Below are 60,948 nucleotides of genomic sequence, written 5' to 3'. Positions count from 1 at the left end.
ATGACAACAAAAATGAAACATAAAGCATCTAGATACAAAAAGTTTTACTTTTGGATTAAAGTGACAAAAGTGACCTAAACTCATAAACTATTTTAGCATTTTACACTAAAAATTATTTCAACTAAAAAACTGATAATTTTGGTGAAATAATATTTTATATTTCTAATCAACTTGTCTGAGGAGGGTAAGATGTAGACAGTCTTACCTCTACCCAGTAGGAATAGAGAGGCTGCTTCCAGTGAGATCCCCGGCTCGAGTATGATGATGATGATGACACTAAAAATTATTTCACCTAAATTATCAGTTTTTTTCTTTTCCTTTTTCAAATGGCCTTTTGAAAATATTTACTAAAATAGGCCATTTGAAAACAATTTATCAAAGTGGGTGTTTTTTATGTTTCTTTATTTTTTTTAACTAATATTATAATTCTGTTTGTTCTGTTTTTTTTTCTACTCGATCAACCTTCTATATCAGTTTAGTTTTCTTAGAGCTTTTTAACTAGTTATTATTATTGTTGTTGCTGCTGTTGTTGTTATTATCATTACTATTACTATTATTTTATATTTCTAATCAACTTGTGTTATATACAACTAAAAGAATCATCTCAATAAACTTTAAAAAGAAATAAGAAGCGTAAAGAAAACACCAAAACTTGACGGTCTCAATATCATGGCTAAATTACACTTTCCGTCCTTTATGTTTTAATGTTTCGACAGACGTTGTCCTTTAACTTTAAAAATTACACTGTATGTCCTTTATGTTTGCAATCATTAAAGGGCGGTGTCCTTTCAGCTTAACCCAGTTAACTTTTCTATGTTAAAACCCTCACGTGTAACTTTGTAAAACTCCTTAACAGCACGGATCATATGTGTAACTTTGTAAAACCCCACACCTGCAACCCCTTTCTTATAAAAAACAGAGACGCATGTGATTTCTCCACCCAGGATTCGAACTCGGAAAAAGAAAAACCTCAACCAAATAATTCTTGTTCTTCAAATAATGTAATATAAATTAAATACAGAGAGAATATAGAAAAAAACGGATAGAAGTTAAATGCAAAATGAAGAATATTATAGTCGTTTATATAGTAAGTTCTGACAGAATATTAAGTCTTATCAAATGATTAGTGCGCAAAACGAGGAACATTACGTCTAGTCAAATAATTAGCACACGAATCGAGCAATCTTACGTCGAATCAAATACTTTGCACGCAAATCGAGGAATCTTACGTCAAGTCGCACACGTATCGAGGAATATTACGTCGAATCAACAAATAAGTAAAATTTCAAGCCACTGTATACGACCCGTATAACATCATACGGGCCGTGGGCCGGAGGTCGTAAACAACATATATGAACACCCGTAGCCTTTGTCATGTCAGATGATTCTATACGGGCCGTATAACGTTATACAACCCGTATATGGGGTGTAAAATTAAGATTATAGTGTGGCTTTATTAATACAATAATACCCTATACTAAAACCTTAGATGGGTTTTCATTATTTTGACTACAAACCTTCATCATTTTCATGTTGAGGCATTTGTTTACAGCTATTGATGTACAACTTTGAAGCAGTTAACATTTGATTTGATAATGTGTAAGCATAAGTTACTTGTTTGTACAGATAACACGAGCTCGCGTTAATTCGGTTAATCTCAATGATAATCTTGACAGCTACAGTTATGATATGAGAATATTATGTTAGAAGAGCAGACCTTTGGTCTCTTCATTCCTGAACAACTATGTGCAATAAGTTTACCAGTCCCTCGAAATTTTATTTCAAGTTCTACTTTGCGGTGTGCTCCAAATTCTTTTTTGCTCATTGAAGCTTCCAATGACAGCAGATTGTTTGTCATCAGCAAGCCTGTCTGCAAAAACATCATAATACGATGATCGAACTTATGCAATATTTTGATTGATTTCCTTTGTTCTGGATCGACGGTAATTTGTCCATCTTTAGATGTGTCTCCTGTTGCGTCAACCTTGAGTGGTTTCGCTTGAAAGGTAGGATTTAAAGCTTGTCGATCTGTCGTTAAGATAACTGCACCGAGTATCTCCCCCAAGAACGTATCCTACAATATGTTAAAATGAATGGTTGAGATGTGTGTAAGAAGATCACGTGGATGCTAACATGGACGAGTGGCTAATGGGTCACCATGGGTTTGGGTAAAAGCGGGTTGGATCGACCTGAAACACTTTGTCAATAAAATCTTGATTATTTTTATAAATAAGTGGAGTGTGAAATATGATTAGAAAAACAAGACAAAATGATGTAGGATGCTTTTTGTAGTGTTACCAAAAAAAATAAAAATTGTGCGGTTTTCAACATGTTCGACCCATTCAAAATATACTTGTTTCCTCCCCCCCCCCCCCCCCCCCCCTCTAATTTCACCAACTAGAGAAAATTAAGCGTGTGAATGAGCTGAGGTGAGCCGCTTATTATTTATTAATTACTTAGATTATATAATTCTAATTTTTAAATATAACATAATATATATTATTTAGCTATTACTTCATATATAACTAGAATTATTATGTAAATACATATTCAAAATATTAAATAAAAATATATAAATAAAGGCTCGTTTTGGTTCACGAGTTTAGTCAAGCTCGCTATGTGAAGCTTGGGCTTGGGCTCAAGCTTGGCTCGATTCGAGTATTTAGCGAGTTGATCTAAAGTAGCTCATGAGTGGATCAGCTCCTTTACACCCCAAGATAAAATATAACGCGTATCGAGCCAATCATAAATACGTGGTTGAATTTGACAAGTCTAAAAGAAAAGGTACAATTACTAAGAACAAAATTAGAGTTCTTTGGGAGAAATACCATGTGTTGATATCTATGGTTCCTTTGTTGCAACTGATACATCCTTTTCAGCAATCGTCGGCTGAAACGAGCTTCGGGTGTCTTGTTCTCGAAGTCCAGTTTTTTTATAAAATGCGGAAACACACAAACCTTTCGTTGCATGCTAAGTGGGATGAGTGTGACATCAAGCATTGAATCAAACACCACTTTTGCAGCTAAAGGGTCTAGAAACATGTTCATTTCAGCATATATGTTTAAAGGAACATTGATGACATTTCCCTTGTCATGTCTATGGTAACCGATATGTCCGCCTACTATAAATACATCCTGCAGTTAAATTTAATGATCTATAGGTATTCAGGATTCTTTAAGGATAGTGTGGTTATGAACTTTACTAAACTCGCTAACCTGAATGATGGAACTGGCATTTGCATCTGCAAGTATTATTTTTGCTAAAGTTGTCAACGGTCCGTTAGTTAAAATAGTAATTTTAGATCCAACATCAGTTGATTTCACTATTGATTTCCAAACTTCTAGTGCTAGTGGTTGTCTAAGTTGAGGATGATCGGTATTCCTAGGAGCTCCAAATTCAACAGAATTTTCGGCTGTATACCTGCCAAAAAAAGTCTAAAACCAATATATTCTTTGTAGTATTCAACAACTTATTTATAAAATGATTTTAAGTGGGATTTACTAGGTACATTCTATGTTTGGAAAATTGGATTTTAATAATCCCAACTTTGACATATTGGCCGGCAACAATCCCAACTAAAGAAATGTTTCGTGACTGTACCAACTTTTAACCTATTTCCCTTAGCGATCCCATACTAAGTAAAAGTTAACGCAGAGTTTTTGCTGACGTGAGCTGCTTATGTGGCAAAAAGTCAATTTTTGCTGACGTGGGTTGCTTATGTGGCAACACTTTGATGACGTGGACTACTTATTTGGTAGTCTACGTCAGCAAAAACTAACCGGGTTAACTTTTAGTTAGTGTGGGATCGCTAAGGGAAAACATGTTAGAAGTTGGGACTCGGGACTGTCACAAAACATTACTTAGTTGGGACTGTTGTCGGCCAATATATTAAAGTTGGGGTTATTAAAATCCAATATTCCTTTTTGTTTGTTTGTTTTTACTTAGGCAAATTGGATGTAAATAATCTCAACTTTCTCAATTTGGCCGATAATAATCCCAACTCTGTTATTTGCCAATAATAATCCGAACTGGTTCACGTTTTGCCGATAATAGTCTGCGTTAAATATAGCTTAACAGAGTTAAGTTTTTTTCCGAATTACAAATCGATGTTAAAGGGCTTTTAACTAGAACAAGGATACGAGTTGATTGATGTAAAATTTACCTCGAAATATACTGCCCCAAACAACGAAAACGGTGCTTCAATTCGGGTGTTTAAACTTCCAATTAACAAAAATCAAGCCGTTTGAAGCACCGTTTCGAGTTAAGTTTTACATAAATCGACTCGTATCCTCGTTCTGATCAAAATCCATAAAACATCGGTTTGTAATTCGGAATAAAACCTTAACTCCGTTAAGGTATTTTTAACGGGGGACTATTTTCGGTCAAAAGTGGACCAGTTCGGATTGTTATCGGCAAATAATTGAGTTGGGATTATTATCGGCCAAATTGAGAAAGTTGGATTATTTAAATCCAATTTGCCTTTTACTTATAACACGATTTAAAAGAGAAACAAGGCCCATTTGGGGACACACCAAAAAATATAGATGTTACTAAAGTGTCCGACCCACCCAATTTGCCACCTCTTTAACCTTTTAATCTATTTAAGATGGCAAACACGTAAATAATAGTAAGAGTACCTTCTTGGACTTCTCGGCAGATCATGTGCAAGTCCAAAAAGAGTATCCGAATCTAATAGGCCGCCACTCCCGTGGGGGATAGCCTTCAAGTATTTGCAGCCTCCAACACTTGGGTTATTCGGGTCAGACTGGTTTAAACCAAATGAATCCCCTAAACCAACAATAATATCGTCACGACCCATCATATGTAACAAATCATATATTACATCTATTGTTGCTGCATTTGCCCATCCTGTCGGAGTTACTAGTATTGCCTGGGATAAAATCAAACAAAAACTGAAAAACATGTTCATATATAAGTATGCAGTAAAATATAAAGATAATTGCATGAAATATCTGTTTAGGACATTAAAAAAATGAACATTATAGTACCTTAAGATTTATCGTATCCACGGGTACTTTTAGAAGATAAAAGAGAGCAAGAAAATCTCCTGCACTCATATCCATGTCAAACACAACCGTTTTCCCGAGTTTTTTCCCTTCAAAATCTGGTTTGTATACAACTTCCTTGTAATAAGGAAACTGAGATGAAAAGTTGAATCTGCCTTTATTTTGTGGTAGGTTTAGTACCTGGTATACGTTTATAAAATCGAATAAATTAATCACATATGTTTCTATATAGTGTAACAATGTATACCCCACATGGTCAATGTTTTAACCTCTAGGAATACAAGAAGCACATGTTTAGAGCCGTTACCCGCCCACCTGGACCGTCCACTTTTCAACCTCTAGGAAGTATAGTTCGAATAAACTTACGTTGAGAAAACTGACAAAAAATTCTCGGTCCAGCGAGCTATTCTTGTCACGGTTTTGCTTTGCCCTTGTTGCAAGCAGTACACGCACTGAATCCGGCCCACTGACTTTCTCTGTGTAACCATCCTGATTTTATAGTTTCAGTATCTAAATAGTTGACGAAAATGTTACAAAAACAGGCATAATTGTATTTTTATTTATTAGTTTTGTGTAATGCAACAATAGGCATAGTTGATAACCACCACACTAAAAGATAGTAGTATTTTACGATATATTGATTTAGCAAGAAGTTACCTTACATCTCCCTATCCCGTTATTTTGGAGGCAAAATGGATCTCGAATGCCTGTTTGAACATGACCACTATGAACTCCATTTTCCGTTAAGTTGAACTTTGGAACACTGCGGCCATCGAATAAATTATTTGAGCCATCATCAGATATTCCATAAGGTTTATTGGAAGTAATCACAGTTATATTCATATACTCCATTTCAGCGAATTCATTTTCTCCATTTCTTTTGTGCACGTTACGCATAATTGAAGTGGAAACACCTGACATAAATGAGTCCCACATAAAACAGTTCTGCAAAAATGAAACCAGGCATAAAAAGGTTATTTGTCACTATATATAAGTTACCAAATGTATACATAAAATAATAAAAAAAATGAAAAAGTTCAAAATATTATTATTTTTCCTATAGGGACCAAAATATTAACAAAGGGTAGAAATGTAGAATGGACATTTAATAAGATTTACGACTTCCATGCTCAGCAGTGGCGCCGGTTAGAAGGGGCCGGGGGGGGGGGGGGAGACCCCGAACTTTTCGTTCAGTAGTGTTATGTATGTAGCTTTCGTATAGAAATTTTTGGGTATATACGTTTTCGACCCCCCGGTTCTATAGAAATTTTTGGGTATGTACGCTTTCGACCCCTCCCCCCCCCAATCGGAAATCTCAAGCTTCGCCACTGATTGCTCAGGGGCCATGAGTGTTACAAGTTTCAGTGTTACCTCATAGAATTTATCGTCAAACCAAGTATCTCGCACCATCTTTAACGTCTTAAAAACATATTGTGCCTCAAACGTATGTTGATTCCGCTCAAATTCCTCAAAGAAGTTTTGAGTAATGGGAATTGTGTTTGTTGCATCTAGTGGAACAAGTGTAACCGGAATCCCAGAATGAATAACCTGTAAAAGTTAGTTATGAACGATAAAACGCAACAATAAGTACTAATCGTAAAGAGGGTCTATAGTTAGTTACCTGGTATGCAGCAAAAGGGTCACCAAAAAAGTTGAACTCAGCATAAGGATTGCTTTTGAAACATGTATATAAATTACCATGATTGCCACCAGTTGGGTTCTTTGACCTCACACCACCACCCATGATATAAATATGCTCTATATTTTTCTTTAAATGTGGATTGGTCATAAGAAAAATAGCGATGTTTGTATGTGCTCCTATTACAAATAGACTAATGGGTCCATACGATATCTTCTCGATTAGTACTTGCTGAGCGGTAGGTTGTTTAAGAGGTGAGTATCTCCTGCTTCCCTAGTTCATAATCAAAGGTTAACAGATGCATTAACTGTCATAAGAACAGGGAAATATGACGACATTAGCTGTTTTGTTATGGTTTTTTATAGTCTAGACTACAAGTAGAGGTTCACAAATCACAAATGGGCCTGGGCTTGAACCCGTCTAGCCCATCAAGAAAAGGACCGGTTGGCCCGGGACCCTCAAAGCCAGCTTAAGCTTGAAAGCCAATTTGGGCTGAAATATATTTTCCAAAACCGAGTCCAATCCAAGCCTGATGGCCCTAGGCCTGATTAAGCCCGAAAGCCCAGTCAGTAGCCCAAATGGCAACTCTTTGTATTTTACTTTTTATAAATTCTAGGATATTATTTATATAACTTTTTTTAGGTATATTATTTAAAAATATTTAATTTTTTGTTAATGCTTTATATTACTTATTAAATTTAAGAATGTTATAATTTAAGAAAAAATATATTTTCCATTTTTTCATAAGTTAAAATCGCGTATAAGTTTTTTGTTATAATTTATATAAAAAACTTTACATAAATCTTGCTAAATATATAATAAAAAAGGTCTGAAGGAATGGGCCTGGTTAGGACTGTTCAGGCCTATATTTTTATAGAACGACCTAGCCCTAGCCCTAGCCCAAGCCCGGGCCCATTAAGGCCAGGGTTTTGTGCAACTTTTAAGTTGGAGATTCATAAAAAAACATTCAAATAAATAAATAAATACCTGAGGAAGAAAGCTTTTCCTATAGCCAAAGTTTGTATCTTTATACAATCTTCCTCCAGCTCCCACAGGAATAGTCTGTCTATATCTACAAGGTCCAGCTGTACCACGTCCCTGAGTGTATGAATTAACCAAAACCATATATAACTCGTTAGTTAGTTAGTTCGTTAGTTAAATAACTGTTTGTGATTAAAGTGCAGATTGATCAGTGGACATGATTAGTTGGATACCTGGTCAATTATAGGAATATATCCACCAACATTTGGTTGTATCGTACCATCTTCAAGTATACCACCCTCGCCTCCCACGCCAACTGCTATGTCATCCCGACCCATCATGTAAAGGATATCGTATATGTGATTTACCGAATGCCCACCGTCTGACCACTCGTTTGTGTTGATGGTTACTGCCTGTACCAACATATAAGTGTCCTCAGTTAATTAAAATCTTGGCTTGATTCAGTCTGCTAATGAAAATTCTTTTCTAACAATAAAACACTTGTGTAACACTCCAAAAACGGGTTTGGTAATCATTACATATATGACCGATAAAGTAGAAACAAAATCCAATTGGATAGCGATGGCCATAATAATTTAAGGGTTAAACTAAAATATCCAAAAGAACGAGGGGTATATCATAAAAATTATAAACTTATTGTAAAGCAATATATCTTTCGGAATCTTATGATAAAAAGGCAAAAACTTATAAAAATGAAGAAAAAAGTATCTAAATTATTAAAGGAGTTTTTTTTTTTAATCAAAATTAAATGTGGCTAAGATGTGAAAGAAGCCGAACTCCACGTAAACAAGATATTGACCCGGTTTGTAAACTAGTCGAATTAGAGCTGTCCCTGGCTGTGCTAAAACCGAACTCCACATTTAGTTTCGTCTTTGAGGGTAGAGTAGAGTAGAGGTGTAAAAGAGTCAAGTCACGCGTAGCTATTAGATAGTGGCTCACTAATTTTAAGATGAGTAAAATGATAAAATGGTCCTTGAGTTTAGACCGTGGGGTATGGTGGGGGGTGGGTTGGGGGCATGGTGCGATACATGGAGTATGGGGCACCCAAGACCAAAAGCCAATTTCAAAGGGGTATGGTGGGGCGTGGCTAGTGCTCTTGGCCAATGAGGTTTCACCATGTCATGTGGGTAGCCCCGCCCAACGCCCGGGCTGAATCCCACGCCAATGGGGCCACGCCCAAACCCAAGCCCACCCGGGGCGGTGACTTGGGCGTTTCTCTCCAGCCCCCGCCCCATACCCCATAGTCTTAGGTCACTTTTGTCACTTCAATCTAAAGATGAAATTTTTTGTATCTAGGTCCATGAGGTTTCATTTTTATTGTCATTTTCATCCAATTCGCAAATTGGGTTAAAATTTTCTGTTAACTTCTCCCATTTTTTGTCGTTTTTCTCATTTAAATAAAGGATATAATCGTCATTTTATGCCATAATATATTTTAGTTAAATGAAGAAAACAACAAAAAAATAGAAGTTAATAGAAAATTCTAACCTAGTTTGTCAATTTGATGAAAACGGCAAGAAAAATGAAATCTCAGGGACTCAAATACAAAAAGTTACATTTTTGGACTGAAGTGAAAAAAGTGGACTAAAATAAGGGAAATTTTTTTGCATTTTACTCTTTTAAGATTTGGTATATTAAATAGTAATCAACCCTTCTATTTTGAATAGTCACATAATTCTTTATTTATCATGTAATCTTTTTTTTCTAATTTATCATTTTATATATTTTTCTATAAAATATTATATTTCACTATATTAAATAAAGAAATCTTGTGAACTAACATAAAAGATTGACATTATTTTAACGAACTGTGTTTATATAATATTCTTATTAAATATAAATAAAGAGATGAACAATAATATATGTAAACCTAGTTTTATTTTCCCACATCTTTTATCATCAAACAATGATCAAACTAAAATATTTAACTTAAATAAAATACTTGTTGTACAATATAAATAATAGCTAAAATAATAAATTGTGTGAGCACTATAATGTAATTGAAAGATTATATACTATTCTGTTATAATGTTATAATATTTATTAAATTTGAATTAGTTATTAATATACGGCCATAAACATTTAAGGGTTTAACTGAAACTTTTTAAAAGAAAGACGGATATATACATGAAATTTGATTGTTATTTGTAAATCACTAAATCCATTTAGAATCTCATGAGTCATGATTAAAAAGCGAAGACGTCCAAAAATAAAGAAAAAGTATCCAAATTATTAAAGAAGTTATTTCTTTTTCCAAGTCAATGATGGTTAATATCAATTCTATTCATAATTAATTAATCTATATTCAAAGGGTTTTAGACGGATATTTCTACCTAATTAATCTATATTCAAAGGGTTTTAGACGGATGTAAATCTGTGAATATGTAGTTCGTTTTGGTTTTGGTGCCGGCCCGGTTTGGGTCAGTGTTTCTTTTAATGAAGTATACTTTAAAACATGGGTTTTAGACAGATATTTCTACATAGAAAAACATGTGTCACCGTTTTTTAACCCTGTATTAAACCATTACACATGCGACCAGACTAGAGTCTTCAGGGCCGGACACACGTAGTACGGGTCAGGGTTCACAGATCCCAAAAAATTAGTAGAACTTGTATATTAAATCTTTCAAAGACCACATAGAAATAATTAGTTGAACCCAATATTATTAAAAGCAAAGATGATGTGGTGGTTAATCCCCTTATTTACCAACATATGGGTCTCATGTTCACATCTTACATGCCCTTCTAATTTGCTTCAATTGAATGTCTCTGAATGATTTCATTTCCCATTTAATCATCAAATAACACTTCCAATATGTAGTGGCATTAATAAAAATAAAAGAAATAACACTTCCAATATGCAGTGGCATTAATAAAAATAAAAGAAAAACTTAAACAAAAACAAAATTTTGAAGTTATTTAAAGTAACTATGTTGTTTATGTAGTTGTGGGTTTTAAAGTTATTAATCACCACCACTATATGCTTAAAAATTGGTTGTTAATAATGTAGTGTTTGCATGTCTACTCAATAGTTCTATATTATTTCCTAGCCCCGTTCCGAAAATTTTAATCTTTAGTTGTGAAATAAATGGACCTAAGTAGAAAATACTCCTGGGTCTGATTAACAATTTAAAATAATAAAATTCTATATCAGCAACAAAAATAAAAATACGTACGGCACCAACGGGTGATCACATGAGATTCCAACATATCTATTGGAAAAAGAATAAGGGGTTCTTTGTTTACTTCTTAACGAGTCTCTTTTAATGGTTCAGATTTCTTACTGGTTCAGCACTTAGTGGTTCAGACTGTTTGTTTTACGAGCAGATGTCTGAATGGTTCAGACATTTGTCTCTGAATGGTTAAGATTTATACAGAGTCTGAGTGGTTAAGACCTCTAATCTGAATTTGTCAGACATTTGTCTCTGAACGGTTAAACATTATACAGGCTCTTCATGGTTTAGACATCTCACTGGTTCAGCACTTAATAGTTCAGACCTCTTACTGGTTTAGCACTTAACCATTCAGATGTAGCCAAACAGTGAAATATAGCTTTGATTGGGTGGTAGAGTCTCTTGTTGTTTTTTTTTTTTTTTTTTTTTTTGAGAAAAATACCATAATTCAATTCCTAGTATTTGATGGATTAGGTATGATTTGGGTAATTTAGGAGTAAGGTCACTGTAACATTCATCGTTCAAAAAAATATATAATAGCAACTGAAATCATTAGATAATCGCAGAAAATCACCAAAAACGTAAAAAATAAAAGCCGTGTGTTGATTATGCATGTAGGTAAAAAAGAGAAAACGAACCTGCAAATCGAATTGAAATTTATTAAGCTTCAAGAGGTATAACATAGCGAAGAAATCGTCGGAATCGACATCAGTATCGAGCAGAATCCGGTGAGGACGGGCGGCGATTCCAACGGCAACGATAATTACGGCAAACAATGACCTCCGCCACAGCCACAACATCTCCATTTATTAAGTTGCTAGAAAATCAAAGCCTGTGAGTGAGCTTATTCGCTGAAAATGTTAGAGAGAGAGAGAGAGAGAGAGAGAGAGAGAGAGAATGAGTGAGGGGAATGGGGATTCTGTAGTTGATGGTGGACCAGAATATCAATATTCGAATAATGATGACGGTGGACTATAGAATGTCAACATACTTTTACACACCTAAAAAGTTTTTGTTTTTTTATTTTTTTTACTTTTTTTCTAAGATATAAGTTTAGTGGATTTTAGTGGCCATACATGTGTGAGATGGTGAGACGACAGAGGCATTTTCGAAAATCGTTGAAAATTGTGGGCCCTAGCCGAATAGAAAACAGAGACCCCTAAAATTTTCGTCTACACCGGTGGACGCGGACATGGGGAATCAATATGACGATTGTATACCAATTTCACAGCGCAACGGAAATAGATAGGTAATAATAAGGTTCGAGTATTAAAACTCCCATAATATATTAAAACTTTGAGTATATACAATATAACCCAAAGGTGGATCGAAATAAAGTTTAAAATAGACTTTAAGACATCATGGGTGTTTGCCATTGGAGTCGCAGATTCCAAAGCTATCAAAATCGAACCTTATCCAGCCTATTATCTAAGTTCCTCACCTATAAGTCAATCTTTAAAAATATTCAAGCGTGTCCGGATTTATGTTAAGAAACAAAAACATGTAAATTTTTTGACCGGACTATTGGAAGGAAAATCAACACTTAGGCCAGCTAACAATTTGGTGTTTGGATAGGTAGGAGGGAAACACGCGTTTGTGGATCTAACATGGGTTTTCTCTCTTGTGAGTTTGGGTAGTAGTGTTTTCATGGTGGGTCAGGTTGCTTTAAAAGTTATTTCATGCAAGGTGACCAAATATAAGAAAGCGTGCCTTGACAATAAACACGTGTTTATACCATTTGCATTTGATACTTTTAGTTTCATTGCGCTTGAGGCTTTGGAGCTAGTTAGTAAAGTTTAGAAAGTTATGCATACTACTGTTATGACCCCAAAATCTACAAATGTAGTTTTTAAAATATTTAGTTCGACTATCGGCTTGCGAGACAGCTTGTTCCTCATTGTCTTCTATTAAGATGTATTAGATCATACACAGTGTATGTAAATTAAAATATAAAACTGATTTGACATAAGGTATGTTATGGACAAACTAGACTTTCACTCATTTTGTAGAAATAATTTTGTGAAATTTAATACTGTTTCTTTCTTTTGTTTATGATTTTCCCACTTGATTTTGGTGAGGTAAACAATCGGTATCAAAACCTTCAATTTTAAGGCAAAGCTATAAATAATTGAGGTCTGGCACATATACGTCAATTGTGATATGTGATAGTGAGATATTGTGACGATATAGTGACCGCCATCTCTATCAAACATTATTATTCTTACAACTAAATGTCTCACATATTATATTTCCTTTTTAACATACATAACTCACATGACATTATAACTCTAATTTTTAATCATTTTTTGGTTTTTAATTACTTTGACGGATTTTAGTTTCTTAAAAAAAAATCTGTGAAGGTAAAGCTATATATTATTGAAGTATGGCACAATGTTATTTTTGTTCACGCTTATATATACATCATATATGATAATGAGGTATCGTAATCATACATTGATCGTCACCAACACCATCGCTCTCATCGCCTACACTAACCCTACTATCATCGGTGTCGCTTCACTCCCATCACAACCACCACCCCCTCTCTTGTGCCAATAATGTCACTTTCTCTACCATGAACACATACCAATTTCTTTAATAAATTTGCAAATCAAACATTATTATTCTGTCAACGAAACATATAACATATTACATTTCCATTTAACATATTTTAAAATATATGTCAATTATGATAATATTGTAATGATATCGCGCGTGACCATCACCAACACCATCGCTATCGTCGGCTACACCAACCCCCTCTTGTGCCGACAACACCACTTTCACCACCACCAACACATACCAAGTTTACAAATCAAATATTATTATTATTCTGTCAACTACTCGTATCATCTCGAGTCAAAACCCTATCGATAGATGCAGAGCGGATAAAGATTGAAGCTAGATTAGCATATCAAATGGATTGGAAGCCTAGTTTGGTTCACATATTACATTTCGCTTCAACATATTTAACTCATGATATAATCCTAATTGTAATTCGCTTTTTTGAATTTAATTTACTTTGATAAATTTAGTTTTTTTTTTAAAGTTAGGTGAATTGTCAGTTGTAATTCACTTTTTTTAATTTAATTTACTTTGACAAATTTAGTTTTTTTTTTTAAGTTATGTGAATTACTAATGTCAGAAATATATGGAGTGACGAATACAAGTAGGGTTTTTTCTTTTATGTTTAATTGGGTTCGGATATAAAAGGACGTTTTTTTGGCTAGTAAATAATTTTGACCATCAATTGATTTAATCAATGGCTAAGATTAAATGAGTGAAATGAAGATCAAAAAAGAGGCGCGTGGGTTTGTGTAAGGGCATTGTAGTCAATCCAGTACAACAGTTTCTCTCCTTCAATTTCTCTCATTTTTTAAACGTTAATAACTTTTTCATACGACGTTATTTTTTATAAAATTTGCACCAAAAAAACGAGCGTTTTTTATCTCTAAAACGAGTATACTATTGCTATATTTTCGGAAAAAAAAATTCGAAAACCCAGTTGCGTAAAACGCAATAGAAAAAAAAAACGTAAAAAGTGACTTTTTTCTAAAACGCAATGCACTAAAAACACAAAGAAATGTCTTATCTAAAACGCAATTGCCAGAAAACACAAAGAAAATGTCTTCTTTCTAAAACACAATAGCCTAAGAACACAAAGGAAAATGTATTTTCTAAAACGCAATGGACTGAAAACACATAAAAATGTGTTTTGCCTAAAACGCAATGCACAAAAACACAAAGAAATGTCTTATTACTAAAAGGCAATGGTCAGAAAACACTTAAAAATGTCTTTTTTTTCTAAAACGCAATGGCCTAAAAACACAAAAGAAAGTGTACTTTCTAAAACGCAATGGTCTGAAAACACATAAAAATGTGTTTTACCTAAACCGTAATGCACCAAAAACACAAAGAAATGTTTTATTTCTAAAACGCAATGGCCAGAAAACACTTAAAATGTATTTTTTTCCAAAACGCAATGAACTGAAAACACATAAAAATGTGTTTTACCTAAAACGCAATGGACTAAAAACACTTAAAAATTGTGTTTTTCTAAAACGCAATGGCCAGAAAACACATAAAATGTCTTATTTCTAAAACGTAATGGTGTTCTCTCTAAAACGCAATGGACCCTGCTCCCAGGGGCGCTGCCCCCGGACCCCCGTCAAGATCCTATACATAAATCGAAGCCGATTTCTTCACAGATTGACGAAATTTGAATGTTAGAAACACTTATCAGCGATCGAATCGAACGAATCGAGTGATTCGCTTCAAAATCGCAGGAAAAAATGAGATATTGTATGAAATTAAACTGGGTTTCTTCAAAAAAGTTGAAGAACACGTTGATTTGGTGTTTGAATCATTAATTGGTGACGAAAATCGCACTATAATGTAGTGATTATTGAGATAGAAAATGAAGAAAAGATTAAAGATGGTGGGTTTTGAAAATGATGGGTTTTGAAGTTAGAGAGAGAAGAAAAAGGGAGAAGATTGGGTAACATTGACTAAAATACTCTTCCTCTTTATTTTAAATTTTGTCGCATCTCATAATTCTATTGCTTCCTATCTTTTCTAATCAAAATACACTTTCTATTTAATAATCACCCTAATTTTATACACATAAAGAAAGAATAATACACCTCGGTGTCTTTGTTTCGTAAAATGGACCAAACATTATGTTCAGAGTCGTTCTCAATGAACTGTTTACGAGTATCTCGTTTATAGTATTTTTTGTATTTATGAAATCTTTGTATTATTTATGTATGAATTAACAAATTCATTTTTATATCTAACACAAAAAAAGAGTTGAACAACTTTTAATTGCATTTTTTTAGTTTATTGTCACTTTTATTATAGACATTAGTAGCAATAACTCCAAGAGGGGTTTCATTGACGGATATATTTGTCGGAAACCCGTTGGTGATAGTCTTCACACACGTGAATTTGTTGGTGAAGATCCGTTGGTATATTGGCCATGAGTGATACCATTTCTGATGGAACACCGGCGAATATTTCTAATAGTTCATTGGCAATGTTTTACCGGTGGATTACTAATACATCTTCTCTGGCCAGATTTATTAATGTTGTTATTAACACAAAATAAAGGAATAAGAAGTCTTAATACACAAAATAAAGCATGCACTAACGAAGAGTCAAAAAGTAAAGTTGATAAATATAAAATAAAATATCCTATCCATTTTTAAAAAGTCAATAATCTAATCTATCCTTTCGAATGAGAAATGAGATACTAATTGCTTTCTATTTTTGGCTTGTATCTAATATGACTAAAAAATGGATTTTGAAATTATTTTTATTGTACTTCTTTTTTATTTTATTATTTATTTGAATATTATTTGTTAGTTGATTTCTAATACTTACTTGATTTTTAATATCTTTGCTAAAATAAGTTGTATAAAATATTGGTTTTATATCTAGAGGTGATATAGACAATAGACTAAAGTTGAGGGTCAGGTTATGTTTCCACTTTTTTTTAAAGTTTATATAACATATATAATTGTTTTGAATATGAATTTACATGGAGATAAATAATAAAAGGACAACAAGTTGTGTCATTTATCCTTCTCATCTTCATTCTGTGTGTCACATGGAGAATCCCAAAATACTTGATTCTATATTTACTCTATGCACAAAAAGAAAGTAAGTTCTCAAATAAAAAAACGTCAACAAAAACACATTCAACACTACAAATTAGATACTAATGTACTGGCTTTTAGACCTTTGGTATCGTGGTAGTGTAGATTAGACCAAAGGTAAGCGGTTGAGTTTTGTAAAAGACATCAGGGTCGAATTAGATCAATGTAACTTTAATTTTGTGAAATTTAATACTGTTTCTTTCTTTTGTTTATGATTTCCCACTTGATTTTGGTGAGGTAAACAATCGGTATCAAAACCTTCTATTTTAAGGCAAAGCTATAAATTATCCTATGTTTTTTTTTTTAAAAGTCAATAATCTAACCTATCCTTTCGAATGAGAAATGAGATACTAATTGCTTTCTATTTTTGGCTTGTATCTAATATGACTAAGAAATGGATTTTGAAATTATTTTTATTGTACTTTTTTATTTTATGATTTATTTGAATATTGTTTGTTAGTTGATGTCTAATACTTACTTGATTTTTGGTATCTTGGCTAAAATAAATTGTATAAAATATTGGTTTTATGTCTAGAGGTGACATAGACAATAGACTAAAGTTGAGGGTCAAGTTATGTTTCCACTTTTTTTAAAGTATAAATAACATATATAATTGTTTTGAATATGAATTTACATCGAGATAGATAATAAATGGGCAACAAATTGTGTTGTTTATCCTTCTCATCTTCATTCTGTGTGTCACATGGAGAATCCCAAAATGCTCGATTCTATATTACTCTATGCACAAGAAACAAGAAGAAAGTAAGTTTTCAAATAAAAAATGTCAATAAAAACACATTCAACACTACAAATTAGATACTAAAGCACTGGCTTTTAGGTTTTTGGTATCGTGGTAGTGTAGATTAGACCAAAGGTAAGCGGTTGAGTTTCGTAAAAGACATCAGAGTCGAATTAGATCAATGTAACTTTAATCTTTCTATCAGTGATTTTAAAATAAGCCTAGTATTCATAACGATGGGATCCAATCTAGACAATATTCCTTTATCACGTTACAGGAATAATTGGTAAGAGGAATCCAAATGATGCGTTGAAGTTGGAAGTCAAAACCCTATAAATATCCGGCCCCCACAAGGGCTTTTCCCTTGAAGAACAAGAATCGACCCTAGGTTATATAGTTCTCAAAGAATTAAATAAAGAGATGAAGGCTAGTGGAGTTTGAGCAAAATTAGAAAGTTTAGAAATGTGGATGGGTATTCAACAATTTAATTTATTTTAAGAGATAAAACTCAAAAAGACAAAATTAAACAACTTTTTTTTTCTTTTAATTTTATTTTGTGCAAATACAGCCATTGAATAGAAAAGTGCCCCCAAGTTCCCGCAAGCGGCACCCATAAACAGAAAAGTGCCCCCAGTTATTATTCTAAATCTTAAAAATAAAATAGAAATAAGTACAAGAATATGGCTTAAGAGATAAAATATACGAGTTGCTTATATGATTCCAAATGATTTTAAAGAATATGATGGTGGGTTATGCTATTAATGTCCTCAAAGTTAGAAAATATTCACAAACGTCAATTAAACTAAACTGTCACATTAGATTTTTACTAATCCTTTAAAAACACTATTTTTTTATTCTTAAAAACATCTTTGCAAATTATTATATTTCTACGTCTCATCACCTTTTAGTTTACTTTTCTTATTCAAATTATTTTTTAACAAACGAAATTATTTATAAATTGTTTAATTAACTTAATATAATAAACAAATACTTCTTTCATAAAATAATATAGAAATATATATATATACACACACACACATATATATATACACAAACATATTAAAGTATTGTATAAAAAATAAAAATGGTGTAAAATGTGTAAATTAATGTTTTTAAATTAAACATGATCTATTTTTGTTATTTACCTACTTACTACATTTAAAATGATTTAATTTAAACTAAATGTAATATACAACTCATTAAAGCACATAATGTCCAAGTCATTAATGTATTAGAGACGGTAAAAACAAAAAAAAAAGTTCTTTTATTTCTTAATATACAACTCATTAAAGCACATAATGTCCAAGTCATTAATGTATCAGAGACGGTAAAAACAAAAAAAAAAGTTCTTTTATTTATTTATTTATTTATTTGCTGGCAATCATTTTGTTCGAGTTCAGCTAGTGTAGAAGGGCACTTAATTAGCCCACGGGAACACATCTCTGTCCTAGCCCATGTAAGGGAAAAGACTGTATTTCAAGAGCGGTGTAAAAACCCACTGATGTAGATAGCCTTGTATTGTTTGTTATTAATGAGCTTTGCAATGTAATTGAAGAGAAACTTGATATTCCCTCTATGAATAAGGGTATCAAGGGACATGCCAATCATACACCAACCCCAAGCAATGTCCGTTCAACGAAAACCTTAAAAACAACCTTTATGAGATTAGATTGTCAGTAGTGTGTGTATAACAAAGCACTAGGAATCTTATGTGCACCCGGACTCGTGGGGTCTTATAAAAATTGAATATTTTGTTTTATAGCTCATTTTCATGCCAACCATGGATGATTCTTCATTCAAGCTGGGTATGGGCTAGAGAATGGTGCATTTGAGAAGTTCAAAGATACAATACATGATCATTAAGAGGAAGCGATAACCAAGTCACTGTTGAAATTGTTCTTGCTTACATAGTTACTATTGATGGTAACCGTCGAACTCTTTTAATTGTCAACTGTCTTTTATCAAGCATCGTGTCATTTTCAACTAAATGTTGTGATGGTTTCCCCAATAAAACCAAACTCTTTGGTCAACTAAATGTTGTGATGGTTTCCCACCAAAAAATTGAAACTCTTTGGTCTGTTTGAAACAAGTTTTTCACAACAAGAAACACATCCTCGTTCTTGACCTTTATGAAGATTAAGATTTCAATATTATCATTGAAATACTTTATTTTGATAGTATACGATTTAGAGAAGATTATCTAGACACTTACAAGACCTACATTTTTGTTTTCCTTTGTTTCAACAAGCAACTGAAGTAAAAGTTCCTGCCTTTTTGTATAAAGGTTCAAAATTTTCTCAACCTTTTCTAGTAGGTTTGAACTCGTTGCAAGATAACTCATGAAAAGGTTGAACGTATTAGCCTAGTTCATACAAGTAGAACGTGATACGTGCATAACAAACAGCTCGAATCTATCTAGACATGTTTGAAATTGTTAACATGTCAACCCATTCACAGCTCCTATCCGTTTATGGTTTACCCCAAACACCGTGTGTAAGTTGTTATTAGTAACTCATAAAACACAAGTCACCCAAAGTGTTGCATATTTTGGCAACATAATATGGATATACGATTCGACCTGTTTTGACACTAATCAAACGCGTCAAAAGTCGCCCTAGGTGTTAATCCAACCTGTGATATGGATTAAATAACATCTGATTCTAAACACAAGTGCAACTATACATACTTCAAAATGTAAACAACTTCAGTACAAAACAGTCGACTTACTCTTAAGCCAATTTTCCAGCATCTAGGGGGTAAAATTTGTCAAGTTACTTGTAATAATTTCTTATTACCAGTAATGTATGACCAATACTGGAATCTCTAGATGCTATTTCATCAATGATTATATATATATTGATACAATATCTAACTCATATAAGCTGCACTACAGCAGCAATCCTCAAGGCTCCATTTTGTAAAAGTTCCCCGAGCTCATCGAACAACAGCGCAGTACGCCAACCCCATCCTTTTGGAGCTTTGGGTAACAGGGTTCCTGGTTGTTTGAAGCTCCCAAACACCATTACTTCTCTTTTTGATGGACAAATTAGCTGCAAAAGTTTTTAAAAAAAAGCAGACAATTTTCAGACCCGAACACCATATCGAATATTAATCGCAAAGTTTCTTCTGTTAGCTACTTTACAAGTTAAAAATTTGTAAATTAGTTTATAGAAGTATGGGACGATTTCGGTTATTTATATCTTAAACAAGTCATACAGGTCAGACTAAAAAAAGTTGGATAAAATGTAAATAAGTCAAATGGGTTGAACGGGTCAAAACTCACCCAAAACGCATTTAAAGTGGATAAAACCTTTTAGCCATTTTCTTAAAGAAAATTCCGATATTATAGCAATAAGTACCGACATAGTTTTTGTAATCAAGCACATTAGTTATATGGCCGGAACTAAAAGATTTTATGAGTCAACCCAAACCAACCCGTTTTGACGAGCATTTAGCATGACAGATTTGGCCAGAACCGATTTTGACCCGTAAGCCGTCAACCCGTTCTACCTGCCCATTTTGCCACTTCGAATTATCATTTATCAGATTAAAAAGATCCAGTTCTAAAAATATCTAAAATGGAATTTAAAAAAAAAAGACAAAGAAAAACCGGTACTGTTTCACTTTAATTTTACCTGATAACGAGCAGTAACCTTCTCACGAGAATCTACGTACATATGAGCCTGAAAAGATGATTAGCAATATCTAAGTTACCTATAAGATGAAAAACAAGATCTTAACACTAATACTTATTTCATTATGGCCAACCTTTCTAAGCGATTCAGGTATCTCTGCCTTCCTTCTGTGAAGAAAGAATCCTGAAAATACAAAATAAAACCAAATAGTAACTAATTTGACATATGTATACTCATCAGTGCAGTTGTACAAGTAGAATTCTATAAAAAAAATATTACCAAGAGTTCGGCGTCCTTGAGGATCTTCATCACTAAATGCCTGAACACTTACCTACACATCCAATATGATCAAGAAAAATTAATATTTGTGAAGGCTTTTATGATAAGCAAGAGTTCGAAGTGTACTCATTTAATTAAAGATGGGCGATTACAGAGCAAATTCTTCGGTAAATGGGTTATTTGGTTTATATTTTTTTCGAGTAAAACGCCATTTTCGTCCCTGAGGTTTGGCCACTTTTGCGACTTTCGTCCAAAGGTTTGATTTTCCGCGTCTGACTCCAAAAGGTTTAAAATCTTGCCATTTTCATCCGACTTGTTAACTCCATCCATTTTTCTCAGTTAAATGAGGGTTACTTCCATCTTTTTAGACATTTATAATTTTATAATAAAAAAACACTATTAAGAAATAAAGATACACCTTTGTTGACTTTCTAGTTATGACTTTTCTTAAAAACATTAACAAATAGGTAAAAGGAAGAAAATACCCCTGACTAAACGTTAAAAAATGGATGGAGTTAACGAGTCAGATGAAAATTCAAACCATTTGGGTTCAAATGCGGAAAAGCAAACCTTTGGACGAAAGTCGCAAAATTGGTCAAACCTCGAGGATGAAAACAACATTTTACTAGTTTTTTCTCAAATGGGTAATACCAAAAACTTAGCAAAAACGGAAACAAATCAAATGGCCTGAAAGTTACCCAAGGTATATTAAAAATGCAAAAAAATCTCCTAAATAGTTTTTTTAAATGTTGAGTACTGTTGTAATAATATAGTTTTTGTAACTTATAACACCTTAATTAGTTACAACATACAATGAAAAGGACAAAAAGTGTTAGCAGGTCAGCCCAACCCATTTCGAACCATTCTATAAAAAGCTACATGTTCTGAACCCGGCCCGTTTTACCTATTACCCAACCCACCCTACCCATTTTGCCACTTCTACATTGGATGCTATAAACATACCTTCCACATAGAACCACCATAGAAATACTCTGGAGAGTGTTTAACTTGTCCATCATTAAGCCGATGAACTTCCTGAAATTCCACGCTATGGAACAAACAATAGACAGTACAGAAAGAAGTTACCACATTAAGAGAAATGAACTTTAAAAGTTATAAGATGTTTAGATGAAACACTATAATGACTTACGCAAAGCGGAAGGGAGGGAAGTGACTTAAAGGGGTTTTAATATCCAATGAAATAGAACTACTTTCATTATCCCATTCAACTCCAAGACCATTTTCAGAAGAATCCATCATCTGCACCGGTACACCGCTGCTACTTGGGCCCGCAACCGAACATCCAGCTAATCTCCCACTAACATCCCCTTCATCTGTGTTACTACTTCCTTGACTGAGCCCAACCAAAGCAGTCAACCCATTACCACCATGTTCCCCATTATGATCACCTCTATTTTCAGAATCATCATTACCGAGAGACTGCTGACCGTTTCTATTTCCCATATGAAACGGGACCCGAGAGAAGACGAAACGTGTTGGAGGCCATGCGGCTGCCGGTACGTAAGTGGACCCACGTCCGATACCTGCCAACCCATCAATAGGTCCCCGAACGTGCACACGTACAGGGCGAAATGGTCCATTTACTTCACCTTGAGATGAATCGGTAAAATAAATATCTCCTATACCAGTAGTTGCGGAATTTGGTTCTTGATCTTGCATGTAATAACCTGTGCGTGCAAATCCGTACTGTGGCCTGCATTGGCATGCCATACTAACAAGACAGCAGCTTTTGCAGGTGTCTGCACCAATTTCATGCACCCTTTGGCTCAATAGTGTCTACAAGATAAAACAAACACATGCACGAGTTTCATACTCAAGATTTATATAATAAATGTTAAGACGTAAGTAAGAAAAAAAAAACTAGCGAAAAGGATTGCACATATTCGTAACATGCAATGTGTAGCAATTTTGACCCCATTTACTTATGAATGGGTTTACTCGGTTTCTGATTTTGGATCAAGCAAATAAAATTTATAAAAATAAGAGTAAAATGCCATTTTCGTCCCTGAGGTTTGGCCAGTTTTGCTACTTTCGTCTAAAGGTTTGTTTTTTCGCATCTGGATCCAAAAGGTTTGAAATCTTGCCATTTTCTTCAGGCTCGTAAAATCCATCCCTTTTTTTCATTAAATCAAGGGTATTTCCGTTTTTTTTGGTAATTTAAAGGACAATTCGGTCTTTTTCACTTTATGTAAAAAGACCGAATTGCCCTTTAAGTTTACAAAAAAGATGGAATGCCCCTCACTTAAACAATAAAAATGGACGGAGTTAACGAGCCGGATGAAAATTGCAAGATTTCAAACCTTTTGGATCCAGATTAGAAAAAACAAACCTTTGGACGAAAGTCGCAAAACTGGCCAAACCTCAGGGATGAAAATGGCATTTTACTCTAAAAATAAAGATAAAAAAAGGTAGGTGAAAGGGGTAGAAAGTCGCCCAAAGTGTAATTTTAGCACATATAACCTCATAAATCATTTTGTTCAAACAAACCAGCTGATTATTGAAATTAAAACAATATGTTTTGCAATCATATTTATCGAAAATAACAAAATAAACTAGCCAAAAAAATGTTTCGGATCACCCAACCCATACCAAAATTACATGCATTGACCTGCTAACCAACCCGCCCATTACACCACATTTACACAGGATACGACAAATTAAAGAAGGAATTAACAAGTTACGATTTAAGACCTGTAGCCAAAGACCGTCATTAACAGATTTGCAGGGGAAGCCCAATTCTTCTAGTTGCTTTCTCACAGTTAAAAGTGCCTCAAAAGTCATGTTACAATACAAAAGAGAACCACCTTCAAAAATACTAACAAATGTGTCATATTCATCACCGTTCAACCCACAAATCCATTTAGCGCAAGTTTTTCTTTCTCGTCTGCCGACAATTCTGCCGCCCCATGACATGGGCATGCCACATCTTCCCCATTCATTTGACATATCATCGCTACAGTCCATACCATTACCAGATCTTTGACCCGAACCGAGCCAGCTGTGATTATTCAATTGATAACAAGTACCCTCTTCAGATGGCCCTTCCATTGCCGCCATATCACCACCAGTTGGCAAGTCTTGATAAGAGGAAGAGTAGTTATTCTCACTTGCGCAACGAGAGGGTGTGGTTTGTTCAGCAGTAGATTGACTGTTTGACTGATTGCATACAGATTCTTGTACTTGTGTTTGGGAATCTACGACTTGGTCTGCAAGCTCGACTAAAATGTTTTGAGCAGTGTCACGACCTTCTTCATCTTTTAAACTCACGCGTGCTAAATCAGATGTTATTTGATTATTACTGTCACTGGTCAAACTCTTCGCATTTGCTCTAGAAAAATCAGCTTGTACTGAAGGTTGTGTTTTACTAAATTCACCTTTTGTGAGGAGGACGTACAAAGCCAATTCAAACCTATATTAGATTGTAGCGTGAGACACCTAGTAGCCACAATAATTCAACTTCACTTCACCAAAAAGGTTAAGAGATGGAAAAAAATTTGCTCTGGAATCGGGTAATAATATAATTAGTATAAAAATACACTTGTTTCGATCCAACATGTTTCCTTGTGATTTGAGTAATTGACCCGTTAAAGATATAACATAACCCGAATTGACCCATTTATAAGTGAATGGGTCTAAATTGTCATCTTTAAGATAGGTAAAAATGTCACTTACCTTTTCTCTTCACTAGGGACCCACAGTTCATCAGAGGTCAGTAACGCATGCAATGTTTGAACGGAAAGTTTTGGAAGCACCTGTCAATAAAAATGGGTCACTTACTATCAGCACAGTTTCAATAATAATATCATACTTTAAACACATAATCAGACCGTATATTTTAAATAGACTGAAAAGGGTTTAGTTTCTTACTTCTTTCAATTCCATGGCACCACTTTGACAAAGATAGCCCCAGCAAGCATTTCTCACACGTTCTCCATGTATGCCGTAATCTTGGCCCTCTGCAAACACCTACAGTAAACATGGATATGCTAAACATTGAAAGATATGAACCATATGATAGCATAAAACAGTACAAAAAAAACATTGCTATCAAACCTGATATTCTAGGAAATTTGTAGTCCAGAGTTCGGATATAATGAAGTCGGTGCAAATTGCACATAAATCCTGGAACAAAAGTTGTAAGAGACTGAAGCGTACACGGGAATATTCTAGATAAAACTCATAAAATAGTGGCTATATCATAGTTGTTAAAAGCCATCGCCTCTTGCGCCTAGGCCCATTTTCCAAGCTAGGTGAGGCAATTGCGCTTTAAGTCGAGGCAATTGCGCTTTATTTCTCTAGGGGATGATGGTTCAAGCGCAGATTTTGGCAAGATTCCTAGATTCCGGAGATTATCTAAATTCTCGCAAGATTTTAGCCAGATTTCTACTTTTATCTAAGGAAAACTACTTTTCTACACTAATATTTTACACCTTTTTGTACTAAATAGATGATATTAAATGTTATACAATAGCTTTTGTTTATTTTATTTAAAGAACAGTATTAATTTTCTAATACATAAAATATTTTTAATTTTTTTCATCGTGCGCTCTTTTTTTCTCAGGCCCTCGCTTTTTTTGCGCCTTGCGCCTAGGCCCCAGGCGAAACCTGTGCGCCTTGAGTGCGCCTAGCGCCTTTGATAACTATGGGCTATATTATTAAAAATTTATTAAAAAATAAGAAAACCTGAAGGTCAAGAAAAGATGCAGCAGCAAGAACACGAAATGCATTACTGTCATCAAGTTTAGGGTGATATCCATAAAGGTATGCTAAAGCTATAGCAATCGCCTCCTTGTTAACATTGTTGTCATCCACATGCAAGGTCAAAACTGGTGCATTTGCATCTTTCCAAGGTCCGTGAAGCATGTTCCTACAGAACACAATGAATGGCACCTTAAACATTTGAATATTTTAGGCAAAAAAAAAAAAAATTAAGCCCTTGATTATTTGGATTTAAAAAGTTAGTATTTACGTTTCCAAAATTATAAATAAACGATGTAGTTGAAGCATCATGTTTCACATTTTGGACATGAAAGTATCAGAAGACAGAAGCTGTGGAACCACAATTATATATATATTAAAACAAAAGGTCGGTGGCTATCCCAAAGCCACCGCCTTTGTTTATATATAATAATGTTTGCGTAAATGTATATCCAAATCGTCATTGTGCATCAGTGGTTTTTGTCTCACTTTATAAAATGGAGGTCAAGGGTTCGATCCTTGACTCTCTTCATTTTCTCACACAACATTTTATTTTTTTTGTTTATTTTTTTGTTAGATGCTCCCATTTGGTTTTATTCTTTTTCTCAAAGACAACTCATATTTTACTCTAGAGTTGGTAAACTATACTTATTATTTAAACATAATTTCACATTTATATATTTAATATATTATAAAAACTAAAGTTGGTTTCTACGCTTTCGAACTTGACACCCATACCTCTAACTTGACACCTCAACGTGCGACACATTATTATATTTTTTATCTCTGTCTAAATTATTTTTAAGACTTTACATCACCATCAAAATTACTTTTAAGACTCTACAACGCAGCGAACGAGACATACTCTTTTTTATCTATGTCTAATGACGTTAATATCACAAATGTGTAATGTGTGATGTAATGTCATGTGTAGGCGCCACACATTAATGTCATCGTTGTAGCCGCAATGCTTATATAGGTTATACTGATATAGTTCGGATAAGTCAAAACATGCGTCTTTATATGGTTAACATATCACATAACGTTTCGCCATCTATAAAATAGCTAAGACGTTGCCGCCGCAACGCGCGGCTATGGCAACAATCTAGTTTATAACAAAATCAAAACTTTCTGAGAATCAAGAAGAATTGAAGCCAAAACAAACTCAAATAACCTATATCCAAGTTATTTTTCCTAATATGTAACACAAATTTGTAGATTGATCTCCTATCCTATCATAATCCATAATAAGTTATGCTAATTATTAGTGCTCTCCGTCCTCAAAAGATAAGGTGAAGGATAATTTTATATGTTATTATTTCTCACCATCTACATGATCATCCAATGTACAAAAATATTAAATTAAGGCAGCAATAACCATTAACATCGTCCACAAAAGCACTCAACCTAGACTACCAAAACCTCTTACCTTACAACCAATAAATCAGTAACAGTATCAGAAAGCACAAGCTTGCGTTGAAAATTTGACAAAGCCCCTATAAATTCAAATTAATTTGTAAAATTTCCCTATTTTCATGTCCACTTACCGCCCCCTCCACTACTACAAATCCAAATTTCTATAACTAGACACATTCAGCATATACTATTTAATATACTCTCACACAACAACTGTAACAACCTTTAAAGTTCAACTTCGCCCTAATTTCACAACTAATTAACCACAAATCACACTAAAAAAACATAAAAAAACAATCAACAACCTAATATAACAGTGAACAAAAAATTGAATAAAACTCAAAATTGATAACATGAAGCGATAACATATTTTCACACAACAACTATATCAACCTTTAGAGTTTAATTTCGCCCTAATTTCACAGCTGATTAACCACAAATTCATTACAAACTGCCACTAATCGCACTCAAAAAACAACAATCAACAACCTAAGACAACAGTAGAGAACAAAAACTGAATAAAACTCAAAACTGATAAAATGAAGTGATAAAATAACATACTTTCACACAACTAGCCTTCAAAGTTTAATTCCACCCTAATTTCCCAACTAATTAACTACAAACTCATATAAACTGCCAATAATAATAATAATCACATTTAAAAAGCATATAAACAACAATCAACAACCTAATGCAACAGTATATAACGAAAACTCCAAGAACTCAAAAACCGATAACCTAAATTAGGAGCTGCCAGCGAGATAGAACTAAACAGTGAAGATAACTAATTTCGCCGTAATTTCATAACTAATTAACAACCTAATGCAACACTATATAACAAAAACTTCAAAAACTCGAAACAGATAACCTAAAATAAGAGCTGCGAGAGAAAATTAAACAGTGGAGATGATCATTTCGCCCTAATTTCATAACTAATTAGCCACAAATTGTATAAATTCTTACTAATCACACTAAACAAAAGCATATAAACAACAATCAACAACCTAATGCAACCGTACACAACAAAAACTTCAAAAAGTGAAAATCCGTAACCTAAAATACGAGCTGCGAGAGAGAATCAAACGGTGAAGATGATACGTAGCGCCCATAGCCTTAACAATTACATCCGAAAACGATCCGTGATTAAAACCTTCCGATTGAATATGATCGCAGAGTGACGTGAGGTTGCAATCGAGTGCCGGAAGTTCGCTGGCGGTGCGGCCGGTGTCGGAGTGGTGGTGTGACGGTTGCCGGTCCATTTCCGCGGTTGTTGCGGTGGTTGTGCGATCATTGCCGTACGATCGTAGGTGGTTAGGGTTAGGATTTGTGTTAGGGTATTGGTGTGATTGTGGTTCCATGAGTTTTGAAGTTTTTATTTGTTGGTGGAGATTGAAGGGTTTGGGTTTGAGAAAGTGTTGGGGGAGGAGTGATCATTGGGGATATGCAGAAATGTTTTAACTGAATTGAATTGTAATAAATATGAACTAGATTTAGGGAAAAAAAAAAAAAAAAAAAACTCTGCGGGGACGTAAAACCATGCCAAATAGCACTAACAGCACACCACTATCAGCGACTATCAACACTGAGTTGATCTAGGACCCGCGCGTTGCGATGAATTTATCAAACAAAAAAAATAAACATAAAACATTGAACCACACATGCATGTTGCGTCGTGTTAACTCGCATAATTTTGAACGAAACAGAAAAACGTTAAACCACACACGCATGTCACGTCGTCTTAACTCGCAAAATTTAGAACGAAACGTAAAACGAAAATTTGCGAAAGATGAAAAGCATAGGTAGGCCTGTAAACGAACCGAACGAACACGAACATAGGCATGTTCGTGTTCGTTCATTTAACTTTAACTGAACACGAACACGAACACGAACATATAATCGAACACATTTTTTTGTTTGTGTTCGTTCATTAAGAAATCGGGCATGTTCGTGTTCGTTTATGTTCGCTCGTTTAAAGCCTAAACGAACAGTTCACGAACATAAACGAACACAAACGAACATAAAAAAATTAACTGAACATATATTGAATAAACATAAATTAACATGATTGAAGAAACAAGTCTAACATATTAAATTTCATCCGAAAACGCATCTAAATAAGGGTTCATAATTATACTAATTAGTTATATTTATATCACTAGTTAGAAAACCTAATATTTATATAAATATAACTATTTATGTATTTATTAAAATTTAAACGAACATAAACGAACGTTCACGAACATAAATGAACGAACATAAAAGGATGTTCACGAACATAAATGAACGAACACAAGGTGTGTTCATGTTCGTTCATTTAATTAAACGAACAATTTTTTTTTTGTTCGTGTTCGTTCGTTTATTAAATAAATGAACATGAACAAACTTCCCGCCGAACAAGTTCATGAACAGTTCATGAACGTTCGGTTCGTTTACAGGCCTAAGCATAGGGGACCAAAGTTGACGATAAAAATATTGTAAGGTTAAATTGAAAATAATGAAAACTTTTGAGTTAAAAGTGAAAAAAAAAACAATTTATGTGGGTTAAAATTGCAAACTATAAAAAGCTTTTGGATTAAAGTTAAAAGATCAACTTTTTTTTTTTGAAAACCCCCCAAAACATAAGTCATGTTTTATAACGGCAAATTTGGATCACTGACGGACCACTGGAGTATCATCATGCCACCAGCGGAACCACCCGATCATATGCATCTCCACTAGGCATAATGCCTATACACCAAGTCAGAAGAAAAATCCAATAAATATGGGAAAAAAACCCCCTTGTGGGAATTGAACACATGACCCTATTGGTCCCAAAGCTTTATCTTACCCTCAAGATGTCACTAAGCTTTAAAGTCATGTATTGTAAACGAGGTTTTATGAAGATAATGTTGATAATATTGGTGATAAATAATTACAGTGTTAAGGGGGTGTGTGGGTTAGCTTTTAACTTATGACTTATTAACTTTTTACAAGTCATAAGTCACAAATTTTAACTTTTCATTTTCTCATTTTCAATTCATAAAACTCCTTTTTAACTCTTATTCAAACACTATCAAAATGGCTTATTAACTTTTTATAAGTCAATAAGTTAAAAGTAGCTCCAAAATAACTTAACCCAAACACCCACTAAATATGTGTTTGGATAATTTAGGGATCATGTCGTCCATGAATCTACAGAAAAAAAGAGGCCTATGATTTTTTTGTCAAATCATCTTAAGGGAGGTTTACTCTTCGGGCAACAGATATTCTTGTGTTTGGTTAGGCGGGTGAGAAACACACTTGTGTGGATCTTATCGAAGTGTCCCCTTTGTTGGGCACAGAAAATCGTTTCATTACTGGGCAGGCCGTGTTGAAGGCAAAAACAGGGAAAGTTGCTAAACATACAAACCTTGTGTTGAGAATCAACATGCTTTTATCCATTTGTCTTTGATACTTTTAGTTTCCTTGCTCCTGAAGTCGTTGGCTTCCTGGACAGAGCGCATAAGATCATGCACAACAATTTCTCGACGTCAAAGAACCAAGGCTTTGTTTTCGAGAGAATTGGATTATTTGCTATTTAAAAAAGGGTTGTGGTGTAACTTGTTGTGCATTTGTCATTCGTATAAAGTTCCCTTTGTTACATGAGTTATTAAGATGGAAAAATAAATATCTAATTTAAAAAAATATAATAAGGATCATCAATATCTTATTGTACTTGATTTTCCATCATTTTTAATCCTTTCAAATTCCAACTAGTGCTACACTAGCGTATGTGTTGTGGATGGATAATAAGAGTGTGAAGTCTCCGTCAAGTAGGTATGGGGTGCGAAACATTGCCCTCCTTAGACATGATTAAGGTGTGGTGGGGAGAAGGTGGTGGGCTTCATAGGGCATGGGTGAGACATTATCTCAATTTCTTTTCTAAAACTATTAATTAGTATACAAATCGATCATTTAGTTCTCCGTCATTATTCCTTTTTGTATTTTTTTTTATTACTCACGCTATCAAATTTGATATTACCATAATACACACTCCTACCTATGTTGCAGTGACGTGGTAGAACTTTTGTTTTTCACCTTCCATAAGACACAGGCTTACGTTAAATATGTTGTTGGTGAGTGTTAAATACGGGAAATTCGTAACAGGCAAAAATGGGTCATCGGTCAGGTCAATTAAAGGTCAGTATAAAATCAAATAACGATAGAATAACCATTTCTACCTCTATAATTAGCTGAAAAGAAATAAACACAACCTCACACCTATCTCTACTCCGGAATCGGTTTTCAATTCCGATGACTATTGTAGAAACTAATTACATAATGAAAAGTGTGTGAGGGTGAGTTTATTAGGGAAAATTTTAAAATAATAGAAAAATTATAACCTTTACATTTACAAAATTACAAAAGTCTACATATTTTATAAATTCAAAAGCTATACTATTATAAAATTTATTAAATTAAGATTATAATCAACAAGTCTTCTAACCTTTTGAATCAAAACAAAGCTTGTTAGTAAATATTTCAAGCCTTAATGACCGTGTTGTACAAGAGAGGGGTTGAGCACCCCGATGAAATGCTCCAAATTTATATAGTCTTAAAATGAATGGTCGGTGGGGTTTACCACCTACCATTCTAACCCCTAAACTTTTAATAAATTATAATTTAGCCCTAGATTTCTAATTCATTTTAAAAACTTTTAGTTTTTTTAGCTTTTCTAATCTTTTGGCAAATGACAATTTCAACCTTATACTTCTAATTCATTTTAATTTTTTTTTATTTCACTTCACATCTTTAAATTTTCGACTTAAAACACTATTAACCCTCATCTTTAAGTAAGTTAAACACTCATTGACCCAGAAATCTTTTATTTATTACTTTATAGATTTTGGTAAGTGACATGTTGACTTTTGGTAATTGTCAACTTTGACACCCTATTTTTTCTACTTAATAACTTTACACCTCATCTTCTCTAATATTTTAATTTAATTCTTTTGTTTAAATTACTTTTATAACCTTATGAGACATTGTACTCTTCCTTATTTATGTCTAACCACGTTAACGTCACAAACTTAACGTGTGTGACAAAGTAAAAAAAGGTCATGTCACATGTGCGGGCACTACAAGTTAATATCATTAGTGTAACGAAGTCACAAACGTGATGTTGTCGTCGCAACGCGCGGCATGGATAAATAAAAGCCTTGTTATCTTTAGCAGTGGGCCCTCTTTAGCACCTTAATTGTATTTGGTATTGAGCCTACACACAAATGGGCTTCAGGAACATAAAAAAGTCCCAAGAATATCATTTTTTTATGTCATATGTTGGGTGTCAGTGTCACAAAATTTGTTTAGGTGTTTGTTTTTTTTATAAAACTTGCGCAGGTTTTTCTGTCTGCTTGGCGCAGACCACACACAGACATTGTCATGCGTAGGCTGTTTGTTTTTTCGAAGACATTTCATTAAAAAAGGTTTATGCGAGGTCTTCTTGGTGCATACTTGGTCCAGCCACTTCTAAGATCTTCTAAGGTCTGCAGATGGCTAAAGACCACCATCGTTCATCATCCACCACCACCCACCACCATCGACCACAACTCACCACCACCGACCACCACCGTCCATCACCACCACCACTATCCACCACCCACCACCGTCCATCACCACCACCACCGTCCACCGTCCACCATCCACCACCGGTCATCACCACCGTTCATCACCACCACCATCCACCACCCACCACCATCCATCACCACCACCACCCATCAACGTCCACCACCCACCACTGTCCACCACCGTCCACTGTCAACCACCACCGTTCAACAAAAAAGACAATTAGTATACCAGGATTGACCAGATTCCAATGATATAATTCAAGAAACTCTGTTTCATGATTTCATCCAACAAATGCAATCACTTTATTAACCATCATATGTCAATTTTAACCGTATCTAGTAGTTATACTATGGGTATGAAATGATTTCCTTTTCTTTTCATCTTTGGTTCCTTAAAATGACATGGCTCCTTGAAATGAAATAATTTCCTTTTTGTTCATAAAAAAAAATATCAATCAACCGGGTACTGGTTGGCGACGATGTGATTGGAAAGCTCCAATGACCTTGTGTGAGCCTTATCTATATCAAACTAACTTAGTATTACTAAAGATGACCCATATAATTTGTAAGAAAAAAAAAAAAAAAAACCTCAACCAATACGATCCGTATAAATCTATATGACCCGTATAGGTCCAGTCAAATAAACAAAATCTGACACATATTGGAAATTGAAAAAGCAATATGACCCGTATAGGCTTATACGACCCATATTGAAGGTGTCGATTTAAGGGTTCAGGTGTGCCAATAATACGACCCATATTTCTCATTGACTATAATATAAAACTCAGCTAGGATCTTCCAAATTAAAAACTATATTCGTTGAGTTCAATGATATCTTTTCTGGCCTCAAACAACTATAAGTATTCCGGTCACTTCCAAACAGTATTTTCTGGCAACACGCACCTCCTATCTTAACGTAACTACCGTATCTAGTAGTTATACTCTGGGTATGAAATGATTTCCCTTTCTTTTCATCTTTTGTTCCTTGAAATGACATGGCTCCTTGAAATGAAATAATTTCCTTTCCTGTTCTTAAGAAAACACTTATACACAGGGTATTGTTTGGCGACGATGTGATTGAAAAGCTCCAATGACCGTTCGTGAGCCTTATCTATATCAAATTAATTTATTATTGAAGATGACCCATATAATTTGTAAAAAAAAACCTCAACCAATACGATCCGTATATGTCCAGTCAAATAGACAAAATCTTACACATAAGTCTTTATTGGAAATTGAAAAAACAATACGACCCGTATAGACCTATACGACCCGTATTAAATGTGTCGATTTAAGGATTCAAGTGTGCCAATGATACGACCCATGTTTCTCATTGACTATAATATAAAACTCAGCTATAATCTTCCCAACTAAAAACTATATTCGTTGAGTTCAATAAGATCTTTTCTGGCCTCAAACAACTATAAGTATTTCGGTCACTTCCAAAGAGTATTTTCTAGCAACATGTACCTCCTACCTTAACGTAACTACTGTATCTAGTAGTTATACTCTGGGTATGAAATGATTTCCTTTTCTTTCCATCTTTGGTTCCTTGAAATGACGTGGCTCCTTGTAATGAAATAATTTCCTTTTCTGTTCATAAATAAAACTTATCCATCGGGTATTGTTTGGTGACGATGTGATTGGAAAGCTCCAACGACCATGCGTGAGCCTAATCTATATCAAACTAACTTAGTATAACTGAAGATGACCTATATAATTTGTAAAAAAAAAAACTCAACCAATACGACCCCGTATAGATCTATACGACCCATATAGGTCCAATCAAATAGACAAAATCTGACACATCAGTCTTTATTGGAAATTGAAAAAAGCAACACGGCCCGTATAGGCCTATACGACCCATATTGAAGGTGTCAATTTAAAGGTTCAGGTGTGCCAATAACACGACTCATATTTCTCATTGACTGATATAAAACTCAGCTAGGATCTTCCCAATTAAAAACTATATTCGTTGAGTTCAATGATATCTTTTCTGACCTCAAACAACTATAAGTATTCCAATCACTTCCAAGCAGTATATTTTCTGGCAACATGCACTTCCTACCTTAACGTAACTACCGTATCTAGTAGTTATACACTGGGTATGAAGTGATTTCCTTTTCTTTTCATCTTTGGTTCCTTGAAATGAAATGACATGGCAGGGCCGTCCCTAAGAATTCCTGTACCATGTCCGAGCTCAAAAAAACGTGCCCTCGGGCCTTAACGAAATAAATAATTTAAACTAGTTTTTAATACAACCGTGAACCGTTGACAAAAATATAACATTCGATAAACAATGCAGTTAACAAAATACTCTCTTGCTATAAGACGTTTCAATATCCATAGGGCACTAGTTGCCACCCAACATGGACTAATTGTTTTTTATTAGTTTTAAAATCATTTGGCTATTGGGCTTACTAATCTAATCCCAATAAGCTAACTAATCTAAACCATATGATTTTTTTTTTTTGTAAGAGGGCCTATGTTATGTTAGTATTTGTTTGGCTAAACCTTATTATTTTTTTTACATATATAATATCGATTTTTTTTAAAAAATTACGTGTCCTACGAAATTACGGGCCCTGGCCGGTGGTCCTCCCCGCCCACCTCTAGGGCCGGCCCTGTGACATGGCTCCTTAAAATGAAATAATTTCCTTTTCTGTTCATAAAAAAACTTATCCACCGGGTACTGTTTGGCGACGATGTGATTGGAAAGCTCCAATGACCATTCGTGAGCCTTATCTATATCAAACTAATTTTGTTACTGAAGATGACCCATATAATTTGTAAAAAAAAAAAAAAACCCTCAACCAATACGACCCGTATAGGTCCAGTCAAATAGACAAAATCTGACACGTCAGTCTTTATTGGAAATTTATCCATCGGGTACTTTTTGGTGACGATGTGATTGGAAAGCTATGACCATGCGTGAGCCTTATCTATATCAAACTAACTTAGTATTACTGAAGATGACTCATATAATTTGTAAAAAAAAAAAAAAAAGAACCCTCAACCGTATAGGTCCAGTCAATTAGAAAAAAATCTGACATATCAGTCTTTATTGAAAATTGAAAAAACAATACGACCCGTATAGTTCTATACGACCCGTATTGAAGGTGTCGATTTAAGGGTTCAGGTGTGCCAATAATACGACCCATTATAAAAGTCTACATATGTTACAAAAAAACTATACTATTATATAATTTATTAAATTAAGATTATAATCAACAAGTCTTCTAACCTTTTGAATCAAAACAAAGCTTGTTAGTAAACATTTCAAACCTTAATGAACCATGTTGTACCCGAGAGTGGTTGAGCACCCCAGGTGTTCGATGAAATGCTCCAAAGAAAAGACTTTGTGCATTGCTCCACAAAAGCCCTGTTATCTTTAGCAGTGATCAGGGGCGGACCTAGTGTAGGTCTATGCGTAGCCCGGGCTACGGCTCAACTTTTTTCCGGTAGTGTAAATTTTTTTTTTTCGATTTTTATACAAGGACACCCCTAAACAACTACGAGGACACCCCTAAACAACTACCTAAGGTGAAAATAAGTGAAGATGAAATGAAATCAAAATTTTCCATCGACGGAAACGTTTCCGGTCGACCTGCAAAAAAATTGTTTAAGATGGAAAAGATGAAGCATAATAAATAATAATAGTGAGGAGCATCGGAAACATAAAAAGCAAAGCAAGTTGGAATGCCAGAAGTTATATTCAACTCAATAGTCAAACTATTGCATTTAATCATTTACTCTATTTTTTCTTAGAGGCCAGTATTAATAAAACCACAAAATGTTGTAAGCAAATATTTACCAAGAAAAAAAATTTAACAAGAAAAAAAAAACTATTTACTTTAATTAATATCTAAACATTTAGTATATTTAATTTGTTACGGTAAACATTATCTGTTTGTCTTTTTTTATTTCTTTGTTTATCCTTTTTATTAAGTATATTATGCCTAGTGGAGATGGATATGATCGGGTGGTTCCGCTGGTGGCACGATGATACTCTAGTGGTTCGTCAGTGATCCGAATTTACCGTTCAAAAAAAGTATTAGATTTACTTTTTTTTTTAATTTTTGATTCTTTTTGTTGTTGAATATATTTTTATTACAAATTATATATATAAAACTTCTTAATAACATTTAAAGTTTTATAAAAATAATTTATAACCTTCTACTGTGTGTTTCATACACTCATTAGTAAAAAATGATAATCAATGTATATAGAAATAAAATTATATTCGGATCTTGCAAGTCAATAATTTTTGTTCTCACATTATATTAGAGAGTAACACTCTATTATAGAGTATGGATTATAAAGAAATAATTAACTTTTGTTCTCAAAAATAGTTTCGATATAAATGTGTCTATACCTAATAATACATAATTTCAACCTGTATAACACACAGATGTGTAATTATATATATTAAGACTCATTTTTACTAGCCGCCGAGGTCCCCTAAGGGCTCTTGAATTCTCAGGGGACAGGCCCAGGTTAAAAAAAAAGGAAAATTGGTTTTTAATAAACCAACCTTTGTCCTGTTGGTAAATAATAATCTTACATACGTAATTGGTATACAATAATTCTACCTATCAACATGTTGGTACTCAATGAACTTCCGTTAATTTTTTTTTAACTGAAATTAATTTTTAAGTTTTATTTATTACACAAAAAGTCCATATAGTTGTAATTTACTAGTTTTAACTATTTTATAAAACAAAAAAAACCTAAAGGGATTGTAATTTACTAGTTTTAAAATAGTTAAAACTAGTAAATTACAACTACAGGGACTGTTTGTGTAATAAATAAAACTTAAAAACTAACTTCAGTTAAAAAAAATTAATGGAAGTTCATTGAGTACCAACATGTTGATAGGTAGGATTATTGTATACCAATTACGTATGTAAGATTATTATTTACCAACGGGACAAAGATTGGTTTATTAAAAACCAATTTTCCAAAAACAAAAAAAACAAAACTAAGGGCCCATTTTTACTACCCGCACAGGCTTTTTAATTCTCAAGAACGACCACAGGTAAAAAAAAAATTGAGGATACCCCTCGATTTTTCTTCTAGGTCCGCCACTGGCAGTGACCCCTCTTTAGCACCTTAATTGTATTTGGTATTGAGCCTGCACACAAATGGGTTTCAGGAATATCAAAAAGTCCCAATAATATAATTTTTTATGTCATAATATGTTGGTCAGTTGGTGGGTGTCAGTGTCACAAACATTTGTTTAGACATTTACAAAGACTTCAACAAAAAAAAGACAAATAGTACACCAAGATTGACCAGATTCCAATGATATAATTCAAGAAACTCTGTTCATGGTTTCATCCAACAAAGGCAGTCACTTTATTAACCACCATTCATAGGTATGCCCATGAATGATAACTCTATGATCTTGCATTGGTTGTTTGCTTTAACACACATTGGTTTCTTGGTTCTTGTATTCATCAGTTTGTTCTACAAAAAATATAGTTTCAAAGGTCCTAAACAGATGCCCAACAATAAGGTCATGTTATCTTGTGTGGTCCTTGTGGATCTTAACCTTGTTATGTGTTTCTTGAGCCTTCTTTATTGGTATAGAAATGGTTTGAGTAAACAAAACATTGTTACCTTTTCGGGTACCCTTCTTAGAACCCTTGTTTGGTTATTCGTTTCGGGTTACTTGCACAACTATGTCTCTAAGTCAGCATTAAGGATTTGGTGGTTTTCTTCTTTCTTAAACTTTTGTTTTTGTCTAGTGTTGGACTATGTTTTCTATCAACAGATTCATAGTTTAGCACCTCGGTTCTTGGTGTTAGATGCTTCGTCTGTTATTGTCAGTTTATTTCTGTGTTATGTCGGGTTCTCGGTTAACAATGGAGGTGGTACCATTAGCCATTTTTATTATCAATCATTGCTACATGGCAGTGAAGCTATAACTCCTTCTGCAACCAGCAATATCGTAAGTCTTGTTACTTTCGCGTGGATTCATCCATTGATTTCCATCGGATACAAGAAACGGTTAGATCTTGAGGATGTTCCACAACTTGACAGTTTAAATAGTGCTCGAAGATCCTTTTCGGTCTTAAGAAATAAACTAGAATCGGATAAGCGTAAAAGCAGCCAAGTGAATACTTTTAGTCTTGTTAAGGCTGTGATCTTGACAATATGGAAAGACATAATAATTTCGGGTCTCCTTTGTTTCGTGTACACGTTAGCTTCATACGTGGGGCCGTTCCTCATAGACACGCTTGTTAAATATCTAACCGGACATCGAGACTTGAATACGGGTTTGCTTCTAGTTTCTGCGTTCTTCGGTGCTAAGATTGTCGAGTGCTTCGCAGCTCGACACTGTGATTTAAAAAAGCAACAGGCTGGGATTAACGCTAGAGCTGCTCTTGTTGCAATGATCTACCACAAAGGTTTGACCCTTTCGTCTCAGTCAAAACAGGGACACTCGAATGGCGAGATTATTAACTTCATGGCTGTTGATGCCGAAAGAATCGGTGAATTTAGCAAGTTCATGCACGCTCCTTGGATGACCGTTGTGCAAATTGGTCTGTCACTAGCAATACTGTATAAAAATCTCGGGATTTCTTCATTAGCTACCTTTGTTGTAACAATTGCCATCATGCTATCCGATCTACCATTAGGGAGTTTTCAGGAAAAATATCAAGCGAAGTTGATGGAATATAAAGATAAACGGATGAAAACGACTTTTGAAATTTTGAAGAATATGCGGATTCTCAAGCTTTATGGATGGGAGATGAAGTTCTTGTCGAGAATTAACGATATCCGGAATGATGAGGCGCATTGGTTGTATAAATTTGTATTTGCTATGGCCGTCACCTGTAATGCATTCTGGGTTGCACCGACACTTGTGGCTATAGCCACATTTGGCACTAGCATGCTTGTTGGCATCCCGCTTGACTCAGGGAAGGTATTGTCTGCCATTGCAACATTTAAGATTCTCCAAGACTCCGTGTATAATCTTCCGGATACAATATCCAAGATCATACAGACCAAAGTTTCGTTTGATCGTATTGCATCGTTCCTTAGTCTATCTGAATTAGATTCAGGTCTGGTAGACATAGTCCCAAGAGGTAGTTCCGACACGATAGTCGAGGTCGTTGATGGAAAGTTTTCATGGGATGTGACAACTTGTGAGCCGACATTGATGGATGTAAATTTCAAAATTTTTCATTGCATGAAGGTTGCTGTCTGCGGCCCGGTTGGGTCGGGAAAGTCAAGCCTACTGTCATGTATACTAGGAGAAGTGCCTAAATTATCCGGAAAAGTCAAACTCAGTGGCACAAAGGCTTATGTTGGTCAATCACCATGGATACAGAGCGGCACGATAGAGCAGAATATCTTGTTTGGTAACGAGATGCACAGAGAAAGATACGAGAAGGTTCTAGAAGCGTGTGATTTAAAGAAAGACCTTGAAGTTCTATCTTTCGGTGATCGAACGGTTATAGGGGAGAGGGGAATCAACTTGAGTGGCGGTCAGAAACAAAGAATACAGATAGCTCGTGCTCTCTATCAAGATGCTGATATATATCTATTTGATGATCCGTTCAGCGCTGTCGATGCTATTACAGGAAACCATCTTTTCAAGGTGAGTTGATCACTTATAAATCCTAAATTTTTCATAATTGTATAATTTCTAACTAGAATAAGTAATTTATCGACAGGAATGTATGATGGATTTCTTGGAATCGAAAACAGTGATTTACGTCACGCATCAAGTGGAGTTTTTAACTGCTGCAGATCTCATCCTGGTCTTGAAGGATGGAAGAATCACACAAACTGGAAAATACGACGATATTACGAAGCTAGGAAGCGACTTTTTAGAGCTTGTTGGTGCACACAAACAAGCTTTATTAGAAATTGATTCTGTGAGCGAGAACCAAGGTAGCCGTGGAAAATTTAATAAGAATATACAAGACGAGACTATAAAGGGTCAAAATGGTGAATTAGTTCACATGGAGGGGAAGAAAAGGCAGCTTGTACAAGAAGAAAAAAGAGAAAGAGGTAAAATTAGCTCATCGACGTATTGGAAATACCTTACAACAGCTTATGGAGGGGCACTTACTCCTGTCGTGTTATTAGCACATATTATGTTTGAATCATTTCAAATCTCTAGCAATTACTGGTTGGCTTGGGCATCGCCTGCATCCGAAAGTAATGAAGCTCGTGTTGATGACTTCAAATTCATTATCGTTTATGTGGCTTTTGGTATCGGATGCTCTTTGTGTATTCTAGCAAGATCGTTTTTACTTATGCAAGCCGGGTACGAAACGGCCAACCAGCTTTTCGACAAAATGCATTTTTCTATTTTCCGTGCCCCCATGTCTTTCTTTGATGCCAACCCATCTGGTCGAATCCTAAGCAGAGTAAATGAATACATCATTTTTCTTGCATTTTGCTTAACGATTAGGCAACTTGATTTTTAAAAACCTTTTGCAGGTATCTTCAGACCAAACTGCAGTGGACTTGTCAATACCCTATAGTATTGGTCCATTTGCCTATGCTATCATACAGCTTTTAGGCATTGTTTTAGTTATGTCACTAGGTGCTTGGCCCGTGTTCCTTGTTTTCTTTCCCGTCGTTGGAATTTGCATCTGGTTACAGGTAATAATACTTGTGGATAATATTATTAGTATTCATTTATTCTGATTTCTGTTTTTACATGTATGTATTGAACCTGAAGCAATATTACATACCTTCGGCACGAGAACTGGCACGATTGGTTGGAGTATGCAAAGCGCCAGTCATTCAGCACTTTTCCGAAACAATATCCGGATCAACGACTATTAGAAGCTTTGATCAGAAACACAGATTCCAAGACACGTGCTTGAAACTGATTGACGATTATTCCAGACTGAAGTTTCATGTTGATGGTGCATCAGCTTGGTTCGGGTTACGCCTGGATATGCTGTCTGCTTTAATTTTTGCGTTACTTCTTATCTTTCTAGTTTCTGTTCCGGAAGGAATAATTGACCCAAGTAAGAAAATTTTACGACTCACTACCAAGATTATAGTTTCAAGTTTCAAGCATAGATAACTCATCCCAATTTCAACGTGTTGCAGGTACCGCGGGCTTAGCAGTAACATACGGACTACATTTGAACAAATTACAAGCTTGGGTTATACTAAAACTTAGCAAATTGGAAATACAGTTTATCTCGGTTGAAAGAATATTTCAATACAGTTCGATCCCTAGTGAGCCTCCTCTTGTTATAGACTCGAATAGACCTGATCGCTTCTGGCCTTCACAAGGAAAAGTCGATATTCACCATCTGCAGGTTATTAATATATTACTGTTTAAAAAAATTTATGCAAGTGAAATTAGACGCTTAAAAATGTATAAATAATGTGTGAATAGGTTCGATACGCCCCACACATGCCACTTGTGTTGAGAGGTATAACATGCACTTTCCATGGAGGTATGAAGACGGGAATTGTAGGGAGAACCGGAAGTGGTAAATCCACTCTTATTCAAACACTCTTTCGTCTCGTTGAACCTACCAGTGGGGAAATTTGGATAGACGGGATCAACATTTCATCGATTGGACTCCATGATCTACGGTCTAGACTGAGCATAATTCCCCAAGATCCCACTATGTTCAACGGAAGTGTTAGAAGCAACATGGACCCACTTGAGGACTACACAGATGATCAGATTTGGAAGGTACATTAAATAGATTTAATCTGCTTATGATGGTATGTCGTATTATATTCATATGTATGCCGTTAGTAACATTTAGTTTGTCATTTCAGGCTCTTGATAAATGCCAGATTGGCGATGAAATTAGAAATAAGGAAGGCCAGCTTGATGCCATAGGTTCTGGATTGTTCCACAATTTTTTTTTTTGCAAGTTTACATATAAATTTAAAGTTTTGACAACCCATGTTTGTTAAATTGCTATAGTTACTGAAAACGGAGAGAACTGGAGCGTGGGTCAACGGCAACTGATCTGTCTTGGGCGTGTGCTACTGAAGAAAAGCAAGATTCTGGTTCTGGATGAGGCCACTGCATCAGTTGATACAGCAACGGATAACATGATTCAGAAAACACTTAGGGAACACTTTTCAGACTCTACTGTCATAGCAATAGCACATCGAATCACCTCTGTCGTCAAAAGTGACATGGTCTTAGTTTTAAACAACGGTTCGTGAGCTAAACCTGTCATTCTGCCTTAAATGATACAGTATCTTTTGTGATTCTTATGTTTCACTGGTGAGATGCAGGTGTTGTTGAAGAATACGATTCTCCGACAGCATTGCTTGAAGATAAATCATCTTCTTTTTCCCAGCTGGTTGCGGAGTACAGCTTGAGGTCGAATTCTTGTCATAGCATTACATGATAAAACAAGTTATTTTTATAGCTAAATACCTATGCGAAAATTTTGTATCTATTGATGACATTATATATTTGAAATGGAAATAATATCGTTGCGACAAAAAATACAGCGTAAGGAGGGAGACTATTTGTGTTCGAAGTGGTCTGACCCGACGGGTTTGGATCAACACATATTGACCAAGAGGATTATGATGGAATTTTGACGGACTTGGGTATCAGACCAAGCAGAAAGTGTTTGACATACTTGAGATCGACTTGTTAAAAGCTCGAGTCGAGTACCGAGCCGGGAGTAAACAAGACTATATTGAAACTTCATTAACAAGTGAGCTCAAGTGTAAGCTTCACACATTGAGATTACTTGCAAGACTAAACAACTGCATTATTTAGATGAATATAAATATATTTTTTGTATATTAAATATATAAGAAGATAAAACTACTATTACATTTAAAATTATTCTGAAAATAAATATATAAAAATTATTATATATGTATACAGATAGAATAATTTAATAAATTAAAGTGGAATGGAGCTTGAATCAACCTTGAGTTTTAATAATTGTTTATGAGCTGGAATTGAGATTTAGGTATAGTGCTCGAACCGAGCCGACCACGAGCTCTTAAATTAAAAGACACAAACTCGAGCACTCATGTTAAACAAGTCAAGTTCAAGCTTGGGTCAATTTGTCTATGCCGCTACATGTACGTACTCGTTATCTCAAAACTTTATATAAACCATTAAATTTTCACATCGATGTCACATACATAGAATGATCACATCCTTCTATGTATAACACTTCAAGTCACAAATATGATTCATGTGTTAAATGGAAGTGTTATGATTCATGTGTTGATTTTATACAATCTTGACATAAAACATATATTTAATGCAAAAACTGCCATGAGCAATGCCCGATTTGCCGGAAAGCTTGCTTAGACCAATTTAGGGAGCATGCTCTGCACTGTAAAGAACTGTCAGGTTTTAAGTATAGGCACGACTGGGTGCGGGATGTCTTGGGGGACATCCTCAAACGGGCGGGGATCTCGGTGAAGATAGAAGCCCCCGTAAACTTTTTGACAGATCCGAGGGAAGGAAGATCCACATTGCGCCCCGCGGACATTTTAGTTTTCGGGTGGGATGCAGGTAAACACGCGTGTGTCGATCTTACCGGGGTTTCCCCCCTTGTAGGCTTACGGGATACAGGTTTTGTCCCTGGTTAGACAATTGCAAAGGCGGCAGCGAAGAAAATGGACAAACATGCAAAAGCCTACGAGGATAATCAACATTCCTTTATCCCTTTTGCCTTTGATACCTTTGGCTCGCTAGCCCCAGAAGCCATCAGATTTCTTGAACGGGTCCAACGGGTTGTTCACAGCAACATTTCGTCTCCTAGAGATCGGGGTTTCGTTTTTACTAGGTTAGGTTTCGCTATTCAAAAAGGGGTAGCGGCGCAGCTTGTTGCCCGCTTACCGGCTATTTTGGTGTAATTGTCCTTAAAGTTTTTATTTGAGATGGGGAAGTTTAATTAAAAAAAAATGCAAAATGTATAATTTTAGAGTCTTAGAATAAATACGATTCGTTTAACGTGTCAAACGAAAGCGTTATGACTCATGTGTTAGACGAAAGTGGTATGACTCATGTGTTAGACGGCAGTGTTGTGACTCATGTTAGACGGCAGTGTTGTGATTCGTGTGTTAGACGAGATTGTTGTGATTTATGAGTTAGACGAGATTGTTGTGATTTATATGTTAGTAGAGATTGTTGTGATTAATGTGTTAGACGAAATTGTTGTTATTCATTTGTTAGCCGTATTGTTGTGGTTCATGTGATAAACGAGATTGTTGTGATTAATGTGTTAGAAGATATTGTCATGATTCATATGTTAGATGAGATTGTTTAGTTCAAGCTTGGGTTAACTTGTTTACGCCCGTACATATACCCTTTATCTCAAAACTTCATATAAACCGTTAAATTTCCATTTCGATGTCACATATATAGAATGATCACATCCTTCTATGTATAACACTTCAAATCACAAATGTACATTTAACCTCACAATCATACTTCGTCAATACATCTTGTGCGAAAACGAAACCAGTAATTTTATTACGGGTGCTAAACGGGTTGTGTTCGCGGGTTGCCAGGTTCAACCCGACCCGAACCCGAAAATCGTTTCATACATATGAACCCAAACCTGACCCGAATATTCGCAGGCTGACCGGAACCCGACCTGTTCAACCCGAATTTTTTTTTATTTTATTTTTTCAGCAAACTAATATATTAAAATTAACATTTACTACAAAAAAAAAAAACAAATTAGATAACAAAATTACATCAAAATCATAAAATCTTATGTCAATTTCTATTTTTAAGTTACAAGTATAGCATAAAATACACACCAAATTTAATTTATAACATAAAACATGTTGTAAAAAAATAATACTATAGAAATGGCTTAAACGGGTCAACCAGCCAACCCGACCGGGTTGACCCGAACCTGACCCGTTTAGCTAAACGGGTTGGCAGGTTCAACCTGAAACTGACCCGGCCCTGTTTAGACTAAACCTAAACCCGTGAATTTCGTGTTAGGTTCGTGTGTGTCGTGTTTCGGGTCGTGTCAGAAATTCACACCCCTACTTTTTATGGCCCGAATTAATTAGTTGGTCCTAGAAATGTTAGAAAAAGTGAACGAAAAGAGTAATAAGATAGGAGCTTTCCTACGTTCCTGTCCTTGATGTCTCTCTCATTCCGAGGTGCCCTTTCCAAAAAAATCAGGAATTTTTTTTTCCAGACACCTTTACTGTAAAGTGAGGCACTTATTAACTCCTCAGACATTCGCGCAATACTTCTTCGTGAATCTACACTATTTGAATATGGAACATCATAACAACTCCAAAGATTTTCAAAACTGAAAATGGGTCTGCATTAAAAGAATATATATTTTGATTGTGAGCAAATGCCCTTTTAAACGGTTAGATTGTGATCAAAACGATTTTCAACTGAGATTGTGATCTTTTCTTATAAATCAGATAAATAAAAATAGAGTAAACTGCCATTTTGGTCCATGAGGTTTGGCGAGTTTTGCTGTAACAACCCGCACTTTCGTGCGTTGTTACTGCTCATTACACTCGTTACGCCTAGCACCGGAGATTCGGATCATAATGCATCAATATCAGATACATCGCTATATCGCAGTATAATCGAATAATTACGCATATTCTATCACTATTACAAGGCTATTTTCGCAAATAATAATGCTCACGATGACGTTGAGTGAGGACCTATTCTACCCTCCTCGATAGTCGTGAAGTGTCGAAACGTAAACCATCAACGCTAACAAGGACTATCGGGTGAGTACCATGCCTCTAGCCGTCGTGACGATGATGGCAATACGAGTAAGTAGTACCCCGATGATCATTGTGGCACATCACATCGAAGAACGCACTCGAAGGCACGTGTAACTCGATCAACGCACCGAATATTGAATAGATACGTATGTATGACCCTTTTACAATTAATTATAATAAATAAATGAATAATGATCTAAATATATGGAAATATGGACCAAAACTATCGCAACGCACCGAAAACAAGGATCGGGAAACCTCCGGACGGATGAGCCAACCAATCGGACAGGCCGGCCGATCGAAAGGGCCGTCCGATCCAGGCCAACTTGCCCTTCCTTCCTTCCTCCTTGCCTATAAATACCCCTCATTCACCTCCAACACATTTGTTGTCACTGTTGCTGCTCGATCAGAAGTTCCAACCCCTTTATCTCTCGATTTCTCGCGATTCTTGTAAGTTTTCAACTCAAATTTTGTACTTCCTTGATCTTCATGCAATCCCCCACCTTCCCATCTTCCAAATTCCAACTTTTAACCGTGAAATCAACGGATTTGGGGTGTTCTAGAGTGATGTCATCATATAGTTCTTATGAGCTTCAAGTGTTGGCCTCATTCCCCCAAGAACAACTCAGATCCAAAGGATTTCCACAAGGATAAGCAACATTTTCACAACGGATCTACACATAACCATGGATAAAAGGATTGAAGGATGTTTTCCAACATTCTTTCAACTCTTTTACTCTCAAAGTATTCGAAAACGGTGGAATCGGAGCTTATTCCGACCTTCTACTCATTTTTAGTGTCGAGTTGGTCAAAGATCGGATTCCTAGCACATGTTTATCAAGATTCTTGTTCAACTTTGGGAGATTCTTACTTTTCATGTATTCTGATTTAAAAAAAATTCTGATTTTTGTGTATTTTGATTATTATTTCATCTGAAAATCCAAACCCTTTTATGATCATGGTTTCTTGAAATAACACATGTTTATCATGATTCTTTCTCCACTTTGGGGGATTTATACCTTTTTATATATTCTGATTCAAATTTTTTTGATTTTTGGGCACTCAGAGTCTAATGGAAGGACTGGAGTCAAAGGACTGGCTAAAGATTTGCGATTCGTTGAACGATGTGAGGCGACTGGCATTGTTCCAATCTGAGCTCCTGCTACCGATCTTGTACGTAAACAAAACCGATTCTTTTATGTATGATGTTGGTCTGAAGAATTATGTGGTTTATTAATATAATATAATATATGGGTTGTAACTTATACAGGGAAAAGGTTGTGATGGTTTTAGTGAAATCAATGAAGAATCCAAGAAGTGCTTTATGCAAGACTGCAATCATGGCTGCTTCTGATCTTTTCAAATCCTTTGGTGATAAGCTGCTTGAGTCCTCTACCCCTAATGATGCTGCCTGAGTCCTTTGGTGATAAGCTGCTTGAGTCCTCTACCCCTAGCGATGAAACAACCAATTTTGGGTTAAACAAGGAAAAACCGTCAAGAACGACCAATTCTGATGGAACGGGGTGATTCCCGGCCGCTAGAACAAGTCGGTTTTGATGGAATGTCAGTTGTTCAACACGTCACATCAATGTCCCGACCAAAACCACCGAAAAACATGCAAAAATTGTCGAAAATAGCTGGACGGGCCAGCCGATCGAACAGCCCAACCGATCGGACAGGCTAGCCGATCGGACGGCCCAACCGATCGGACAGGTTAGCCGATCAGACAGGCTGGCCGATAGAACAGCCTATTCAATCGGACAGCCCATCCGAACGGGCCAGCCTTCGATCCGATTTTCTTCAATTTCGCGTATTCCGTTATCATTTAACGCGCCATCAAACACTTATATGATCAGTCTATAATCAGGGTATTCTCAGACATAATCCCGCCAATCCAAACCAAATACGCACTGTGAGTATACTTGACCCCTTTTTACTGAATTTTTGGGGTGTAACATACGTTCCTTATAAATTGAACTTATCAAACGAATAATTGAATCAGTCAACTTATCACTTGCGAATAACTGTTTGCATAGATATACGTGATGCTAGTTGCATATGTGCTAAGACTTATACTCGTGACGTCCCACCACGACTAGTATAGTACTATTGCGCCCGACGGGGTCTAGTTATGCCATCGAAGAATCGAGCATCGAGGACTTAGCTGGTAGTATCAGTTTTGTGAGTATATATGTCGTGTATTACGTTTATGCATGTGGAAATTCACATCACTTTTAATCTATTATTCTATTACATATCAAACCTGTATACTCGCCAATACTTTTGTATTGACATTATTTTAACGTATGTTGCAGGTTTAGTTGGAGTCAACATCAAATCAAGCTAGGAAGTCTAGAAACTGACCTAAAATCTAGGTTGTCCGATTTGAATTGTTCGAGAGGACAAGAAAACTGTGATGACTTATGTGATTGTATTGTTTGTTAGTATGGGATAACGAATGTAATAAATATTATCGCAATATAGTTGTTATGGATTCTCTTGAGCAATCTGATTCGCCTAGTGCCGCGCCCCGATGATTCCGCCATCGGTTGGGGTGTGACATTTGCCACTTTAGTCCAAATTTCAAACCTGTTGCCGTTTTGGTCCCTGTGGTTTCGTTTTGTTGCCATTTTGGTCCAAATTTCAAATTTAACCAGATTTTTCAACTTAAAACCTGGTTTTTTGTCTTTATCCTCAAGGGCATTTTGGTCATTTTAGGTTTATTATAACCTAATATTGATTAACACCATTAATATATAAACCCCACCTCACTGAAGATCCATCTTCTCAAACAATCACCACCAAGTCAAACCTCCATCTTCTCAAACAATCACCACCACCACTGAAGATCCACCACCATCACCGTCGCCCTAACCGCCTCCACCATCACCGCTGCCACCCCCGACACCCTCACCTCCTCCACCTTCACCTTCTCCTGAATCGGATTTACTGTTCTTGTGAATCACCTCCGTCAATCCACCACCACCACCGTCACCCTCACCGCCTCCACCATCACCGCCGCCACCCCCGACACCCTCACCTCCTCCACATTCACCTCCTCCTGAATCGGATTTATTGTTCTTATGAATCACCTCCGTCAATCACCACCACCACTGAAGATCCACCTCTGCTACGCTATCGCCTTCATCTCCAAAACCACCTCAGCTACGCCTCCGCCTTCATCTTCGCCGTCGATCTGAAGGAACCTCTTCATCTCCGCGGTTTCTTCACTGCTGATTTAACAGGTTTGGTCGCCGATTTGATTGTCGGAGATTTTGAAGCCATAGGGTTAGGACAATTTGCTTTGGCGGTGGAATTTTGTGGCTGCTTTGAGTTATGTGATTGTGAGGGTTTTTGAGGGTTTTGGTGTAACACCCCGTGTTTTCCAAAGTCAAAGTCAAAGTCAAGCATTGACTGTTATTGGAATTAAAGATTAATAAAGATTAATTGCATTTTAGTTTCATTTTGATTTTCGTATTATTTGGAGTAAGTGTTGTATAATCAAACTAAACCGACCGATAATCGAACTGTGAATCAACGACCGACTGTGAATGATAGGAAGTAGCAACGCAATAAAGCTAGTCAACCAACAATCCAGCTAATCAAATCAAGCATCAAACTCAAGTGTGGGGATTTTAGTACTTTTTATACGTGTGTGTGTGCCTTATGTGTTATTTGTGCATGTTTACTTTTATGTTAAAGTGTGTGGTAAATCAATCAAATCAATCAAGACTCGAAGGTGAATCAAACTCAATCGAAACCGACTTTGGAAACAAGTTGTAAGGATGCTTGTATGTTAGATATAGTAGTTGGGACTAAAAGTAATTTGATTAGGAATTCTATCATCCTCAAATTATCATTCATCGAACTCGAAATATCAAAAATCGTCGCGAAACACTCAAAACTAGGCAAGCTGTTCGAACAGGGCCACCTGATCGAACAGGCTAGCCGATCGAACAGGACAACCTGATCGAACAGGCTAGCCGATCGAACAGGACTGTTCGATCGGACAGCTGCTCGATCAGGAATGCTGTTCGATCAGCTGACCTTTCCTCTTTTGGAAGCCTATAAATAGGGCTGTCCTTGTCAAACTTTCCACTTTTGGAAAAGCTCTGACCGACCAGCCTCTTCTTCTCACTAAATCCAAGATTTCTCTCAAACCTGTAAGTATTTCGTTCCAATCTTTGTACGTTTTTGTTCATTAATCGATTCTCCATCTTTCTATCTTTCAAAAATCTGATTTTTATCCATGAAATCACCAAGATCTAGGTGTTCTTGAGTGATGTCATCATGGTGTTCTTGGTGTTCATCAAGAACTTCATGTTCTTGACTTCATTCAACCATGAATAAAGCTAGATCTAACCGATTTCCACATAGATAACCTAAAATCTTCCAAAGATCTTAACATTTCACGGTGGAAAAGGATTGGAAGATGGGTTTTCATCTATCTTTCAACTCTTTTACACTCAAGCCGGTGAAAACGAGCTTGAACCGATTCATAAATCAACCTAAACAAACACATGGTTCAAGATTCGGGTTTTACCAAGAGATTTACCGATCTCGGGTTGAATGTTAAACTTAGGTTCCAAACCGTCTCTGACCGAGTTTGGGTGATTCCTGCTCGAGTCAGTAGACTAAGTAAGAACTTCAGCTTTGTGGTTCAACTCGTAGTCAAAATATCTCTAAAACATCAACAATTAACGGGAATAACCAAGTGTTAGGTGAAAGGTTAACCAAATCGAGAAGCTGGCCGAACGGCTAGGCTGTTCGATCGAACAGCCCAACCGAACGACTATGCCAGCCGATCGGCTAGGCTAACCGATCGACTACCACTTAGTCCCACCAAACTCATAAAGTGTAGTATTGACAAGGGTTCTGTTCGATCGATCGAGCCACTCGATTGTAAACATTACTGCTCGAATCATGAGATACTATACTTCAACACTTAGACTTTTCAAAACATTGGAATGTCACCCGATCGAACATGCCAGCCGATCGAGTGACATACTTGAAAACAACGAAGTGCTAACCGATCGGTTGGGCTAACCGATCGAATAGCTGTTCGATCGGCCAACTTGAAAGGTAGTACAAACCATCATACACAAACACATCCTTCACATCAAAGGAAGAAACAATCCACTTGAAAGAACCAGCCGATCGAGCCAGCCGGCCGATCGAATGGATGTTCGAACGGATTTTCGAACCAATCGAACAGCCCACTCGATCGAACTGCTGTCCGATCGAATGGCCTATCCGATCCAGTTTCCTTTGTTTACTTTTTCCGCGTTACTCATCGTTATGTTATCGAACTATTCAGGCTAACCTATTCTCAGTGCTCCCTTCAATCCATAATCAATCACTGTGAGTATACTCGATCCCTTTTTGCTTTCAGCACTTTTGGGTGTTACATACGTAAACTATCAAAATCACAATCAACACAAACTATTTGAACGCTAACCGATTTGCATGTGCTACTTGACTAAATGATTGCTGTTTATTATGTTTACACGTGGAGTGCTATCTACCTGCTTTAGCAACATAGTACTATAGTTTGGACTCAGCACCCGTTCACACGGGGGTTGCTAAGGACAATTACTTGCATGGATTACGGTGGTAATCATGTATTGCGAACTGTCTCGGACAGTCAACCCGCAGTCGTTGGTATCAATGGTCCCATGTTGATAATTTACATGCATCATTTTCCCTTGTGTACGTGCTTGGTTATGCGTAAACTATTCGAACTTTATATGCTATATCAAACTTGTGTACTCACCTTTACATTATATGTATTGACTTTTATTTTAACGTATGTGACAGGTGTTTAAGCTACTAGCATGCTAGGGAAGCGAGGCAATAATAAACTTCTAGGAGTCTGTGTCCTTAGGACAGTGTCCACGTACCTGTTCCAGGGCCATAATTATCTGTAGATCTTGCACTGGCACCTGTAGTCAGTAAGATCCACAGTAGTCGTCTAGGGGTCTTAAAACAATGTTTACTTTTGGTTTGTAATAATTAAGAATCCGAGTTGTCGGAACAGTTCCCATATTGTTTAGTTGCTTTCTATGATAACTTGTTATTGTTTGGGACACGGTATGGGACGTGTTATATAACTAAATTGTATAATAGTTGTTGTGGAAACTTCTGAACAATCTGTTTCGCTCAGTGCCGCGCCCCGATGATTCCGCCATCGGTTGGGGTGTGACAGATTGGTATCAGAGCAATAACTATAGGGAATTAGGATAGACACGATCTAGTCCGGATCGCTGTCTTAAAGACCTAGACTATAGTTAGGAACCAAGAGACTAAGTTTATGTGCTTATTCTATGTTGTTTCCTTCTATTCTATCATTACATCCGAACTCCGAGCCAAATTTTGTAATTTGGACGGGATTAGGAGTGAAACCCGCAAATTCCTGCCTAAATTACGAATTTTTGCCAAATATTTTGTGCAATTTTCTATCAACCAACGGGGGAAGGTTATACCAAATTCGGGGCTGAAACCCATAAATTGATGAAAACTTTCCTCCAAATTTTCTTAAAACAAGGAAGAAATTGCTAAGCTAGGGGTGAAACCCTAACCTTGGCAGTTATTCCAACTTTATTTTATCTCGCCAAGGCAATTGACGGACTCCAACGACCTGAACTCACGAGTATGGCCTAGAATGCGCATGCATAATGCCCAAGAATCGAGGCAGAAACATGTCCCCTAGAGTCGAAAGTGACGACAAGTCAACTGCGAATAGTTAAATTGCCATGGTTAGTCAAAGTCTAGTAGCCGCAGACAATCCATTTTCCGATTTGAGTGTTGCTTTGTTGATTTTATATGGTTTACCTGTTTACGTGCTTTAAGATTTGTTGATTGCTCCATTTGCTATCAATCAGCGTGACTTTTGTTGCTATCCTATCTTGATTCAAATCTCTGGAGATGTGATCTAAACGAAACCAGTGTGCTAGGCTACGCTATACGACTAAGTTAGACGATACAATGTGATGCTATCCGATATGCAAAACAAACGACACTCGACATGTGGACATAGGTTTCTGTTTTCTGACTGCTTCTGTGATAAAATTTCGTACGTGTTTAGGAAATTAAGTGCTCTAATTGCTTAATTGCTTAGGTGCTCTAATTGCTTCTGTGCTTATGTGTCTCTGTGATTATGTGTTTATGTGTTTATATGTGTTACGTGACGTGAGATGCGACGTGATTCTAAGCTTTAGTAAACTAAGACGTGCGAGATTCGAATTCGTTGTGTTGAGCCCTATGGCGATGTCTATTGCAGACCATGTCGTCATCATCAAGACCTCGTCAACGTCTTACTCGTCGGGAGAAGAGAGATCGTCGTCTTGCTGCTATCCTCTCTAAAACAGTAGCAAAGGCTGTGAGTGAAGTATTCGAGAACGCAAGCAAGTCATCTGAGGAATCCCGAACCCTCACGCCCAAAGACTCCAACAAAGCTACTTTTAGCTTCAAACAATTCAAGGCATGTGGGCCAAAAGAGTTTACCGGTGAAGATGGCCCTACGGCTCTGTTTCATTGGTTTGACTCGGTAGAAGTCACCCTTCGTCAAAGCGGATGCCCAGATCACCTCCGTACTCTCAATGCTACCGGTGTCTTCCAGTCGCGAGCTTTGGACTGGTGGACCGCAGAAAGGAACAAGCGCGGGAACGACGCTGCATACGAGCTGACGTGGAAGGAATTGAAAGCGATCATGATGGACGAGTTCTGTCCTCCCCACGAACGCCAAAAGTTGGAGGATGAGTTCTGGAGTATCAAGCAAAAGGAGGGAGACAATGCTGGTCTCACTGCCCGTTTCAAGCAGTTGAGCATTATCTGTCCCGACCAGGTCAAGACTTCTGACATGACCATCAAGAAATACATCCGTGCTCTTCCGGATTGCGTTGCAGATTTTGTTCACGCCGCCAAACCCGCAACGATCGAGGAAACCTACCTACTCGCTGCTGAGATTAACGACAAGCGAGTTAAGGCTGGTGTCTGGGATAAGCCAACCAAGTCCTTGCATCAAGTTACTGCCGCATCAACCGATAACGCCACTGCCCAAGCCTCCAAGTCCTCGAGAAGAAGAAAGAAGAACAAGAGTTGTGCTGCTGCGACCAATGCTACTCCTCTTCAGTCAGTACCGCCACAACAGCAACAACCACAGCGCACTGCGCCAGTGATCAATGCGCCGCCAGCAAAGCGTGCGTACACCGGCCCCCACCCACTCTGTGCTACATGTTCTTATCATCACCCGGTGGGTGTGGCCTGCCGATTCTGCGCTCACTGTAACGTCTACGGGCATTTCACTGCGAGTTGTCGCTATGGTCCCCGTCAAGCTCAAGCTCAAGCTGCTGTTAACCAGGCTCTACTCCCTGCTCCTCAAGCTCCTCAAGCTGCACAGGCCCCAACAAACAATGTTCGGACCTGCTTCGCATGTGGTGACCCTAACCACTTCGCAAACCGGTGCCCGAACAGGGTGGTGAAACAAGAAGCTCAACAACCACAGCAACAACAACAACAGCCTCAACAGCAAGCCGCTCACGCCAGAACCTTCAACATCAATGCACGTCAGGCTCAAGCTGACAACAACGTGGTCAATGGTACGTTCCTTGTGAATGGTATATATGCATCATGTTTGTTTGATACTGGAGCCGATAGCTGCTTTGTGTCAATTGAATTTGAGAAACTTCTTAGACGTAAGCGCTCTTATCTTTCGACACCCTTCGAAGTAGAAGTCGCTACCGGAAGAACCATTGCTGTCAATTCTGTGCTCCGTGATTGTACTCTCAAGCTCAACAATCATATATTCCCGATTAATCTCATTCCAATGCAACTCGGAAGTTTCGATGTCATAGTAGGCATGGACTTTCTTCGTGAAAACCGTGCTGAAATTGTGTGTTCCGATAAGATGATTCGTTTTGTGCTAGCTAGTGGTGATACTCTATGTGTTTATGGTGAAACTACTGCGAAAGACCTCAAACTCATGTCCTGTCTTCAAGCTCGCAAATATCTCCGCAAGGAATATCGAGCCTTCTTGGCCAACATTGTAGTAGCAGAGACGGACAAGAACAAGAAAGTTGAAGTCAAAGATGTCCCTGTTGTCCGAGAATTTCCTCAGGTGTTCCCTGATGATCTTCCTGGATTACCTCCAAGTCGTGATATCGACTTTCGAATCGACCTTATTCCAGGAGCCAACCCAGTGGCCAAAGCTCCATATCGACTCGCTCCCTCTGAGATGCGAGAACTCTCAAATCAACTCCAAGAGTTACTTGAAAAAGGCTTCATTCGCCCGAGCACTTCTCCATGGGGCGCGCCAGTCCTTTTTGTCAAAAAGAAGGACGGGTCGTTCCGGATGTGCATCGATTACCGGGAATTGAACAAGCTGACCATCAAGAACCGATACCCCTTACCAAGAATCGATGACCTGTTTGACCAATTACAAGGTGCTCAGTGTTTCTCCAAGATTGATCTACGTTCAGGCTACCATCAGTTGCGGATTCAAGAGGAAGACATCCCCAAAACCGCTTTTCGAACCCGATACGGCCACTACGAATTTGTTGTCATGCCTTTTGGTTTGACCAACGCACCCGCGGTCTTTATGGATCTGATGAATCGCGTGTGTAAACCGTTCTTAGACCGTTTTGTCATTGTATTTATCGACGACGTCCTGATCTATTCCAGATCGAGGGCCGAACATGCGCAGCATCTGCGACTGGTTCTCGAGTTGCTTCAGGGAAACCAACTCTACGCCAAATTCTCCAAGTGTGAGTTCTGGTTAGAGGAGGTTCAATTTCTGGGTCACATTGTGAATAGTCGGGGTATACACGTTGATCCTGCAAAGATTGAGGCAGTCAAGGGATGGGTTACGCCAAAGAATCCGTCAGAAGTTCGCTCTTTTCTCGGATTAGCTGGTTACTACCGACGATTCATCGAAGGATTCTCAAAGATTGCCGTACCGCTTACCTCCCTTACTCATAAAGACAAGCCTTTTGTGTGGGGAACCGCGCAGGAGACTGCTTTCCAAACCCTCAAACACATGCTGTGCCATGCACCAGTTCTTACACTGCCGGACGGAAGCGATGACTTCGTTGTCTATTGTGATGCTTCAAACCTTGGACTTGGCTGTGTTCTCATGCAACGAGACAAGGTTATAGCTTACGCATCTCGACAGCTCAAAATCCACGAGAAGAACTATACAACCCATGACCTCGAGCTAGGCGCAGTTGTCTTTGCCTTAAAGATTTGGCGACACTACCTGTATGGAACAAAGTGCACGATCTTCACCGATCACAAGAGCCTACAACATATCTTTAACCAGAGAGAACTCAATATGCGTCAACGCCGATGGGTAGAACTTCTCAACGACTACGACTGTGAGATCCGTTATCACCCAGGCAAGGCGAATGTAGTTGCAGACGCCCTCAGCAGAAAGAATTACGTGATAGGTGTTCGAAACATCCAGGCTCAGTATAACCTCGAAGCTCTCATCCGTGAAGCACAACACGCTTGCTTTAACGAGCGTACGTTGAAGAAAGAACGAATCTATCACGATGGAACTCAGCTCGTGAGCAAAGCCAACGGGATATTCTATTATCTGGACCGAATCTGGGTTCCGAGGAGGACAGATTTGCGAAAAATTATCATGAACGAAGCCCACAAATCCCGATATTCCATTCATCCCGGTGCGGACAAAATGTACCAGGACCTTCGCTACAAGTACTGGTGGCCTGGGATGAAAAGGGATATTGCTCTATATGTTGGTAGCTGTTTAACTTGTGCAAGAGTCAAGGCTGAACACCAGAGACCTTCAGGCTTACTCGAACAACCGCCGATACCCGTATGGAAGTGGGAAAGTATAGCTATGGATTTCATAACTAAGCTTCCGACCACGCCATCAGGTCACGACAGTATTTGGGTTATAGTCGACCGTCTAACCAAATCAGCCCACTTTCTGCCAATACGAGAAGACTATAAGGTGGCCAAACTAGCCCAAATCTACACCGACGAAATCATTAAGAATCATGGTACGCCTCGAGACATCATTTCGGATCGCGATGCTCGGTTTACATCGAGATTGTGGGAAACTTTTCAAGCAGCTCTAGGAACGACGCTGAATTTGAGTACCGCATTCCACCCGCAAACCGACGGGCAGACTGAAAGAACGATTCGTACTATTGAAGACATGCTCCGTGCGTGTGTTATTGATTTTGGTGGTAGTTGGAGCAAACACCTACCGTTGGTCGAATTTTCGTACAATAATAGCTATCACTCCAGCATCGAAATGGCACCTTTCGAAGCCTTGTATGGTAGGAGATGTCGCTCGCCTATTGTATGGCACGAGGTCGGTCATTCACAATTGACTGGACCCGAGATTCTGCAAGAAACGACTGACAAGATCCACCAGATAAGGGAAAATTTGGTAAAGGCCCGGGATAGACAAAAGATGTACGCCGATAAACGACGCAGGCCCCGCGAATTTGCAGTTGGCGACTACGTGCTCCTAAAGGTATCACCTTGGAAGGGAGTAGTCCGATTCGGCAAAAGAGGGAAACTTGCGCCTCGATTTGTTGGACCTTTTAAGATTCTGGAAAGGATCGGTAAAGTTGCCTACAAACTCGAATTACCGGGGGAACTCAGCAATGTCCACCCGACTTTCCATATTTCAAACCTTCGAAAATGCGTAGCCGACCACGACGCAATAATACCACTCGACGATCTTCAGGTCAATGAGACGCTACACTTCGTGGAAAAGCCTGTCGAAATCATGGACCGACAGACCAAGCAACTCAGACGCTCTCGCATTCCTATTGTAAAGGTACGATGGGAAGGCAAACGAGGCGCGGAGTTCACTTGGGAACTCGAAAGTGACATGAAGGCCAAGCACCCGCAGTTGTTCAGAAAGATCTGAAGCATCAAATAGGTAAAATCACACGGCGATGTACGGTTCTCGGCCTAATTTCGGGACGAAATTCCCTAAAGGAAGGGAGACTGTAACACCCCGTGTTTTCCAAAGTCAAAGTCAAAGTCAAGCATTGACTGTTATTGGAATTAAAGATTAATAAAGATTAATTGCATTTTAGTTTCATTTTGATTTTCGTATTATTTGGAGTAAGTGTTGTATAATCAAACTAAACCGACCGATAATCGAACTGTGAATCAACGACCGACTGTGAATGATAGGAAGTAGCAACGCAATAAAGCTAGTCAACCAACAATCCAGCTAATCAAATCAAGCATCAAACTCAAGTGTGGGGATTTTAGTACTTTTTATACGTGTGTGTGTGCCTTATGTGTTATTTGTGCATGTTTACTTTTATGTTAAAGTGTGTGGTAAATCAATCAAATCAATCAAGACTCGAAGGTGAATCAAACTCAATCGAAACCGACTTTGGAAACAAGTTGTAAGGATGCTTGTATGTTAGATATAGTAGTTGGGACTAAAAGTAATTTGATTAGGAATTCTATCATCCTCAAATTATCATTCATCGAACTCGAAATATCAAAAATCGTCGCGAAACACTCAAAACTAGGCAAGCTGTTCGAACAGGGCCACCTGATCGAACAGGCTAGCCGATCGAACAGGACAACCTGATCGAACAGGCTAGCCGATCGAACAGGACTGTTCGATCGGACAGCTGCTCGATCAGGAATGCTGTTCGATCAGCTGACCTTTCCTCTTTTGGAAGCCTATAAATAGGGCTGTCCTTGTCAAACTTTCCACTTTTGGAAAAGCTCTGACCGACCAGCCTCTTCTTCTCACTAAATCCAAGATTTCTCTCAAACCTGTAAGTATTTCGTTCCAATCTTTGTACGTTTTTGTTCATTAATCGATTCTCCATCTTTCTATCTTTCAAAAATCTGATTTTTATCCATGAAATCACCAAGATCTAGGTGTTCTTGAGTGATGTCATCATGGTGTTCTTGGTGTTCATCAAGAACTTCATGTTCTTGACTTCATTCAACCATGAATAAAGCTAGATCTAACCGATTTCCACATAGATAACCTAAAATCTTCCAAAGATCTTAACATTTCACGGTGGAAAAGGATTGGAAGATGGGTTTTCATCTATCTTTCAACTCTTTTACACTCAAGCCGGTGAAAACGAGCTTGAACCGATTCATAAATCAACCTAAACAAACACATGGTTCAAGATTCGGGTTTTACCAAGAGATTTACCAATCTCGGGTTGAATGTTAAACTTAGGTTCCAAACCGTCTCTGACCGAGTTTGGGTGATTCCTGCTCGAGTCAGTAGACTAAGTAAGAACTTCAGCTTTGTGGTTCAACTCGTAGTCAAAATATCTCTAAAACATCAACAATTAACGGGAATAACCAAGTGTTAGGTGAAAGGTTAACCAAATCGAGAAGCTGGCCGAACGGCTAGGCTGTTCGATCGAACAGCCCAACCGAACGACTATGCCAGCCGATCGGCTAGGCTAACCGATCGACTACCACTTAGTCCCACCAAACTCATAAAGTGTAGTATTGACAAGGGTTCTGTTCGATCGATCGAGCCACTCGATTGTAAACATTACTGCTCGAATCATGAGATACTATACTTCAACACTTAGACTTTTCAAAACATTGGAATGTCACCCGATCGAACATGCCAGCCGATCGAGTGACATACTTGAAAACAACGAAGTGCTAACCGATCGGTTGGGCTAACCGATCGAATAGCTGTTCGATCGGCCAACTTGAAAGGTAGTACAAACCATCATACACAAACACATCCTTCACATCAAAGGAAGAAACAATCCACTTGAAAGAACCAGCCGATCGAGCCAGCCGGCCGATCGAATGGATGTTCGAACGGATTTTCGAACCAATCGAACAGCCCACTCGATCGAACTGCTGTCCGATCGAATGGCCTATCCGATCCAGTTTCCTTTGTTTACTTTTTCCGCGTTACTCATCGTTATGTTATCGAACTATTCAGGCTAACCTATTCTCAGTGCTCCCTTCAATCCATAATCAATCACTGTGAGTATACTCGATCCCTTTTTGCTTTCAGCACTTTTGGGTGTTACATACGTAAACTATCAAAATCACAATCAACACAAACTATTTGAACGCTAACCGATTTGCATGTGCTACTTGACTAAATGATTGCTGTTTATTATGTTTACACGTGGAGTGCTATCTACCTGCTTTAGCAACATAGTACTATAGTTTGGACTCAGCACCCGTTCACACGGGGGTTGCTAAGGACAATTACTTGCATGGATTACGGTGGTAATCATGTATTGCGAACTGTCTCGGACAGTCAACCCGCAGTCGTTGGTATCAATGGTCCCATGTTGATAATTTACATGCATCGTTTTCCCTTGTGTACGTGCTTGGTTATGCGTAAACTATTCGAACTTTATATGCTAT

At 36.8% G+C, this 60,948-nt stretch overlaps 3 protein-coding genes across 3 annotated transcripts; 1 reads left to right on the top strand and 2 right to left on the bottom strand.

Moving 5' to 3' along the window:
• Positions 1-1,587: 1,587 nt before the first annotated feature.
• On the bottom strand, positions 1,588-11,758 carry LOC110899235. Its single transcript, XM_022146118.2, is given in 13 exon segments — positions 1,588-1,894; positions 1,897-2,074; positions 2,829-3,134; positions 3,216-3,420; positions 4,638-4,891; positions 5,010-5,207; positions 5,394-5,516; positions 5,685-5,972; positions 6,399-6,575; positions 6,649-6,939; positions 7,654-7,764; positions 7,881-8,060; positions 11,480-11,758. Coding segments are annotated over 13 exon segments (2,592 nt in total). The 5' UTR covers positions 11,648-11,758; the 3' UTR covers positions 1,588-1,781.
• Positions 11,759-19,858: 8,100 nt separating this feature from the next.
• Positions 19,859-28,749, bottom strand: LOC110899237. Its single transcript, XM_022146125.2, has 12 exons — positions 28,340-28,749; positions 25,856-26,039; positions 25,226-25,294; positions 25,040-25,138; positions 24,845-24,924; positions 23,864-24,581; positions 22,302-22,948; positions 22,115-22,199; positions 21,152-21,203; positions 21,006-21,055; positions 20,873-20,920; positions 19,859-20,287 (listed from the first exon to the last, which is right to left on the bottom strand). The coding sequence occupies exons 1-12, from the start codon at positions 28,642-28,644 to the stop codon at positions 20,111-20,113; spliced, it is 2,514 nt and encodes an 837-aa protein (XP_022001817.1). The 5' UTR covers positions 28,645-28,749; the 3' UTR covers positions 19,859-20,110.
• A 9,320-nt stretch (positions 28,750-38,069) lies between these two features.
• Positions 38,070-43,333, top strand: LOC110899238 (ABC transporter C family member 3). The gene is made up of 9 exons (XM_022146127.2): positions 38,070-40,480; positions 40,557-41,258; positions 41,332-41,496; positions 41,576-41,870; positions 41,956-42,170; positions 42,251-42,556; positions 42,646-42,709; positions 42,797-43,036; positions 43,117-43,333. The coding sequence occupies exons 1-9, from the start codon at positions 38,252-38,254 to the stop codon at positions 43,230-43,232; spliced, it is 4,332 nt and encodes a 1,443-aa protein (XP_022001819.1). The 5' UTR covers positions 38,070-38,251; the 3' UTR covers positions 43,233-43,333.
• The last annotated feature ends 17,615 nt before the right edge of the window (positions 43,334-60,948 follow it).

The sequence above is a fragment of the Helianthus annuus genome, chromosome 13 (assembly GCF_002127325.2).
Source record: "Helianthus annuus cultivar XRQ/B chromosome 13, HanXRQr2.0-SUNRISE, whole genome shotgun sequence".
NCBI lineage: Eukaryota > Viridiplantae > Streptophyta > Magnoliopsida > Asterales > Asteraceae > Helianthus > Helianthus annuus.
The sequence above is the reverse complement of the archived record's forward strand: the minus strand, read 5'-3'. Positions and strand labels throughout refer to the sequence as shown.

What these genes read in the sequence shown, in the direction of transcription:
- LOC110899237 (XM_022146125.2), bottom strand. Translation starts at nt 28,644, where the DNA reads ATGGAACCACAATCACACCAATACCCTAACACAAATCCTAACCCTAAC. An exon ending in CATCTTTTCTTGACCTTCAG is followed by an intron (nt 25,295 to 25,855) that starts GTTTTCTTATTT and finishes CTTTTGTTCCAG; the next exon opens with GATTTATGTGCAATTTGCAC. An exon ending in GTCCCTAGTGAAGAGAAAAG is followed by an intron (nt 24,582 to 24,844) that starts GTAAGTGACATT and finishes AATCTAATATAG; the next exon opens with GTTTGAATTGGCTTTGTACG.
- LOC110899238 (XM_022146127.2), top strand. Translation starts at nt 38,252, where the DNA reads ATGCCCATGAATGATAACTCTATGATCTTGCATTGGTTGTTTGCTTTA. An exon ending in CTGGTCGAATCCTAAGCAGA is followed by an intron (nt 41,259 to 41,331) that starts GTAAATGAATAC and finishes AACCTTTTGCAG; the next exon opens with GTATCTTCAGACCAAACTGC. An exon ending in GAATTTGCATCTGGTTACAG is followed by an intron (nt 41,497 to 41,575) that starts GTAATAATACTT and finishes TTGAACCTGAAG; the next exon opens with CAATATTACATACCTTCGGC.